Genomic DNA, 71007 nt, shown 5'->3' on the forward strand with positions numbered 1-71007 from the left:
TCTTGCTTTACTTCTATATCGTACTTGTGAATTCTCGATGAGCTTAGAATTAATTAAATCTCAATCAATTCCCCTGACCATTGGATACGGACGCGGGCTGGCGTCGGTTGTGTATATATACTCATCAACCAAGCTACCTACATGAGTCAATCTCATCATGATTTGGTAAAGGAACTCACATGGACACGAACCACACTAACAGCTGCGAGCACGATCTAATTAACATGGAAACTAACTAATCTACCTATGCAAGTTTAGATTATTTCTGACAAAAATAACCTAGCATTAAGATACACCATATATTTAGCATTAAAAAAATTCAAATTCAAATTTACCCTGCAACTCAAGAAAGGAAAAAGAGAAAACTCTATTTTTGGTACCTCAACTAATCAACAAGGGCGGATTTCATTCTTTAAATAAATCATGTTATGAATAGTAGCGACTTTAAAATGGGACATTGATTGAGCCAACTAACAGCATCATAGTTGAATTTGTTTCTTGTGTTTCAAATATTGATTTGAAAGTTTGTAACGTGAGAATATCTGCAAAAAATAGAGTTTTCTCTTTTTCCTTTCTTGAGTTGCATGCCACACACGACCAATGGCATGTCTGCCAACTGATCTTCAGTTCGAACGTGCTCAACCTCCACTTTGCCTTCCTCAACACGCTCTCTATGTAATGATACCGCAGATCAATGTGTTTGCTCCTCTCATGGTGCACTGGGTTCTTGCTTAGATCAATCGCTGACCTGTTGTCCACACCGAGCTTCACTTTCTGCTTCTCTGTTCCAAGCATTTCTGAAACCAAACGGCTGAGCCAAACAACCTGTGTTGTTGCTTCTATATACTCAGTCTCGTAGGAGGACGAGGCCACACTCTTTTGCTTCCGAGAACACCAAGTAATGACACTAGGGCCCAGGAAGAACACCGGCCCACTAGTGCTCTTTCTGTCAGTCGGAGCGCCGGCGTGATCAATGTCACTAAACCCAGTCAGGACAGTTCCTCCTCCGGCCTTGTATGTGCAGCCATAGCATAGTGTTCCTCAGACATACCTCGGAATCTGCTTGATGATCGCCCAATGTTGCTTACTAGGGGGCTGGAGGCTCTTCCATGAATCTGCTAGCAACCCCAAAAGGATAGGCGATGTCTGGCCGTGTGTTCACCAGATACCACAAGCTCCCAATGACACTGCGATACTTGGTGGCATCAATCACCTCTTCACTGTTCTTGCCGATCTTCAGACGATTCTCCGTGGGTCTGAAGCTGGGCTTGCAGTCCATCATACCTGCAAATTCCAGGATCTTGGCTGCATAGCTTGACTGTCACACTGTGATCACGCCGCCCTCTTGCTTTACCTCGATGCCGAGGTAGTAACTGAGCAACCCAAGATCGCTCATTCGAAATAGCTCGTGCATCTGGGTCTTGAACTGATCAATGGCGTTGCCAGTGGTGCCCGTGATGATCAAGTCATCCACGTACACACCCACCAGCAAGAAGTCGACGTCGTCTCCGCGCCTAAACCTTGCTTAAACTAAAGGAACTCAGATGGACACAAACTAAACCTTGTTTAAATTGGTACTTGACTTCCCACACTAACACCTACCTATGCAAGTTTAGATTATTTCTGAAAAAAATAACTTAGTACAAAGATACACCATATATTTACCATTTACAAAATTTCAAATTCAAATTCAACCTACAACTCAAGAAACGAAAAGACAGAACTCTATTTTTGGCACCTCAACAACTAATCAACAAGTGAGAATTTCATCCCTTAAATCATGTTATGAATGGAGTGTCGGTTGAGCCAACTAACACTAACATAGCTGAATTTGTTGGTTTTTGTTTCTTGTGTTTCAAATTTTGATTTGAAAGTTTGTAACATGACAAGATTGATTGCAGCACATACGGTTCACCGGTTGCACCACATTCGTCCGTGTTTGAAGGGATAAGATCAATGGTTGTAACAGCCATTGTATTGTAGTAGTACATTGCTTGAGCGACAACTTATGTACATTTTACTTACTCCTCTCTATATGTATGTATACACTGCAAAAGATAAGAAACTTCCCAAAAAAAGAGATAAGAAACTAAGAGTGGAATTTGTCTGACCATGGAAGGAATGCTGATCCTGGGGAAGTTAGTTGTAACAGCCATCCTTGATATAGCAGGGAGCAGAGCATCTCAGTTTGAAAAGAAGATTCTTTGAGAATGAAGCTCATCTCTAGAGAAAGAAGCTTCTTGGAGAATCAATCAATGGCATGTGTAGCAGCAGAAGCTCCACTGCACCTGCACTCTGTCCATATAAAGAGGGGCATAGTGCAGCCCAACGATCCTCACAGTCACAGGCAAGAGAGAGGAAGAACCACAAGTCCATAAGCAATGGAGGGGAGAAACAAGGAGAGGGTGATGGCCGGCGCCGTCTTTGTGCTCTTCATCCTGCTGTCGGCCCAGCGGCTTCCGGTCGGAGTTGCCGACCCCGCCACGTCGGCGTTCTGCCAGTGCTACCTGGGCTGCTTTCAGTTTGACCCAGAGTGCAGCGGCGAAGGGTGGCAAAGGTGCCATGATTACTGCTGCGCCATAGCGTGCCGCTTCCCTGGGGACGCCGACTTCGACAGGGTGTGCGAGGGGACGGGCGGGCAGCAGGCTTGCGGCACGGAGGCCACCTTGGACACCGACCATATTGGTTAACTAATTGGTCTCCCGACCGTGAATTCATGGTTTCTCTTGTCTGCATTTTAGTAGGTACTACTCCTACTACTGCTGCTGATGATGCTGCGGCCAATTACTGGAGCGGCCGCCATGGCAAGGCCAAGGCCAAGCACGGCTAGACTCACTGTGGAGGCTGCACGGAAGCCGTCCTGTGATGATGCATGATATGAGTCTTGATGTGTTGTGATGTCTGATCATAGATTATAAATGACAGCCAGTTTATGTACATCTTATTTTGCTACAGTATATAATAAAGTCTCATGCGATTTAGTGATAATATGGTTATCACTAAATATATTTGATGTGCATCGTAACATATAATATATTTGACATGAACGTAGCCTGTTTCGAGAAACTACAGAGCAAAGAATGAGAGATGACGATGTTAAATACTAAAAAGACTTTGGATGGTTTCACTCGGATCGGTGAAATTCACTCATGTTGTTTCGCCAAATGAATCAGGGGCGTATCAGTCCCTCAAAACAACTTCGCAGTTCAATTTTCACACACTCGGTTCTTTAACTTGATCCGCCAAAGCATAGGTCTCTCAAAAAATCATGAATAAAGCTTCCCAAACTAAACATTTTTCTAGTGCACTCGGTATGAAAGAATTTGGTTGATTTTCACTCAATTTAGTGAAACTTACTCTTTTTTTTTTCCTTTTCAAAACGAAACAGGCACGTGTTAGCCTCGTAGGCATCGCATCTCTCAAGAGAACTTGGCAGTTTTATTTTTCAAACTCTGTTCTTTAATTTCAAAAAATCTGCCAAAGAATCAATCAATAGTATCTGGTGAACCAGCATGTAGTAACTACTGTAACCGTTGCAAAATAACATGTCCGTATATAGGCTTATGCAACAGAAATGGTACTAGTTGCTATTCCTCTCTATGTGTATGTACACATTGCAAAGGGTAAGAAGCTTCGAATGCAATTTATTAATTTACAACATTTCTGATCCTCATCGTGATCAGAAATGTTGTAACGGCAATTTATTAATTTATTAAGGTTTTTTCCCAGTTAGGAGAAGCTTCTTCCAGAAGCAATGGCGTACTAACAGCACATCCCCAGTGTGCTCCATATACAGAGGGGCATCTTGCACCCCAACAACTGTTACAGTGCACCCAACTTGAAAACACACGGCAAAAGTTACTAAAAAGACTTAAAATAACTTAACACAAAGACACACCATATATTTACAGTTACCAAAATTTCAAATTCGAATTTAGCCTACACCTTAAGAAACGACAGTAATAAATCGTGTTATGTATGAATAGTAGTTACAATAAACTGGACCATCAGTTGAGCCAACTAATGTAAGACTACCGTAGCTGAATTTGATTATTAATTTTCTCGTGGTTCAAATTCGGATTTGAAAGTTTGTAACATGAGATATGCAAGTTCTATGCGTTAAATTGTTTTCAGCTTTTTTTTGACAAATTTTAACGTGTGGTTTTCATGTACCAGTGGTGCACCGGTTGCAGCACAAACTTGGGTGCACCGGGCACGTCCTTGCTCAGAGGGATAAGATCGATGCGCGTATGTAGTAGTACATTGCTTGAGCGGCAACAACTTGTGTACATATTAGTACTTACTCATCTCCATACGTATACATTGCAAGATAAGAAACTAAGAGTGGAATTCGTGCGTTGATTCATAGAACAGGGAAACAATCCTCCTAGGGGAAGTTAGTTGTAACAACCATCCTTGATACGGCAGCAGCGGAGCAGAGCATCCCAGTTTCAAGACAAGATTCTTTGAGAATGAAGCTCTGCTCATCTCTGGAGAAAGATGCTTCTTCAGGATCAATCAATGGCATGTGCAGCAGCACAAGCTCGTCGACAGAAACCCTTCTCCACTGCACCTGCACTCCTACCCTATAAAGAGGGGAATGGTGCAGCCAGCCCAACGATCCTCACAGGCAAGAGAGAGGAAGAAGCACAAGTCCAGAAGCAATGGAGGGGAAGAAGGAGAGAGTGATGGCTGCCGCCGTCTGCGTGCTCGTCATTCTGCTGTCGGCCCGGCGGCTGCCAGTCGGGGTTGCCGACGCTTCCTCGACGTTCTGCAACTACTACCTGGGCTGCTTTCAGTTTGACCCAGAGTGCAGCGGCGAAGGGTGGCAGAGGTGCCATGATTACTGCTGCACCATAGCGTGCCGCTTTCCTGGGGACGCCGACTTCGACATGGTGTGCGAGGGGTCCGGCGGGGAGCAGGCTTGCGGCACGGAGGCCACCGGCAATGGTGAGTAAGATGGACACCGACCATATGGACTTCTCTCAAACTTCCGGGGTGGGATTAAACTTCTCCTCCTCCGCCGCCCGCCTCGCCACGACATGACATGACGTGGGCTGCGGGAATGAGCCGAGCCGAGCTCACACCTATGCGTACACGGTCGATGGGAGAGCAGGCCTCCAAAACCCCGCCTCTCCGGATTCTGTACGGGAGCGGGGCGAATAGATTTTTGGGAAGCTATGCCTAATATAGAGGCTTATGGATCATAAATGGGACCCTGAAAACGAGCAGACAAGCCTATACCTTTATAAGATGCACGCACATATACATTGCTTGAGCAAGAACAATTTGCGTGCTACATACTCCTCTATATATGTATGTATGTATTGCAAAATTAAGAAAGTGATAATAGAGCTTGTCAGTCAATTCATGGAACAGGGAGGGGCAAAATTAAGAAAGTGATAATAGAGCTTGTCAGTCAATTCATGGAACAGGGAGGGGTAGTTGTAACAGCAAAGTGTTTTAGCTCGCTCCATCCTTGATCCGGCAAGAGCATCTGAGCTTCCATACCTGCAAAAGGAAAAGCTTCTTGGATAATCAAGCTCGTCTATGGAAAAACTTCTCCGAGAATCAATGGCGTGTGCGCCAGCACAAGCTTGCTTCACTTATTATCACTCCTTCTCCATTCGTTCACTGCACTCCGTATAAAGAGGGGCACCGTCGTACGTGCAACCCAACAGAAGTTGTCGCAGGCAAGGAAGAGTCCATCATCAATGGAGGGGAAGAAGAAGGCGACCGTGAAGGCTGCAGCCGTCTGCGTGCTCCTCGCCGTCCTGCTGTCGGCGCAGCAGCTGCCGGCGGCGGACGCGGCGTCGGCGTTCTGCAAATGCTACGTCAGCTGCTACTCCGACTGCAGGCTCAGGCACCCCCGGCTGTTCTGCAAGCCGCTCTGCGGCGTGGTGTGCGCCCTGGGCGGCCAGATGGGCGGCGGGTGCCCGGGGGTCTGCGGGGAGGCCTCGGGCTGCGTCGTCGACGGCGAGTCGGACGCTGCTGATGCTGATGCGGCGGCGACCTGCGTGGAGGATTGCCGCAAGCTCCGCAAGGCCATGAACGGTTAGAGCCACCGGCTTTGGCCTTTGGGGTTGCTGATGATGTCTTTTGTGGTGGAATAATAAATAAATTGATATGTGAGTGTTGGAAGTAAAAGGCAATGGGTATGGCAAATCATATACGTATGAGAATTTGGTTGGTTGTCACTCGGTTCAGTGAAATTTACTGTGTTCTTTGTGAAATATTGTAGTACTACACTGAAGAAAGCTAGTGATAGTTTGAGATATGTGAGAACCAGCAAAAAAAAATAGATGACCAGGTTCAGAGTTGCTCTATTTCACCTGATGATTCAGATGTAGTTGTGACGACCCAAAGTTGTCACAGAGCGTTTCATCATCACCAGGTCCATTTTTAGGCGGGGTGAGAGAGGCTCGAACTCTCGACCTCAGGATCACTCACGTTATTAGCTATGAGACCTACGCGCTAGCCAACTGCGCCACCACCCCTTTGTTGTATGATAAGCCAAACATCGGATTCTATCTTGGTTCAGATAAGCAAAGCACGGCTAAACAGGCGACCAGGTTTGTTCATACGCTGCCCAAATCGTTAAATCTAGAGTTGAAGAAATGGAGAAGGAACTGCAGAAATGCCAGCTTAAAAGGCCAGAGCCCTGCAACTTCTGAAAATAAAAGAAGTTCATGTTTACTACTCGCTCCCTATCAAAATATCGGACCTTTTTTGACACCGTCAGTGTCAAAAAAACCTCTTGTATTTTGATACAGAGGGAGTACTTGTGTAAAAATAGCACATTATAGTCCACGAATCAGATGTAAAATCTGGCATGGAGAGAACTTCCACTGGGCATCAGAATGTCCACAGCTCATACAATGTGCTAACTGAAGATAACCTGAGCGTTGGGTCACTCATGCCACCGCATCAATCACGACAGATCCTAGCACCAAGCGGAAATAATCTAAGTCGCAACTTAATATCTTAATAACCAATTTGGTACAGCACTGAGCGACTGCGGCTCGTCTTTGCGCTGATACAGATAGAACTAACTGTGCGCTTACTGGCGCAGCAGCTATGTCCGGGCCAAATCTTCCGTAAACAAGAACAGAAATTGGCACTAGTAAACTAGTAGTAGGTAGATCAGGTAGGCACCATAACTACGGGTTTCCATACAGAACCAATGGTGTGATTACAAAATATCATCAACGTGCGGCTGCAGTAGAACCCTTCACGTCGAACGGAGATCCCAACGGCGCGATCAGGCCCAGGCTCTGCATGATCTTGATCTGGCGCGCGCTACGCTGCTCCGATCCCCCCTTGGCCGCCGCGCCCCTGCTCTGGTGGAGTTTGGTCAAATCAGTGTGCGAAATTCATTCGACAATCGTATTCAGAAGAATGGAGTGTCGACTTACAGGAGAAGAGTTGGGATCCTTGGTCTCGGGCTTTGTCGCCTTCCCCTTTCTAGGTTTCTTCTTCGCAGCACGGCTTGAGTCAGCCTCCAGCCCACTAGCGGCCCGCTTGGTGCTCAGTCCACCCTCTGTCTCAGTAGTAGCAGCCGCCTTTGCCTCGGTAGCTTCACAGATTCCAAAGATCACTTCATCCACATACGCCATTTCAGCAGCAAGCTGCCTGTCTATGACGTCCCCCAGCAGTATATCCCTGACCATAGCTTTTATCTTCCGGTGGGTTCCTTCGACCGTCGAACCAGTTTTGTGCTGGCTTCGATTCACTGATGCCATGTCTCCTGCTTCAGCTGCATTTTCACTTGCGCTTGTATCATGGAGTTGTGGTGTGCTGTCCTCCGCCGCATCTGAATCCTTCAGATTGGTACAGCCCGATCGCTTTGAGGATCCTTCCTTTTTGGCCACCGATGTTCCTGATGATGCCTTCTTACCACTCTTTTTATCTCGCACAACAGAAGCTTGCTTTGGTGTCTTATCTCTCAAACCTTCAGCAGAATCTATACTCAAAGCTTTGTCGAGAGCACTTGCTTGCCTCACACCCTTCTGCTTTTTCCCTTTCTGAACAGCACCTCCACCTTTTGCACTGCTCCGAACTTCTTGGTCCTGCTCTATGCCTTCTTGCTTTCTGACTTTCTTAGTAGACGTCTTGGCTGTGGCCAATATGGTCAGACCATATGAAAAATAGAGAATTAGATACGTAGCAATTAAAGAAAAATATATTTGTATCATTGATAGCAAGGCGATTTAAAACTTGATCAGCAAAATAAAACCACACAGGTGATAATTTACCAACAATGACACTGATACTGCTCCTAGAACATGTTACCTAATCACACCATTGTGAAAAGAATCACAAACGGTAACATATCACTGTTAACATAAACCACTAATGAAGAGGGATAACATGAATGATCAAACCACAAGGACCCCCATATCAATACACAGAACGTGTTTTTCTGCATATATTCTCCAGGCAAAAAACGGAAATTCACCTTTTGTGTTGACAACTTCCTCCTCATCATCACTGGCCGACTTAAAATGAGATAGCTCCTGCATTTGTAAGATTAAACATGGATCTCAACAACCTCTACCAAACTGTGATTCATAACATGTTCAAAGCAAAGGTGATTGCCCTACCTTCTGAAGCACCTCATGGAATGCTTCCATGGCTGTCTTATTTTCTTTCTTCAGAAACTGCATACAATGAGCTCATAGGAGAAATATTTAAAATTCAAAATGGTCAGGGTTGGATATCATTCATGCGTTAGAAGACAAAACAACTAACTTTCTTGGAAGTTAAATAACAAAAGCAGTTTATAGTTTATACAGCAGAATCATTTACCATAAAATTACTACAACTCTACAAGCAGCACATAAGTAGTGACGCTGGGTGAGGATTCGATTGATATGGCCGGTTTAGGTAGAAAAAACAAATAGGACAATTATTAACTAGAAAAAATTTCATTCAATCAGCTAAGTTAGTTTATTAGTTATGCAACAATGATAAAATAAAATACATGCTTTACCTGTACAATCCTAAAACATATATGTGTGAGTCGTGCTATTGGTACATTCTGTTAGTTAGAACAAAGCATATTACAATTAAGAACAATTGTTAGAATTTCATTATCAACATATGCAATATTATATAATTTATCAAGTGTGTGTGAATATATGTCCGTCAATTCAGCCTTTTGGTTATATCAGTTTCCTGGAGTTAAAAACCTAAGGAAACCAAATTGCAATAATGATTGAAGTTGTTGGTTATTTTCGTGTTTCAGCTGATTTAAGCTTCTTTAATACAGTTCAGTCAGTAACCACAACTCCATATTAGCATCCTCATGAGCTGTAGGATAGAAGATGTGCATACCATTTCGAATTCCATGTTAGACTTCCAAGGGTCAACATACAAGCTGAAAATAAAATAGTGAAGACAATTACCTTTATTGTAAAGATTATCAGTTGATCGCCACTAGAAAGAAAAGAAAGGCTTCACATGTTATTAGGACCCTTACTCTAGGCATGTGCCATACAGTCGAACCAGAGCATCATGGCTGGTCTTCTTCTTGGCCTTGCTACTGGCACATGCTTCATCAATGACCTTGAATTCAGAAATAGAAGTGGTCTAAATATGTGCATGGGAAGCTAGGATGAAGAACATAACAGTTGGGAAAAGTCTGAAATGTTTTGTCTTTGCATCATACAAGTACAAAGGTTGTGGCATTGGCACTTGAGACTTGACCACACTATCTTACTCATACATGATCTATATAATTGATCTACTACAGATGCAACCATCTGCCAGCGTTCAATTTAAGCTGATGTACAATGCAACAAGCATATTCACTGCCATCTAGAATTATTTTAGAACCATACTGGCATCGAATGCAGCAACAAAATGGTTCAACATGTTGGGGTAATCTAAATTGCTTATCTGCAGCAAAGCAAAGGTATTTAGCTAGTTGAAGTATGAAGTGCTCAGAAGGTGTATGCATCATACCTGGGCTGGCCACCATGAGGAGCCATCATGCTTAACCCATGTTATATCTCCTAAACGGAAATTCTGCCTTGGGTTAAGTTCTGGAGGTTCAGAACTTGATGTGCATGCAGCCATGCCACCATGACTTTTCTCTGCACTTCTCTTCACCATAATGATCAATTCAAACCTGCAACAGCATTAAACAAGAAATGTTAGTATTGATATTGCCCACTCTGACTGCTTGTTAGCTTGACAGAAAGCTATTCGACCAAAAGATCAACTTAAATTCACTGTTATAAAAAGCAGTCACATAAGCCTGACTAAGTGTTAGGCAGCAACAACCGCCTGCCTGGCAGCTAACACCTGAAATCATCTGCAAGGAGTAGTGTGGCAGATGCAATAACCCACCAATTACTCAAACAAGGCTACAGCTCATTCCATGGTATGGCTGAACATTCCAACATCAGATACACACCATCACTTCCATGTGACATGTCCAATTAGGCAATTAGTGAATCAGAGCATCAGACTGGCTCTGGAGATCTCAAATGGGATATCGCCTTACTCTCAGTCTCTCACCGAAGCTTAAGCAGTTACTCAGTATCATTATATCCCTAAAAAGCACTTGCTCGGTGAATTAAAGGGGGGGTGCAGGAACAAAACTCGTCCAATAAATCAGGTGCAGACTTCTGCACTCTGAAGTTCGCTGGCATTTGAGTATATGCCCTCGTCCAGCAGTCTCTTGATAAAATGCATTGGAAGTTGAATGTGCTTCTCATGATTTACCTTGAGGGATGTGTTTTAACGAAAAATCAACAAGATGCCGCACATTTATTTGCAATTTGACACAAATGACGCATGTACAGGTGGCCCCAGGCCCCGCATGTCAGACAAAGGCGTGACACTTTGCCAAATTCCTCGTTCTTCACATAACAAAATCGATTAACCCCTTCACTCGAGAAAAAAATCAATTAACCCTTTTTACCCGGCCAAGGAAAAGGCAGCTTTGGCCCTTCTTTCCGTTGCTCCAGCACACAGCATAGATAGACAGGAGGCGGAGAGCTTTCGCTCTTTGCACTTGCACGTGCACGGCGCGCCCTGGGATAATGGCTTGACCGATGCCAGCAAAAATTCGATTAGTCCACACATAATGTGGTCCGTCGCGCCTCTCCCCTCGCAAATCCCCCCCTCGAAAGCAGCCATATCTCGTCTCGCGAACAAAACCTAGGGTTCGTTCGTACGACGCAAAATCGAGGGCCAAAACCTACGATCTGGCAAGCGGATGGGACGAGCGGCGAGATGGTGCGGGGATAACCTCGCTGGCAGCCGCCGCCCTGGGTCTCTGCCGGTCGCCGGGCTGGATGGGGGCGTGCTGTTCCAGCAGCGGAAAGAGGGGGAGCAGGTGGGCGCGGCGAGCAGGGAGGGAGCGGGAGAAGAATGCACACGGGGTGGGGCGAAGGGAAGCACCTCGCCGCAGGACGCCGCGCGGTCGCCGGCCGGAGTGGCCGCAGTGGTGGAGCAGGCTGCCCCGCTCCTTGGCGACGGCGAGGCTGCGCTGGGTGGAGAGGTCGAGGGTTCGAGTGTGAATGGAGAGGCGAGCTGAGGGAGCTCGGGTTTGATTATTGCCTTGGGGGCAAATGGGTCTTTTTGGTTTCATTCACACTCTCGAGCGTGGGGGCGGACAGGCTGGCATGGCAAGGAGCTGAATTATTTCTTCTTGGCGAATAATCGGGCTTCACCTGCTGTGCAATCTAATCTCAGAGCATCTACAGCCGGTTCCGTCAAATCCAGCCCCTTATACGTCTATAGACTGTGTCGGACTCGAACAGCCCCTCATAAATCATGTTTGACAGTCACACATCTCAAATCCAAACTCTCAAATTCATGCAAACCTATGCATGTCCATTATACACGTGAATGACGCACCATTGCAGCTCCACAAACAGTTCTTCAGCGAGCTTGGAGCACTCTGAATGCCCTCTTCACATCCTTCATGGATGCCTCTTGCATTGTTGCAAAGTGGCTTTGTTTGTTGCCTTGGGGTTCGGATATGGTCTTAAACGCCGCTCAGTGAGGATATATAACATTGGCAAGATAGTACCCCATGTTGTAGTCACTGCGTTGACAGTTAGGTTGCATGGCGGTGGTTGCCCGTTACAAAGTCTCCTAAACACGAAAGATCACTGAAGCACATTAATGTCGTTGTGAGAATCAGACATTCCAAAGAAAGCATGTCAAATCCACAAGTCATGTGATGTTATTGCTTCCAACATGATGGCGGTCTCTTTGGTGTGACCTTGTACATCCCGCTCAAACCTTTAGGGCACTTTTTTCATTGCCAATGCATGCAATTTGAATCGAGCATACCTGGAAACCTTGCCTCTCGAATAGCTGGCAACATTTCTGTATCCGGCACATTTGGTTCGCTCATATACTCTGCTCCAAACACATGCACCACGGTACGGGCAAACTTGACCGTGGTCTCTAGGCATGTGCTCTTCCTCGTCCGGACCATCTTACCAATGGCATCAGCGGCGGTACCGAATGGAAGTATCCTCAGAGTAGTCGTGCATTTCTGCTTAGTAGAGAATGATAGTTATCTTCAACAATCCCTGGTGAGCTTGAAGTAGGGATCGAGTGCCTCCACTCCCTCCCTTTGATTGTGCCCTTGAAGTTGAGAATGTGCTCCACCTCCCAGTCCATTTCCTGTTGGATGCTCATGATCATGATCATCTCAGCTTTCTCGTCATTTTGAATCATTTCATCAAGTTGTGCCCCGTCCATACTCCTCGTCTGATGAACCGCCCGAATCCATCGTTTTGCATCGGAGTAGGTGAGATCCGATTCAAAATACAACTTTCAACTCTAGTGATTACCATAATTGAACACTTAAATTCTCCCCTTCGAGGTGGTCGCCGACGCAGAGCCTGGATAGGAGGAAGATGGTACATCCATAAGGAACGGTGATGAGGGAAGAAGTGCATAACGACGACACATAAGGGATGAAGAAAAAATTAGTGCTTACGTTGATGATTCTGTTAACAATGAAATTTTGAATATTCTAATTATCAAGGCTAATCTTGAAGATGCCATTTGTTGGACACACGCTCCTAATTCAGATTGTAAAAGAAAAAGTGCATACAAAACTTTTGTGTAGGAGATCCAAGGCAGCTCTTTGTGAAGACAAGCTCTTACTTCGGATTGAGAGAGTGTTATGCTCAGTCAAGTTGGGAAAAACAAAACCATGGCCCCTAGGGTCAAAACTTTTGCTTGGGGGCTTATTAGGAGAGTTGTTGCAACACAATTAAGAGCTTCTAGGTATTCCAGTCATACCAACAAAGAATGTTGTGGATCTTGTTAAATAGAATTTGATCTGAACCTTTTCTTTCAATGCAATTTCTCTAGCTCAATCTGGTTTAAATTTGACCTCAAAACTGACATGTTGAACTCCAATTCATATTTTGTTGATATCATTCAAATGATCATGTTTTCTTAACAATCCGAGTTAAAACTAGATATTGTTTTCACTGTTCTTTGGAACATATTGAGAGCCAAAAATTATCACCACTTCAATAAAAGAAAATGAAGTCATATGCAAGTTCTTCATGATGCAAAGACAATACTTACTGCGGGTTTAATAGAGGAGAAGAGGGAAAGGAATATATCTCATGAAGATAACAATTATTATTCTCTCCTAAATACAGATGTGCATATACAATCTAATCTACGGGTACTCTAGCATATGTGGACGCAACCTTTCGATGGCTGAGAATGAAGCCTCCTTCAAAGTATATCTCAACAATACACTCACCAAGCACACAGCATTCGTTCATGCGTCGGCAACAAATGTGCAATTTGTTTTGCAGGCTGAAGCGATGGCCTTAATTGCTACCTTGGCAACCAAGGCATTGGGCTGCAGATTTGCTTCCTCTATTCTGATTGCAGGACTTTGGTTGATGCTGTGGAATCAAGGAATCTTCTTGCTAAGTTATGACATTATTTCTTGTCTCAGGTCCGTCAAAGTGCTCCACGGTCCTAGGTCCGAGAATCACTTTGCTCATGCTCTAGCTAATAGAGCCTTCTCAAACAAATTACTTTGCTCATGACTTCAAAAACGACATTTGAAGCCATCTCCTTTCCCTTGGAGAAACTACTTACGGTACATAGGTTGTTAATGAATAAAAGCTAGCCCTCAAGAGCGCTACCGTTTGCCAAAACAACTTTTATACAAATGCTAAATAGTTCAATGTAAAAGTTAGTAAGGATTTTTGTGAGTAAATTTGTTCAATTGTGATGCTTCAACAATTATTTCAAAATGATATATAGGAAAGAACAACCAATCTATTTTGAAGATTTTCATGTTAGAACGCAAATCTAGTGTAAATGCATATTGTGATTTTCCTGATAAAAATGAAGATACTGCATACACACACCTACCAGCTATAAATGCATATTGATCTCAAAAAACAAAAGGCTATAAATGCATAATGTTGGAAATCAACCATGTTATGCCGGGGTAACCACTAAGAGCAAGTATAATAAGGTGATATAAGCGGACTATAAAAATTTAAATATTATGTTTTTGCTAAGTTGAAAAAAAGAAAAGAGAAGCAGACGGCCAACTTTAGCACGGGCTCCCATAAGGTTTGTAAGAATGAAAGATGGGTCATATGTTAATAAATTAGTATTTCTTGTAGCCAACTACTATACATGCTAGCTATTACATTAGCTAGCAAACTGAGTATAGCTCAGATGGTTACGTTCTTTGTGGTGCAATCTCAAAATGATATGTCGACTCAGTCTTTTGAAGATACTCATAAAGATAAGGTGTGCGTACATGCGTTTATAAGGATAAGTGTACATTCGTCTGCGTCTCTATTCTATTAAAAAAGGCTATTACATTAGCTATAAATTACATGCCAAGCTATATTATTAACTATGCTCAAAATATTATCAACTATGATCAAACCGCAGGTTGCAACGCTACATGTTAGCTTGACTAGTATGTGTCTTATTGGAATATAATATAAATAAATTAACTTGCCCAAAGTTTGGATTTTCATTTCATGTTTCTCTTTATGAATAACATTGACAACCATAATTAATCGTGGCTTCTTTTGGATCGATGGTTGATGCTTCGAAGCACTAGCTATGAGGAAGTGCTACCAAAAAGGTACTTGAAGTCCAGGTATAACATGTCAATGAAAATCGAAACTGCAGTTAAAGCCATGGCCAAAGCCTCATAACCTGGTGAACAAGACACTGGAACATCCCATATAATTATAATGTGTGGCTACTACATACAACAGCAGCCGCAGGCACATATTCAGCAACGCTTGATGTTCACGTTGCCAGCCTAAGAAACAAAACTCTCAACGCCGGAAGGTAACCAAGCAACCCAACTCAACGGTTGACTGTCATATTTTCGGTGCAGTTTTATTACAAAAAGCAACAATAACATCCATTCGGTGTGGCTTACAGCACCGGCCGTCACTTGAAAAGAAAAATCACAGATCGGTCACCCCGAGGGTTATCATCAATCAGGGACCTAGAGGAAGTTTCTAATGTCCAACTTCCTGACGTCAGGCATCGCCTCATCTTTAAACTCCTCCCTGGAGGCAAATTATGTCAGTGAATCGCTAACTTGTTAGCGAAGAAGAGATACAGACAGCATATATAAAATTCACGAAACTCTATGACGACTTGAGTGCTTTACATTGAAACTTTGCCTCAAGAGATTTCTAGCTTTCCAATTACAAGCCTTGAAAGATTTGAGGTACCACTCAAGCAAATAGTGGTGTAAGTTGAAGAGGCATACCTCTTTAGTTGGCCCTCCATTGCTTCAACAACTTCCTTCTTAAGTTCCGTCAGCTCAGCTTTGGCAAGTTCCATTTCAAGATTTTCCTCAATCTTGGGAAGATCCTCCTTCCGAATGCCAAGCCTATTTCAAGTTCCAAAGACAAGAGAAGAACGTATAAAACACATGCTAGTCAAGCTAAAACATGTCTAGCATGCACCTAACAGGACTAAACAGCAGATGTTGCAACAGATCCAGATACCCAACACTCAGGAACAAACAACAGGGGCCATGGCATCATTTTAACTGTTTTGCAGTATGAATAAAAGAACTCCTGTAGCAAATCAACAATGGGATGCATTCCTTTTCTCAGGAGAAATGTCAATCTCATTCAGCGTCTAGGTTAAAAGCTGTTAAAGAAGTGCTGCTAAAAGGTAATAGCACAGATGACCCAGATTCTCAGGTCATCAGCATATGCATATACATGATATATCAATGGCATCTCCTGATGAAAATCAACAATGGGATGCATTTCTCTTCTTAAGGGAAATATCAACCTCATTCAATGTGTAAGTGCTACTAAGGTAATAGCAACTGCAGATGATACAGATTTTCCGGTCATCAGCACATGTCTCTCCATGAAATTATCGATGACTATCTTGCAATTGAAACTGAATGGATACTACCATGATAAGTAGAAGATGCACATATTTACATACTTTTTGTTAATCTTGTCAAACTCTGCCAAGAGGAGACCCATGTTCTTCTTGTCACTCCTCAGAAGAGGTTTCTTAATGTCCTTCTCAACTTTCTCGAGAGCTTCCATCATCATATCCTCAATACCCATATCATCTATGAGACCACTCCTGTGTAAAATAAAGGAAAACATTCATTGAGCAAATATTCATGTCAAGCTCAAGCATAAGGATTTCTGAGAGCATAGGAATAAACAGCCGATGCTAATTAGGTAATAGGCATACTTTTTCCTGAGCTGCTGAAGGGTATCCAAGTACGTCCTTGCATCAGGGATGCCCTTCGTGAAAGTCTCAATAGTATATTTAATTCTCTGAGAATCAGAAAGAAGATCTGCCCTGCATTTAGACAATGAGTAGTGGCGATCAGGTCATTGACAATAATCTCAAATGATTTAAAATAAGATAAAGTAAGAAAGTGGGTGCTTGTTTGAGATGGCAGATTCACATGGAATCCATTGAGCAAATGTTTTATGTCCAATCAGGTTAATTGCAGAAAACAAAGCCTTATAGTCAAAGAGGGCATTAAAATGTGCATGTAAAACTTCCTTAATTTCAGAGGAATACATCTTACACCCAGAAAAATTGAACCTTTCACATGCTTATCAATTCTATTCAGTCAGCAAGTAATATAAATGTGAAATGCTTGTTTCCATATTGATACTCAAATATTGGACAATAGGGTTCAGTAAATACAAGTTCTAGTTGCAGACCATGGGCCAGATTATAGAGGGGGCAATCAAGCAAATAATGTACCAAAACACTGGACCTAGAGAACTGTGTGCAACAGAGCACAAAAGTGAAGAAAAAACAATAGGAAGTAACAAGCTCAATGATCATGAAAACATGCAATGCAAAAGCCTATATATTTTCGTACTTTTCTCTTACAGTCCTCATGACTTGGGCATAGTTAGCAACTGCTGTTTGGTCATCTGGGTCAATCGTGATCTTCTCCTTCTTAAGGACCCCAAGTGCGGTCTCAAACTTTTTCTTCACCTCAAAAAAGATGCCCTTCAATAGGTCTGTACAACATGGGAACAATGAAATTAGGACTATTACACAATAAGTTATTAAATAAATAAATACAGCAACAACAGAAGCAGTACTAGGAACATTGTTGCCATAAAACTTACAAAGAAAATGCAAAACTAACAAACTCGATGAAAATTCAAAATGAATGAATACGCTGCATGTTCAGGGAAAGAGATAATATTGATTGATCCATCCTTAAGGGCACAGCTAATCATGAGATAAATATTCAAGATATAGAAGTTAGCTCCCAACATTTAATTAGGTTAAAGTTCCATGTCCTGCATGCTTCATTTCAGTCTTCTCACAAAGTAATATTTAATGATGTAGCATCACTCAGTAGTCACCAATTAAAATATCAAAGCAAGCCAGGAAACAGTGCCGATCACAACAAATTCAAATCTTGATGTGAATTCTTGCACCAAAACTAAATCAGTTATAATTTGAAAGTATTTTTTTCAGAACTAACACTATTACAGAACATGCACAGAATACCTATGCATACAATACCAAGATGTTAATTTCACACAAATGCAGCAAAGGATTAAAATGCGTACCATCTCCGCTGACAGGAGCTGCCTCCTTGGCAAATGAGCGGACTTGAGTGAGACCTCCATTGGCCAAAGCAGCTTGGACAGAATATAACTGCACAAACATTAATCAACAAACTGATCAGCATACACAGAGTGTGAATTTGACAGACACATCAGAAACGAAATGTTCCGACATCAAATAGCTCCACTCTACAACTAAAGAGACTAACAGTCTTAAACACAACAACGTCCAGATTAAACAAAACCAGTGCCAGTCTACACTGTTATGGTCTCAAGCTCAATGATAAATCACTATGCACAGATGAGCCAAAAGACCTGCACATCTCGGACAAGACGAAACTAAAGTTCAACGAGAAAACCACCATCCACACACCAGCAGAGGACATGCACAGCTCGGGAAACAGGAGACCAAGAGGACGCAGCCATGATTATTAGCATTTCTATTAATGAGGATGCAACATGGCAGTCTAGATGGCTTCCTTCGGTCGGTATGAATACACATGACTACGGATCAAGGAGGGAGCCGAAATGGGGAATTGCATTGGCGCAGAAAGATCTAGAGCTGTTCCCTGGCCGGCCCGACTCCAATCCCCTGTGCCCCGCAACCTGCGACGGCTCCCCTCCTAACCGAGAGGATCTCACCGCAACGAATCAATCGATCCGATCAAATCGAAGAGCATCGTACTCGGAGACCCCAATCACTCCCAGCACCCCGATCGACGACCGACTAGAAATCTCACCGGCGCGACCGAGATCCCGGGCAAACCGAATCAGACGGGCGGCGATGCACGCGCGCCGGATCAGATCTACCGAAAAGCTACTAGGGTTCGAGGCCCGGGGGGTGTGTGAGGGAGGGAGGGAGCCTGGCGCGCGGACGAACCTGGCGGGAGCGGGATACGAGGCGAGCGGCGAGCGCCATGGCTGGTGGGGGGCGGCGGAGCTAGGGCAGCAGAGGCCTCTCCGCTCCTTCTTCTTCTCCGATTCGATCTCTCGGCCGCGAGAGCGAGATGGGGATGGGGGGTGGAGGAGAAATGGGGGCGGCGCCTTGGGTGCGCTTTGTGTGGCCTCCAGGACCTCGCCCCGCCGTCCGATCGCGCACGGAACCCGCGCGCTCGGATCTCAAAGCGCGGCCCGGGTGCGTGGGGTCCACCCACCTCCCCCCGTGCGCAGTGGGCCGAGTCTGTCGTCCGTTCCTGGGCTTGGCACACCCACTGACTGCTCCTTGATTCGAAAAAAAAAACATTCTCCTTCCCGGGCCTTGCTCGAGGCGAGACATCTGGCATTTGACCGGATAGTTCTTTTCCTCAGAAATATTAACCGGATAGTTCTTTTCCCCTAGTTTCATTTCGGTTTTACTTGCGGATTTGCTTGAAGTTAATAAAGCTAGCCGTAAGGCCTTCCCCTCAAAAAAAAACCCGGATAGTTCCCACTACTTACTTCTTACTAGACTAAAAAAAAACTTGCTTCTCATGAGAGCATCTATGATGTAAAAGTTAGTGTCAAAAAATGTTTTAGACAGGAGAGAGAAGGTTTTAGAGCAGAAGAAATTTTTCGTCGTAACAGATGATGTAAAACTGGTGCCCCAAAACATTGGCCTTCTTATTAAAACAAGTTCAACAAAAATAATATCAAATTCATCTCAAATAAATTCAAAAACAAACATAACACAAATAGCACTTATTACATAGTTCATCAATCCACAACATCTAATTCAACACAATTTATTCGTCAAACATAACACAAAGTTCATCACACATGCATGAAACATAGAGATAAAGTCGTAAAACTAGAGATTTTGTTGCCCATTCCATGCCCATCACTCATTGATGAGATCTCCATGGGTATTCGAATTTTGAATGTCACGGTAAACTTCAAGAAAGCGTCGGAAGCAGTCTTCCCTTCTACACGGCTTTCCAGGCTTTTGCATCGATTCATAGAAGGATAATCTAGATCTTTCCCGCACTCATGCTCAATGATCATATTATGCATGATCATGGCGACTGTCATTGTGTACCATAGAAAACCAAATTAGCTACGCAAATAATCCTCCTTTTTCCATAAGTTTTGATTAAGTTTAGATGTTTGATATAAACAATATTTTTTGTATTTTTTCTTTTTTTATCCTATCCTATATATCTAAATAGTTGATCCTCACTACTTTTATTATTTTAAAATGCACACATGCCACATCATCAAAGGCCCACCACAGCATGCATGTGAAAAAAAATCATTAGTTGATCACATGCAAACATCTCACCCATCACACATACCATCTCATCAAAGGTCCACTCAACATGCATTGCAAAAAGTTTTCCGTTATATTATGCCACTTATATTCAATAATTACTTTGAACTATACAGTAATTAAATAATATATATAATATGTATTATTTGTTAAGTTCATATAATATAAATTCAAATGTTCATGTTCATACAATCAAATCTCTCAAAATATATTGTAATCGGTTCCTGTAGCAATGCGCGGGGTATCATCTACCTAAATAGTTCATCCCCACTACCTCTATTATCTTACAATGCATGCACATATGCCATCCCATCAAAGACCCACCACAACATGCATGAGAAAATGTTTTCCCTTATTAGTTCATACCATGCACACATCCCACCCAACCACACATGCCACCTCATCAAAAGTCGACTCAACATGCATGTAAGTTTTTTCCCATTATGTTATGCCACTTATATTAAAAAAACACAATAATAAAATACAATATATAATATTTATTTTAAATTTATGTTTAGATATTATTAATTCAACTATGCATGTTTCATACAATCAAATCAGTAAAATTTCTAATTGATTCCCGCGGGAACGTGTGTGGTATTCTCTAGTTACATTATGAGGTTGGAGTTTTAACTATTCATTTTTGCATTGTTTTTGTTCGTTTGTTTTCTTGCCTTTGCACAAACTTGTAAACACACACACACACACACATATTGATGGCAGAGCTGCTGCATTTTCCTCAAAAAGAAATTCTAGAGGGCTCACGTGATTAAACAACAATAACGATTAACGCGCATGATATAAGTATCTAGTACATTGGACACACCAACACTTGCTCTTGCTCATCCAGTCATATTGTAGTACATCACGATTAACAGCTTAGATTTAGGAAAATTTTCCTTGTTTGGAGTAGTAGAAATTGGCACCATCTCTGCCAACAGCGACCTGCCGAGTTCCATTCTTGGTTACTACCGCTGTAACATCAGCGACACCACGTAATCCAAACGAACTCATCTCTACAATTCAGTTGCCCCCTAACGCAGTACGCAGCCATTTTGGGCCTGTATCGAGCACACCGAGACTGAGAGAGCGTCGGTATAGACGTACGTGCGCCTATATAAACCCCTCAGACCAGCCACAACCCAGCATCAGTACCCACAGCAAGTCAAGCAATGGCGAACACCAAGCTCGCGTTCGTGGCCATGCTCGTGATCCTACTGCAAGCGTCCGCGCGGCACCACGCCGGCGGCGACACCCCCGGCGTGATGACGATAAACGATTTCGACAGAGGCGAGGGATTCGGGCCGTCGGAGTGCGACGGCAGGTACCACAGCAACAGGGACATGGTGGCGGCGCTGTCCACGCGCTGGTACGAGGGCGGGCGCCGGTGCGAGAGGATGATCCGCATCACCAGCACGCACACCGGGCGCACCGTGGAGGCCAAGGTGGTGGACGAGTGCGACTCCAAGCAAGGGTGCGCGGACGACATCGTGGACACCTCCCTCGCCGTGTGGAAGGCGCTCGGGCTCGACGCCAACGCCGATGACGCGGCCGTCATCACCTGGTCCGACGCCTGAAACGGAAACCATGCATGCATGATGCATACGCCCGTGAGCAGTCTCGGCGGCCGCCGGCGACCCCGTCGACGGCAGTGCTAGCTCACAGCGCCATACCACATTTCAGGGCAAGTGTCGGTGTCGTTGCTACGTGTGTCAGAATAAAGTACGTTGTATGGATGGACGGCGGTGCTACGTACCATGTAATAAAATATTATTCTGTCTAGTATTTTGCATTGTAGTTGTCCTCTCGTTGTTACAGAAGAATAAATGTCAGCTCTTGAGTTTTACTTAGAGCAACTCTAATAGATGGTCCAAATGTAAAAATACCTAACTTTTGAACCGTCTGGGGTAAAAAAAGCTGCTTCTACAGACGGTCCATATGCAAAAAAATGGACCGTGGCCTCCTTGTGATGTAAAATACAACACCTCGCGGTGCAAATTTACATCACGAGGTGCATCTGGTCCAAAACCAGCGTCGCCCGCGAACGCCCAACCGCCACTTCCTTTCCTTTCCCGCCCGCGCCCGTCCGCCCGCCCGAAGACCAGCCGGCTGGAATCCGCCGCCGCAACCGCCCAAAACCTCGTCGTCGACGCCGCCGCCACCCCACATCCCCGCCGCCGTCGCCCCCGTCGCCTCCCTCGCCGGTAGCCGGCTCGCAGCCGCCCGGACACCGCCGAATCGGGAGGCAGCCGGCGCGGGATTCGGCGCCTCCGGCGGTCCGGCTGCCGCGGTAGGCCTCCGCCAACCTCCTCCCCGTCGGCCGTGAGCCTGTCCACGGCCGTTGCGCCGGCCGCACGATCGCCGCACCAAGCCCTCCGCCCGGCGGCCGTACTATTCTTCGCCGCCCGTCGAGCTCCTCTTGGCCGGCCTCCAAGCTCATTTCTTATAACCGCAGCCGTCCGCAGCAGCCAATCCAACTAGCGGCCATCTTCTTCCACCGCGCGCACAAGGTCACTGCCAGCTTTGCGCATGATGGCATATGGTGTTCCGGCAAATTACATTGATGACAACTTGGCGATGGCAGGGAGCACTTGTATCTTCTATGTCAAGCAATTTGCAATAACATGTTTTATGCAATATGTGCCGCTGTACAGTGGCTGGACAGCGGCTGAACAGCAGCCGCGCGGCTGCTGGCCGGTTTTGGACCATGAATTTGGACCATCTATTGAAGTTGCTCTTTTGGACCATGAATTTGGACCATCTGTTGGAGTTGGCCTTTTTTCGGAGCTCCAAAACACATTTTTTGGCGGTCCAAATTTTACATCTCCGGTTTTGGACCGTCAAAATTTGGACAACCTATTGGAGATGCTCTTAGGGGATGCGTCCTAAAGACCTAATTGTTAGGATGATCTCCACCGTGTGGGCCCAACGGCCCACCGGGCCCTTAGATCTGCGCCCTGATCGGGGGTGCTCAACTCACTATGGTTGACGGGCCCCTGTCACCTGCACTATATAAAGAGGTGGGGGCCGGCGGCTCGCATCACGAGGTTCGTCGCGACGCCGTACACCCCACCTACATACCCTACCGATCTAGGGTTAGTGCAGTGCTGACGGGAAGCACCGCCACCGCTACTCTGCCATCACCGGCCACCGTCACCATGGCCGGCACCGGGAACTCCTCGAGCCACAAGAAGAAGGTAATACCTACCACCACGATTGCCGGAATCCTAGCCTAACCGATCCACAGAATCTATCAATGGTATCAGAGCCAGAGATTGGTTTAGGATTTTCGGTACAGAAAAGGAAAGGAAATCCCCTTCCCCCAAGAACCCTAACCGCAAAATGAAAAAGAGGGGAAAAGAAGGGCAAAGAACCGGAAGGCCGCGCCGTTCCTCTCGATCCGGACGCGCATCGGCAAGCCGAGGCGTCGGACGAAGAACAAACGGAGCTAGCTCAACGGCTTGCCGGAAAAGAAAAGTAGAAGACAAAAAAGGCCAGCACCGCGGCCAAGTCCCTCGACGGCGGCGCGCTCACCGCCGAGGGAGGACGCGCGACCGGCGAGGAGGATGGCCACGGCGCGATCTGGCCGCGCTCCCCTTACTCTCGCTAAAAAGGAAAGGGGTAGCCCCGCCGAGCCTCTCTGTTTTCCTCTCTCGCAGAAACAAAGTGGGGAGGGGGAAGTGGATGGCTCACAGGGGACCGGTCACAGCTCCCCGCGCCGCCCCAGCTCGCCGCTCCGCTCCGCCCTGGCTCGCCGCGCCGGTGTGACTTGAGGAGCCGGATCCGGGCGTTGCGGGGGAGAGAGGTGCGGTGGGTGGAAAGCAAATGGGGGGAAGAAAACAGAGGCGCGCACGGCGCGGTGGCGCTCATCGCCGGCGGCCGGCCTGGTGCCGCGGCGCGGTGGCCCGACTCGGTCGGGACAGAGAGCGAGGGGGATCCGAGCGGCGCGGTGGGGAAATGACTAGGGTTTTGACCCGAGCGGCGCGGTGGGCGTTTTTGCTCGAGAGAAAACATCGGCCGGCCGTCGGATCGCATTGGACGGCCGAGATTGAAACCCTAGCTCATGCCGGGCTTTTTGGGCCGAAAGAGCTGAGAGGCTGGCAGTGGCGAGCTGGGCCGCTGGACCGTGGCCAGCCACAGCGGGCGCGGGCGCCGCGCGCTGGGCCGAGGCTGGGCTGCGCTGCAGTTTTGCTTTTTTCCGTTTATTCTGTTTTCTGTCCAAGTTTTGGGCAAATTTCAGATAGTTTTTCTATGCAAATTTTTCCAATGAAATTTTTTGTTTAGAAAATAGAAAAGTAAACAGAAAAGTTTATGAAAATGAAAATAGAAAATTTTCAGAAAAGGAAATGTCTATGAATTTTATAAAGAAAATAATAAAGTTCATGAATTTTTATTTAGTGAAAGAAAAGTTTCTGTAAAAACAAAAAGTTCATGAATTTTCTATTCATGTTTCCGCTGCAAATAAAAATAAAAGTGCTCTTTTAAAAGTGAACAGAACTAAATTAAAAGATTAAATTGTTGCTTCTCTAATGCATTTTCGTACCAATCGGTTAAAACTGCTTAGAGAGTAAAAGAGTACAAAATTGTTTCTGAATAGAATATTATAAAGTTTCCGCTGCAAAGTAAAAGTTTTATCCTCCAGTTAAATTGGAACCAACGGAAAAATTTAATTGGAAAAATTGTTCTTAGCAATGTTTTTCCCCTTGTGGGTGAAATAAGATGCAGATAGTTTCCCTATGATAAAAGAAAGATATTTGTTTTGAAGTTAAAATATGGTATTGTTATTTTCTGACCAACGTTGATCATAACAGTACTATAATTCTATGAGTCTTATGTTCAAAGCTTAAATCTCTGATAATTTTTGTATCAAAGTAATCAATTTTCAGAGAACAGATAAAGATCAAGAAATGCTCTTGAGCTAGAGAACTGTATATTTCTTGTTCCCGCTGCAATAAAGTTGATGATGATGATTATTTCTTAGCAAAGTTGTTTAATAGAAATACTATCATCACATTGTTTATGAGTTATATGCATTATTTTCATTTCCGCCCAACGGTGATATGGAATTAATGTAGAAGGATGGTGTTTTATTCTAATTCTGCCACAACGGTGATTTAGAATATAAAAAGAAAGTTTTAAAAAGTTTAATGTGCATATTTTTTTAACCAGACCAATGTAGGGTTATTTTTTATGCTCATTATTGTTGATTATTGGCTAAGTTTTCTCAGACTAAAAGTTTTCCATGCTTTCATTCGTGAAAGCGAATGTCTGGGTACTTGTGACCCGAAAGATGACCAAGAAAGGTCATAACGTGAGAGAGTATGTTCTCTCTAAAGAATGGCTTCAAAAGAAAAGAGATAAATCATTGAGAGTCTTGGTTGACGAATGTCTTTCATGTACTCTCTATGAAGAAGGTTTTTCAGTCAACATGATTTGAAATGAAACAAGCAACATGCATGTTTAATTTGACCAACGTCGGATCAAGCATGTGTGTTAAAGAGCATTCGGATTTATTTCTGAATTTGATGATTGAATATGCAGTCAAAAGAGCCAATTCTGGCATTTATGTGCCTTACAGGGAATTACTCGCATAGCGGGAAAAGATGATTATGATAAAAAAGTCTGGGAAAATACCTGCGTAACTGGGTAAAGTCGACATAGTATTATGTCAAAAAAAAATCCTGTATGACAGGAGAAAGATATGATGACTCATGTGCATTTAATGTGTCCCACTCTGGGAGAAAAGTATGGAGTAGCTATTATGCTTTCCTAGTATCGACCGTACACCTTATGTGTAACGGTCATTAAGCACTCAATAAATCCAAAGAGAATAAAAGTTACAGACGAACCTAAAGATAAGAATGATATGCAAGTGTGACTTGCAAAAGTATTAATAATAAAGAACTATTTTGAGTTTCCGAAATGGAATGAGGAATAAGGAGAAAGTACTCCCATACCAGTTAACAGATAACTTCATTACATATGAAGTAATCAGATAAATGAAGTAGATACTCAAAGTTTCCTCAATTCACAAGAGTTGTGAATGGTTGTTCGAAACTGTGGCAGAAAAGTTCTTGCCACATTTCGAGGGGGAGAAAGAAATATGAGATATCCATTAAAGAAGAATGTGATCGTCCGGGGGAGTACGACGATCATAATAATACCCCTAAAGAAAATAAATAGCTGTATTCCTGGATCTTTTACAGTTCCAAAAGCAGACTAAGGAATGCTAAGACGGTGCTTAAAGTGCCATAAAGAAGAAAGTTTTAACAGAATAAACCCAAATAATAAAGTTTAAAGATACGCCATTTTTAGTGAAGATGGAGTAATCTGGGGGAGCATGTTGTATGACCTATACAACACTTGATGTTAGCTCTATAAAGGATGAATGAGTACACATGGATCTTGTGACACAGGTCCGTGTAAAACCTATTGCCTCTTGGAAATAAAAGACTATAGAATTAATTTGCCTCTTGGCAATGACAGAGCAACAACAGCCCCATATGAAAGAAGTGCCAGTACCTGAGACACAGATGGTCTCAAGGAATGAGAAAATCAGATACTTCTGATTACTATAAAGTTTATGTTAGTGAAATTCAAATCGAGGTTGATCCCACCTCATTTAAAGCGCTCAATCGAGCTTAGAGAAGTGTCTGTTTGTCTAAATGATAAGAGACTATGTGAGATGAAATAAAATTGGTGAATCCCGACAATGTTTGGGACTCATAAGTAATTTCCAATGGAGCATAAACAGTAGGCTGTAAAAGGTCTACAAGGTCAATGTGACTCCAAAGGAAATATGTAAAGGTGTAAAGCGCGACTTGAATCGAAAGATTTTGTGCAAAAAGAATGAACAAATTACAATGAGTGTTAGTGGCACATCATGATCGACATCATGATCTGAGTTACATCAGATGAATGTAAAGAACACAAGGGCTACTGCTTCAAGAAGTTTTTTATGGACTAGAGCAAGTCTCTAGACAGTTGCATTTAAAGTTTAAAGAATCGGATGATATTTTGGGTTAAAGAAAATGGAAGGACAATTGTATTCATGCAAAGTTATAGAATGGGAAATTCATTTCCCAATCTTGTGCATGTGGATGACGTCCTACTTGCTAGTGGTGATGTCAATCTACTTCAGGAGGAGAAAAGAAGTTCTTGTCCTCAAAGTTCGAAATTGCATTTCTCGGAGTGTCTCTCGTTATAAATATCGAGATTCACCAAGAAAAGAATAAAATGGAGTATTAGGAATGTCGCATGGACATGCTAACAAAGGTCTCTAAAGTATGCATGCGAGAAAACCTATGCCTGTTCTTATAGTCAAGGATAATGGAACTGGAAACTATGGTGTTCCAAAAGTTGATGAGAAAAGATTGAAAACGGATATGGTACCATATGCTTCAGCTGTTGGAAGCTCAATATATTACCCTGACACAATTCACATATCCGGGTTGTTTTGGCAATATCCAGTCCATATATAGATCACTGGAATGGAGTCAAAGATATCGGCCTCGTGCTGAAAGAAATAAGTGCTCTCAAAAGATTGTGAGTACAAAGTCAGGACTTGTGAAATGTGTAGCGAAATCCACAATTGTCGCTAACTTTCATACTTGGAGGTTTTTGTGTGGAAAAGCTCCAAAGAATGAAACAATTATCATCAATGTGATGCAAAGATATTTTATAGCTTGATATGAGGCTGAGGGACAGGCAAAATGGTTAAGGAGACCTGTACCCGGAGTTAATAATGGTTGACAACATCGATAACCATTTTAAGTTGTTCGCTCCTATGACAATGAGTCAAGTGTTGATGCCAAACACACTGACACAGAGTTATGCGTTGTAAAGGAGAAAGTCCGGAATTATGTAGAAATGCTTGAAGCATAAAAGCAACAGACAAGTGTTTGCAGATCTGCTTATTAAAGGCTTACCGCCCAGTGTGTTCGGAGAACACACAGTCGACATGGGTTTTATGGTATAGTCTAAGATTTCCGGACAATAAAGGGCCCAAGGTTAAAGAATTTGTTTCAAAACAGAGAGGTACGTTGTGGCTGTCTGATTCTATCGGCAATTGAGCTGTGACGATGAAACATGTTCTATGTATTGATCTGTTATGAAACGAGTAAACTAAAAGTATAAGGTCAAAAGTAAAAGTTGAGATCAAGGGGGAGAATGTTAGGATGATCTCCACCGTGTGGGCCCAACAGCCCACCGGGCCCTTAGATCTGCGCCCTGACGGGGTGCTCAACTCACTATGGTTGACGGCCCCCTGTCACCTGCACTATATAAATAGGTGGGGGCCGGCGGCTCGCATCACGAGGTTCGTCGCGACGCCGTACACCCCACCTACATCCCCTATCGATCTAGGGTTAGTGCAGTGCTGACGGGAAGCACCGCCATTGCTACTCTGCCATCACCGGCCACCGTCACCATGGCCGGCACCAGGAGCTCCTCGAGCCACAAGAAGAAGGTAATACCTACCACCACTGTTGCCGGAATCCTAGCCTAACCGATCCACAGAATCTATCACTAATAACATCACGGTTGATTGCAGCCGCATGGACGATTGATTGTTCAATCTTGGCTCTACTCGATTCATGGGGTTAATTTGGTTGTTAAAGATAAAATGATAGCACATTAGGGTTTGATGACTGCATCATAGTCTCCTCCAGGGACTTGATTCCAGCGACCGTACTTTTTTAGGGAAAAGACAAGTATCCAACTTTATAAATAAAGCCATCACGGCAAGGTTCAGAGCATAATCCACAACAGTCACACCAGGTTCATGCAAGCAAAGCTCACCAGCGAAATACAGATCCATAGGATCAAACCAAAGGACACACATGTCTGGCAATAGAAACATAAGAACTAGATGTCTTTGACCACATGGGGCCTTTGGGGGACAGGGCGATAGCAGAAGCTCGAATTTTTGGGACAATCATGGCAATAACATCCACATCACCAGCATTAGTGAGAGGGCTCCATTGCTGAAGAAATGCAACCATTTTAAATAAGACATCAACAGGTTTATTAGGGAAAATATGCTCAATCGTAAATTTGTTATGAATAGTCCACAAAGCCCACGCAAGAGCATCGAATGCTATCCAAAGAACCCTAGCAAATTGGTCGGGGAGGTTTATGATAATAGAAATGAATTCATCCATGTTAGTTGGGTTCCAAGACACGTTCTACCATGATCGAACGCAACTCCAGCCAAGTTTAGCCAGTACACATTTGAATAGGATGTGTTCAGTGCGCTCTGTCAGGTCACAAAGGGAGCAGAACAAGGAGGCATTCCCGTTACATTCAAGGATATGGTAATATAGCAGGAAGTTTGCGCCCAATGGTCTGCCAAAGGAAGATTATGATTTTGAGCGGGATCCGAGCTCGCCAGAGGCCCTTGAAATGGGGGAGAAAGCCGCCCCTGGGAGAGCTTTGTGTAAAGCGATTTGACCGAGAATTTGCCTGAGGAGGAGTGGGGCCCAAATATCTGATCTGAGGTCTCCGAGAGCAAAGGTAGTCGGCAATAAGAGCATGCTAATCAACCAACTCCGCGGGAGAGAGAGTCTGGCGCAGGCCCATGTCCCAATTAGAGGAGGCGAGCTCACAAATAGAGATCGCCTAGTTGGAGTAGTCAGAGAAAATAATAGTGTAAGAAAGGCAAAGAGGTCTCGGCCCATCCACCAATCAAGCCAAAACCCAACTGAAGATCCAGAATCAAGTGAGAACTTCTGCAGACTACGAAACTCGTCTCGGATTTTGATAAGAGCTCTCCAAAACTGAGAGCCACCTCCAACGTTGGACATGAAAGGAGGACAATCGGGGAAGTATTTGCTCTGAAGAATTGCTCTCCACACACTTGAAGGGGAAAATTGTTATCATGATAGAAGTATCAAATAGTTGAAGGGGAAAATTGTTATTACCTTTCAGCTTACTGCACAGTACACCGACACGGAGTGTGGAACTCTCGCCTTCTTGGGCGGCACCTCCCGCTGGTTGGGTGAAATTTAACTCGGATGGATCCTATTATGGGGAAAATGCAGGAGCTGGCATGGTATTGCGTGATTCCCAGGGAGCCATTAGCTTTTCTGCGTGCAGGTCATTCTTCTCATGCCGTGAAGCTTTGGAGGCAGAGCTGAGCGTCTGCATGGAAGGTCTATCTTTAGCGATCTAGAGAAGTGACCTCCCGATTATCATTGAGATGGACTCACTAGTGGCACTAAAGATGATCCAAGGACAAGGCCAAGATAGATCGATTTATGCTTCCTTAGTTAAAGAGATTAGATATCTCATGTCCCTCCATGAAAGTTGTATTACTCATGTTAGCCGCTTACAAAATAAGGTTAGCGGTAACCAAGCAAATTTTGCTCGTACAAAGGGTAGAACCATGACTTGGATTGGTTCTGGACCCTCTAATGCAGTTGAGCTAGCCTCTTCTGATTGTAATCTATTGGTGGTTCAGTAATACGAGTTTTTCACTCATTAACAAAAGAAGTATTAATGATTCCAAGTCCCCCAATACTTTTAGGGCGACACATAATTTCCCATTTAACCATTTTGTATTTCTTTTTGTTATCCACAGTATTCCATAAGAAGGCATCAAAGCAAGCATGATTACTGTCGGGCAAACGGTAGAATCCCATAATAAACGTCGGGAGACTAGACAGACTCGAGTAAGAGTGACCTTGCCAACATAGGATTGGTAGCCATCGCACCAAAGGGCCAATCTGGCGCCAATTTTCACCGTATTTCGACATAGCCTCCCTCTTCCCCTGTCCTTTAGCCCTCCTTGTTCCGAACTTCCGATCTTCGGTGTCTTGGGTATCTTCGTACACTAGGATCGAGGTTGAGACAAAATAAAAAATAGTTGCACAATAATAGAGATAAATTTCAATTAAACTAATCATCAATCCCTTCTTAAGCATACATGGGCTGCGAGGCTATGCATCGACCCTTAGCCTGAGGGCGTTGATCACATATCACGATCAAATCACAAGCAGAAGACATTATATAAAAAGTTACTCGAAGATGAATGATTGAAAATCTTACAATGTCAGTTGATCGCGATGGAATATTGATTACATGTAATTAATATGATGAAGATGGAGACTATGGTGGTGGAGATGGCTATGGAGATGTGGTATTGATGATGGCGGTAAGGCAGCTGTGTAGATGGGAATGTTTGAAGAAAGAAGAGAATGGGGAAGCCCTCTAGTCATTAGGTCTTCCTCCCTTTTTATATAGAGCGGATGGGCGGAGTAGGTTTTCAGAGCATCTCTTATGTGATTTTGATTTGTTTTGCTTCTAAGGTCACTAGAATGATGAAAAAGCAAGGGAAGAAACCCTCCAGAGAGAGAGAGAGAGAGAGAGAGAGAGAGAGAGAGAGAGGCAACAACCCCAACAATATATCAAATATACCGTTGCATCTTGCATGCACTTTGTCCTATATGAAATATGAGAAATTTTGCTTTTTTTTTATAAAGGGTGTTTTTATTGATTCATAATGAAGCATCAAGTGGATACAAACACAATGAGCGACACCTGGCCTCTGCATAATGAAGCATCAAGCGGATTCATGATGCCTGCCAAAGAAGGCTTGCCGCAGGTGCCTACGATGACCCAGCAGAACACGGAAGTACATGCATGCACATAGCCTTTTCACACCCATGGCCATCCTGCCGGTAGCAAAGGCAATAACCGCTGCATCTGCCGGATGACGACCACCACATGGGCTTCATCAACACTTGGCTTTGAGCAGGCTCACCTTGTCAGGGTCATGGCGGCAGTTGCTCCATTCCCTCGTCCGCTTGGTACGGCCGCAGCATGGCGATGCCGACTTGATCGGAGGAGGGGGAGCCACACTCCGTGTGCTTAGAGGCTGCCGCGCCGCTGCTTCAATGCGTCCATCGCCTCAGGAACGCCCAACGCCACCCAATCACTAACAGAAATAGAGCCCAGCCGCGGCTGTGCAGGCAAGCCCATGGAGCCAGCCGACGTCTGTGAGGGGAGGCCGCACGGTGCGAGGGTTGCCGGGAATATCGGATCGGGACGCCACCCGAGTCGCCCATGCAGAAAACGCGGGGGCTGTTATCTCGCGAGTTTAATGGTATCGAGTGAAATTTTACTTGAAGATCCAGACTAACTCAAACAATTGTATTCTTGGAGTTGGAGAAGTTGGGAGAAACTTTCAATGCGGTAAAATGTAAGCCGGCCACAGTCACTATAAAACATACCGAATATGTAGCTCTAGTTACCATTTCTATGCTTTAGATGTCCAAGAAAAAATCTATGAGAGTTGATTTTTCTAATAGAGGCTAACATGCGGCTTCGTATATCATGTGGGGTTGCTGTCGGAGACCGTATTTGTTTCTAGAGGAGAATGGAGTTGTTTGGTGTTTAGTTTTGAGAATCAGATGTTTGGTGCGTGGTTGTGGTGTATTTACACATTTCAGCTCTGGTGTTTGTCGGTGGTGGTTGTTTGAGCCTCTTGAGAGCTTTTATTTCACGCTAAAACCATGGAATTGTTGCTATAACGTTCACATGTGCCAGCCCACGAATCCCTCGCTTGCTCAGCTCGGCTCCTTGCACCTTTCCCTCACTTGGCTTTTTTTCGCTCACCCCAGTGCTAGCTTAGAGAAAAATCTTAGCTATCATTTTTTATTTGAAAGAGTTAGTTTAATTAAAAGATGTTCAAGGATTTTAAACATATTGTGAATTTTAGAAAACATTCGTGAATTGAAAACATATTCATGGATTTCAAAAAATGTTTGCAAATTAAAACAAGTTTTCAAATTAGAAAAGTGTCCACAAACTTTAATGATCACGACCTTTAAAAATATCCACGAATATAATTAATATTAATGAATCTAAAAATATGAATTTTAAAAATGTTTTATTACTTTTTCATCTGTTATTCACGATGGCTACCTTTTACTACTCTGTTTTTCTCACAGCCAGACCACTCACACCTCCGGAGTTCAGCTTAAAAAGCCCCCCACCCCCTGGCCGCAGGCCGTAATACCCCAGTCACACCGAGCCACCTCAGCCACCGGTCACTTCACTCCACATCCAGAGCGGTTGGACCAACGGAGAGGCGGCGGCGGCGGCCGGACCAAGGTACGCACGCGTCCTCTCCTCCACCCTCTCTCTCTCTCTCTCTGCCTTGACTACGCTGACGACGGCCTGAGTGTGCGCGGGACCTCGCTTGTGGCTGGGCGGAGGCTTACGGTGCAGGCCTGATTGCGCCGGCGGTGGCCTGTGGGCGCACGGGAGCTCGCTTGTAGCTGCATGGTGTCGATTTGGGTCGAATCTTGATTTGTGTCTTTGTGGCTCGATCTGTTTCAGGCACGGCCATGGATCTGGAAGGGAAGATCTGCAAGCTGGCTGCACGTGCAGCGGCCACCTCGCCGGCGCTGGTGAGGAAGGCTGTGGGGGGGCACTGGAGCGCAGCAGCGCCGCCCGCGCGGCCGCCGACGTCCTGATCTATCAGTTCCTGTCCGCTGTCTTCATCTTCTTCGCGACCGGCTTCTTGAACCTCGTCGCGGTCGAGGCCTGCGGCGGGAAGAACTGCACCGTCGTCTCCATCCTGTTCGCGCTCTCGTAAACTTCCGGCATGATCGCCCTGCTTCTCTTAGCGCCGGCGTGCGTGCTCTTCTTCCTGCGCGCCGCGTGCAGCAGCAGCGACAGCGAGGTACGTACTCCTCAGTCGCCGCCCCTCCCGCCCCGCGAAATCAACGTCTCTTCCATATATATGATGTCGATGATTGTCCATGTGATAGGTCAAGGAAGAGAATGAGGTCGAGGATCGCTCTGAGATCTTCCCGTGGCCCCTGATCTGGCCGGTGCAAGGGTTCATCACCGTGGCGACGTTGGCGGCACCCATCGCCTTCGTTCTTCAGATGTGTGGATTTCGAGAGGCTTCTTACTTAATCTGCGTCGCGGCTGTGTTGTGCTCGGTCCTACTCCTCGCCCTCTTCTACATCGCTGCTGCCGTGGCGATCTGGAGGATGAGTCCTCAACAGCGCAGCATCGCTGGCATGCTCAGGATGAGTCTCAGGCTAGCGACTAACAAGGTGGCGGAGTAGCCCAGCTTCACCTACGTACTCAGGTAATTATGCCAGATCGGTAGAAGATTGTGCAATTATCTAGAGCAGAATAGTGTTAATGTAAACCTAATTGTCATCTTGGAACAGCTAGCCGTACGTTTGAATCGTGTTGTGCGGTTTATTGCTACCGTTTAGTTGTCACCAACAACCTGCTGACCATAGGCCTTAATTTCATCATTTACTGGCCAGGTGCACAGGAAGAATTTCGAGGTGGCCGCAGAAGATGATGGAGATCGAGTACTACTATACTACTACCAGTGCAGGAGTGCTTCTGTTTCCTAGCTACTACTACGGTACTACCTATATATGTTGCTCTTGTGAACAATTAAGAGATGGACAGGTCGATCGTGTGATGCGTAGTTATGTAGTATCTAGTAGTATATAACTTAGTCTCAGTAAGCTTGATTCGATGCGAGGTCAGAGCTGTCACTATGGCTGTTTGGTTAATAATATGAAGTCTGAACCGGACCTCTAGCATGGGTTATATTTACCTTACGCTCTGATGAAGGGTTTCCATTCTATGTGATCATATATCATTTCATTGCTGATTTGTATCCGTTTGGTTAATTACTTTGCTGGGCGTGGAATCTGACTAGGGTAGCAGCTAGCTAGCTAGCTGGGAGTGGTGTGGCTTCCCTTGTTGCTTTCGCGCTTCCGGAAATGGGCCCTGCAGCGGCCAGAGAGAGATGCATGTGCACCCAGCCCATCAGCGTCGATCGAATTGTCACGCGTCCCCTACAATTTGCACATATGCGAGTGTTGCTTCTCAGATGAAGCACAATTTTCATACCCCACACAAACGTGAGAAATTTTTTGAGCATCCATCCCTTACATCCACACAAAAGTAGTTATTTGCTTCAAGTAGTTCCTCAGATGAAGCACAATTTTCATGCGGCACACAAAAATGAGGAAAATTTCAAGCATCCATTGATTCCATGTACGCTATTGCTAGCCATGGATGGCAGGGGGTTCATCACATGGTCCTCGATGCTGGTGGAGTACGTAGGATTGTTAGTGCTAGCCATGCTCAACAGCCAAATCAGAATTGACTGTGCTACATCTACTTACTCAACTTCCTAAATCAGCGCCTCTCACCTAGCTAATTCTGGCACACGCGCTCACACTCCGGAGTAAAAATGGACGCCAGCCAACCACCTCCACCAGTCCAATTCACTCCACTCCCCTGTGCGTGCTCAGAAAAATTCCTTTCTCAGCCAGTTATTGAAGGTTGCAGGTGCGTGTCTACTCTCTTCCAGGACGTTTCACGTTTCACGCTTCAGGAAACGGCCACACATGCATGATTCCATGTGCCGCTGTGCTCGCTCTTTCAGCTTGGTTCCTTTTTTGCCCTTCTTTTACTTTCTTGCTTTTTTTTTGAAATAAAAGGTAGATCACATTCTACCTTATGCATTTCAAAACAGGCCAAAGCCTGATGACCGAAAAGGTCAATTACATGACACTTATGTTACACACCGTGGTGCCGAGGCCATAAGTTGCCTTGGAAAAGAAAAACAGAGGGGGGCGGGGTGTTAGAAGAGATTACATGGCATCTGTTAAGTATCTATGCTAGGAACTAAGTTGATGCACCCAGAAAACTAGAGACTCTTTATCCCTTGTGCGCATAGCCCTATTCATCCAAAGGGATAAGAGTTGGACAGCATATTGTCTGGTGTAAGAAGGTGACCAGCGGTTGAGATGAAAAACCCTGCCATTTCTGGCGTGCCATAGCATGATAGCACACGCAGCAAAAAGAACATGCACTTTCCTGGCAGAAGGCCAACAGAAATGTAGTTGTTGCACAAACTCCAGAATGTCCGGGGAACAGGAGGCATGACTGGCCATATTCAACTTGCTCCAAACTGCTTCAGCCGGCACACAACGCATAACTATGTGACTTATGGATTCAGTGGCCGGGCAGATATCGCAATCAGGATGAGAGGCAACAGAAAACCATCCCTTCTTTGTCATATTGTCCCGTGTGTTGAGTCGCCCTCAAAAAGCGAGCCATAGAAAACTCCGATCTTTTAGAGGGATGATAGGATCCCAGATCCAATGCGCGAATGTGCAAGACATACCCCTGAAATTCAGCAACCCATAGATATACGTTGTACTGAACTCTTGGTTACAGATGGCGGTTCGACGGAGGTCCGGGTGTGCCGTAGTGGGCAGCACATCCAGCAGAAAAGAATTGAGACGATGCAGCTCCTGAACCGCAGATGTTGAGAGGTTAGGGTGCAACTGAATATCCCGACGACCATGATCAAACTGAGAGGCGACTGTACAACTGCTGTCTCTTGCATAGGAGTATAGAACCGGCAAGATGAAACGGAGACGGCCAACCCCTAGCCACTTGTCATGCCAAAACGAGATCATCTAGCCTTCACTGAGGGAGCAAAACGTCGAGGCTGTAACCAGGGAGATGCATTCCTTGAAGCCCTTCCAAATAGCGGTGTCTCTGTTGGCTGAGCCATGTGGAATGCGAGTAGAGCAGTATTGGCGAACCACTGATAGCAGGGGACATCGGAGCTTTGTAAAACCCTGGCGGTGAACTTGCATAACAACGCATGATTGTGTGCTGCGAGGTTCCGAACTCCCAGCCCGCCGGCGTCTCTAGGCATAGAAACATATTCCCATGCAACCAAACATTGACCACCTTTGACAGAGTTCTTGCCTTGCTAGAAGAAAGCACGGAGCAAACTTTCAAGTTTTGCAATAGACTCCTTGGGCCATGAAAAGCAGGTCCTGTAATAACTTGGGATGTTGGCGAGTACTGAGTTGATCAAAGTGAGACGACCCCCCCCCCCCCCCCCCCCCCCCCCCCCCAAGACAGAAAAGCAGCAAGCCAACCGGATAGTCGTCTATCAACTCTGTGAATGACTGGCAGAAGCATACCGTGCTTGATTTTGTGAAGAGAAAGTGGAAGCCCCAGATATGAGCATGGAAAGGACGAAACTGGGCATCCAAACAAAGCAGCAATCTCATTTGTAGTGTCCATGTCAATGCAAATAGGGATGAGCGTACTCTTGTGGTAGTTAATCTGCAATCCGGAGAAGGCAGATAAGGCCATTAGAATCTGCTTGATAATTGTAGCTTGCTGGGTATTTCCTTGGAAGAGAATTAATGTATCATCCGCATACTGCAGAACTGGAAACATGCGATCCGCGCCCAGAGGATGAATTAAATTGCCAGATTCAAACTGGGAGCAGCAAAGTCTTTGTAGAACATCACCAACCAAGATGAAGAGGTACGGAGATATGGAATCCCCCTGCCGCAGCCCTCTTTTGGCAAGAATGGGGTCACCAAGCTCCCCGTTAACCATAACCCGAGAAGTTGCCGTGGTCAGAAAATCATGGACCCAGGTGATCCATCTTTGCGGGAAACCTTGAGCCTCCATAATACTAAACAGAGCAGACCAGCTAACGCTGTCAAAAGCTTTCTGAAAATCTAGCTTAAGGACCACCATAGGTAATTTCCTCCTGTGAGCAGTTTGTACCATGTCTGCAGCCATGGCAAAATTTTCAACAATTGATCGGCCTTTGGCGAAGCCAGACTGAAGTGAGTGGATCAACTCAGGTATCTGGTGCTGAAGCGTCCTTGCAAGAACTTTAGTGCCAAGCTTAGGCACGCTGTGCACAATAGAAATGGGCCGAAAGTCGCGCAACTCAAGCGGAGTTTCTTTCTTAGGCAGGAGGGAGATGTAAGCCGTGTTGATCCCGGCAAAATCAACCTGATGATGGTACAACTGTGAGAAGAAGAATTGCAGATCCTCTTTAATATTGGAGTGAAAGGTCTTGAAGAATTCGTTTGTGAAGCCGTCTGGGCCAGGACTTCTGTTGTTTGGAGAGTGGTCGATAGCGCTGATAATTTCAGTCCAAGTGAATTCCTGTTGAAGACAAGCTAAGTCCAGGACCCCATAGAGATCACCAAGCTGAACTGTTGGCAGAGATGGAGATGATTGTCCCAACAAATCAGACAAGTAGCGCATAGCCAGCTGCAACTTATTTTGGGTATCAAAGAACTCCACACCATCATGAACAATGACCTTAATCTTGTTACGTCTAGACTGACAATTGGTTGCTGCATGAAAGAACTTATTATTTTCATCCCCCGAGACACACCAACGCAACTTGGCACGGCGACGCCAGAGTGCAGTTTGCCACAAGATTAGTTGTTCTGCTTTCGTGGAAGCAAACCTCCGCAGAACCACCTCGAGAGAGAGGACAGCGAGCGCCTCTCTTCAACTGCATTCAGGTATTCCACTACCGTTTTATTGTTGCTGATCAGCATATCAAGGCTAGGCCGGTTCCTTTTCCATTGTCTAAGGGCCGCGCGGATGCGCCTCATCTTGAAATTAATGAGAGAGGTAGATGAGTGGAACGGCCTTGTTGCTCGGGACCAACCATCAGCAATGATATCTCTTGTTTCCCTCATCTCCAGCCAGTGATTCTCCATTTTGAACAACTTACATTTGGCGGGCTTCGTATCATATTCAACCAGGACAGGCACATGGTCAGAAGTAACAGTGGCTACGGCTGAAGCTGCGGTGTGAGCAAAAGCAAGAACCCAGTCTGCGTTGATGAGGACCCGGTCCAGGCGGACAAGAGTTGGATTGTCCCTTTTATTGGACCAGGTAAACTTTCTGTTCCATATCTCTACCTTATCCAAGCAATTCTCCCTTATCCACTGGTTGAAAGTTTCCATCATTGACCAGTTCAGCCGACCACGAGATTTCTCATTCTCTGAATGATACATGTTGAAATCGCCAATGATCATCCATGGTTCATTCACTTGGCCAACAGCAGCAGCAAGTGTCTCGAAGAACAGAGGTCTATCTTGAGCAACACAAGGAGCATATACCGTGGTGATAAGAACTGAAGAACTGGACCCGGTTGAAGCTAGCCTGACTGTGAGATGGTACTTGTGCATTGCAACAACCTGCCCGGAGACCAAAGAAGTGTCCCAAGCAACCAAAATTCCACCCGAAGATCCTGATGAAGGCATGACGGCATGACCGTCAAGATGAGCAGGAAGAAAAGTCCGCAACTTCCACTTGGAGATGGATTCCAGCTTGGTTTCCTGCAGGCAGAGAACACTAGGGCGACAGGAGATTATAGTATCATGAACCAACGAACACTTATCATCGTCACCTAGACCTCGAACATTCCAATCAAGAATTTTCATGATTAACAGAGTAAGATAGCAACCGTTGCCAAAAGTCACAAACAGAGAGAACATGAACATGATAATGAAGATAGCAATGCAAAGTAGTGGCTTTCATTGATAGATTAATAGCAGAAGAACAGACTGGATATAAGCTGAAGACCGGACTAACATCATGCGACAGACTAATGCAACAAGGGTGCAGGCGACTCATCTGGTACAAACTACAGAACATGGATTGATAAAAAACACTGACTAGAGCAGCCAGGATCAGCATAGGCAGGAACGAAAGCTGATGCAACACTAAAGACCTACACATCAGGACGATGTTCAGCACCCACAGAGGAAGCAGTTGAGCCATCAGTCGAAGTGGAAGGGCACGAGGAAGCTTCTGCTTGAGAGAGGATGGCCTCGGCGTTGAGCTCGCAGCACCGAGCCAACTGCTTGAGCTTGCCCCGGGTCAGAGGACGAGGGGTTCCAGAGAGGGGCAGCTCCAGGAGCCCAGCGACCGCCTCAATCTTCGCCTTCTTGCGACGGCTGCCGGACGAGCCGGAGCGGCGAGCGGCTGCACCTTCAGAGCTGATGCCGGACACCAACGCCTTGCGCTTGGATGCACGCTCCACAGAGCCGACACGCTCCCCGTCATACCTCTGCATGATGCGGGAGCTGCGGCGCGGGGAGGGGGGCACCACGGCCGGCTCTGGCTCGCTTGGGGCGAGGCTATTGAGATCAGCTAGGGGCATCTCCTCCGCCTGACGCCCCGCAACCTGCAGCCACTTACTTTCTTGCTTTGCACTTAGCCACTTACATTCTGCGATGCCATTTCATTATTTGCCTTTTCGTTCCGCTTGGTGAAGGCTAGCTAGATATACAGTAACATTTATGATTCAAACTACCCCCTCTCTTAGGGTTTGCGAGACACGTGGGTATCCCTATACTGACAATCTGATAAACGCAATACAAGTTGTTTACCGTAAAATATAAAATTAGCATAGAAAAACTAGCAAGATAACCCAAGCATTTGCACGACACAATTTTTTTCTTACACTTACTTAAATTTGTTTTAGAAAAGCCACATGAATTTATTCAGAAAACACCACCATGAGTATTTGAAACCCATTAGACATGCTATGTAGACATTGGTCATCGGCTACTACATATTATGTTTCCTTGAATTGTTTTTTGTTCCACTTTTCAGTTTTAGGCATTATTTCTTATATAGATTGATATCTAATTCCCACTGGTAAATTCTATTTGTAAAGCATCAAATATGTAACATTAAAATAAATAAATGAAAAGTCAATGAAATAGCGCCAATGGATACTCACCTTTGTTGATAAAAGCCAAACCGTGAAGTGTTGTTGGTACAAACTTACAAGTGAGATTCAATAGGAAACCAAAAGCACTAGTAATTCATTATATTTTTGCAGGCAGGATGTATGTGGGAATTGTGAGAGTTCATATTTTTCTGTATCAATCCTTTAAAATCAGTATACACATATTTTCCCCTTACATTACATGAGTTATGGTTGTGCTTTATTGACACTTCAATATTCTATGGTTGCATAATCAACATTTTGTTTCCTTCCCTTTGAAACATATTGGAACAAACCCAACTCTGCACTAACCCGGTCCTCACCCCTCTAGAATCTAGATTATTCTTCATTATTTTTTTATTGGGAAATCATGGATAATCATTAACATGGGAAAACATGCTTTGGGAGCACTATGAGATGAGAGAGTGTGAGTTAAATCAGAAGTCCACGAGGCATAATCCTGTGAGATGAAAGTTTATCCAACGACCGACAATGCTCGAATTTGCCATCTCTGAACGGTTGGTTGGAGCATATCTGACGGCTAAGAGCATCTACAACCGGAGGTTGCAAATTTGGATCCTCAAACGCCCGCGGACGCGCTTCAAATTATACAATTTCCAACCACATATCCTATTAACATCTATTACATGCAGGGCCATGCACGCCGATCATCTTGTCCGTCTTGGACCGGCTGGGCACCGAAAATTGCTCATACTTCACATTTTCACACCCGTATTAGTCCCACCTCGCCGACTGATGAGCTAGTCGACCAACTTAAATATCCGGGTCATCCAGAAGGGATAAGCTTCTGACATCATTGCGTCCTTTCTTAAGGATATGGACTCTTACTATGAATCTTGTATCTTTATCACATAGAAGATTCATAGTAGGGTCTATCTCCTTCACATAGGGAACATTGGTGTCGCCATTTTTTGAATCAGTATGTGTCTATCCATCAAAATAAAATAAAAATCTACTGTCATTGTACGTATATGACCGAGACAAACTTGACACTCGATGAATAATCATCAGTCAAATGAAATGCAATCTAGTGTCAAATTTATCTCGATCACACATGCGAGAATTGATAGACCTACACAACAACAAGCAAGCTTGCCGCCATCCGCTGGCGCGGCTATTTAAGCCGGGCGGCGTCTGCCTGGCCTGGCGATGTGGGACTAAAATTTGGTTGCACTGATGAGAGATGGATGAGCTTCGGTCGCTGCGGGTGGGAGAGGGAGGAGCTTCGGTCGCTGCAGGTGAAACCGCTACGACCTGCAGCAGGGTCGGCGGGTGTGCCTGCGTGCCCCCATATCCACCTCGTATTTGGGCTGGATATGAGGGGAGCCGATCAGCCCGAGCGTTTGAGGCCCGTTTGAGGCGCCCATCCAGGTCAAATTTTCACGACCGGGCAGTGACCGGGCGGCCCGCCCGAGCGTATGAGGCAGCTTTGAGAGGTCCAGCTGTAGATGCTCTAATATTTGAAGTTACTGTCGACGACTTATATAATGGTGAAAATATAAAACTTATCCCAAAATTTAGCCTAGATTTGAAATTCATAGAGTTGGTAAATTTTTTTATTTTATTTTATTTTTATTCAAAAATTATGAACTGAATTTATGGAATGGAAATCAAAGTACTAGCTTACCGATGCAACCTATCATAGTATGTGTATTTTATATTTTACTTTCTAAGAGCATCTTTAGCCTTTCCCTTTCCTTTAATACCTTAAACTTCGCCCTGTCCTTTAATCCCCTAAATCTTGAGGGATTAAACTTTCTTGCACCTAGCTATTTCCCCAAAATTCAACTCCTCAAACGAGTTCGACCCCATATGGAAGTCTCCCTCCACCCTCTTCTTCTTTCTTCATTCTTCTTCCTTCTCCATTATGCCTTTTTCCTTCCACGGGACATGACGACTTTTGGACGGTAGACAACATCCAGGTCAGCAAAAGTAATTTGATAGAGGCTCACCGGTTGAGGAGTTGAGAAAGTTGCAAAATTCATCGTCCACATGCCACGGTCTGGGCACTTCCTCGTCTAAATGGGTCCTTCTCATCTTTTCCTAGTGGGATGATGATGTGGTACAGGACGGAACAATTCATAAGAATCGGCAATGCGCCATGTTTCTTCTCCTTTGTACATGATTTAAGGTGATATACCTACTTTACATGTTGTTGTGTGCGCGCTCATGATCGGGGACGACGGGAAGAAGCACCACTGTGGCGGGGCTGATGTGGAGGTGCATCACGTGGCCAAAGACGATGAGAAAGATGAGAAAAAGAAAAGCTCGACAGAATTTCGCCGGAGATGGTGGGAGGAGGGATGCATGGTTGCGAGGGAGGTGGCCATAGGGTGGCCTGCGGTTAGGTGGGCGGAGTTGGATATGCCCAGAGAGGGAGACGTGTGTTGGGGAACGTAGTAATTTCAAAAAAATTCCTACACACACACATGATCATGGTGATGCATAGCAACGAGAGGGGAGAATGTTGTCCACGTACCCTCGTAGACCGAAAGCGGAAGCGTTAGTATAACACGGTTGATGTAGTCGTACGTCTTCACGATCCGACCGATCCAAGTACCGAACGCACGGCACCTCCGAGTTCAGCACACGTTCAACTCGATGACGTCCCGCTAGCTCCGATCCAGCAGAGCTTCGTCGGAGAGTTTCATCAGCACGACGGCGTGATGATGATGATGATGTTGCTACCGACGCAGGGGTTCGCCTAAGCACCGTTACGATATGATCGAGGTGGATTATGGTGGAGGGGGGCACTGCACACGGTTGGGAGAGATCAACTGATCAACTTGTGTGTGTTGAGGTGCCCCCCTGCCCCCGTATATAAAGGAGCAAGGGGGGAGGCCGGCCGGCCCTTGCAGGGCGCGCCAGGAGGAGGAGTCCTCCTCCTAGTAGGAGTAGGACTCCCCTTTCCTACTCCTACTAGGAGGAGGAAAGGAAGGAGGAGAAGGAGAAGGAAGGAGAGGGAGGAAAAGGAGGAAAGGGGGGCCGGCCCCTAGTCCAATTCGGTTTGGGCTAGGGGGGCCACGCGCCCTGCCTCCTCTCTTCCACCACTTGGCCCATGAAGCCCATTACTTCTTCCTCATATTCCCGTAACTCCCCGGTACCCCCGAAAATACCCGAATCACTCGGAACCTTTCCGATGTCCGAATATAGTCGTCCAATATATCGATCTTTACGTCTCGACCATTTCGAGACTCCTCATCATGTCCCGATCTCATCCGGGACTCGAACTACCTTCGGTACATCAAATCACATAAACTCATAATACCGATCGTCACAGAACTTTAAGCGTGCGGACCCTACGGGTTTGAGAACAATGTAGACATGACTGAGACACGTCTCCGGTCAATAACCAATAGCGGAACCTGGATGCTCATATTGGCTCCTACATATTCTACGAATATCTTTATCGGTCAAACCGCATAACAACATACGTTGTTCCCTTTGTCATCGGTATGTTACTTACCCGAGGTTCAATCGTCGGTATCTCAATACCTAGTTCAATCTCGTTACCGGCAAGTCTCTTTACTCGTTCCGTAATACATCATCCCGTAACTAACTCATTAGTTACAATGCTTGCAAGGCTTATAGTGATGTGTATTACCGAGTGGGCCCAGAGATACCTCTCCGACAATCGGAGTGACAAATCCTAATCTCGAAATACGCCAACTCAACAAGTACCTTCGGAGACACCTGTAGTGCATCTTTATAATCACCCAATTACGTTGTGACGTTTGGTAGCACACAAAGTGTTCCTCCGGTAAACGGGAGTTGCATAATCTCATAGTCATAGGAACATGTATAAGTCATGAAGAAAGCAATAGCAACATATTAAACGATCAAGTGCTAAGCTAACGGAATGGGTCAAGTCAATCACATCATTCTCCTAATGATGTGACCCCGTTAATCAAATGACAACTCATGTCTATGGCTAGGAAACATAACCATCTTTGATCAACGAGCTAGTCAAGTAGAGGCATACTAGTGACACTTTGTTTGTCTATGTATTCACACAAGTATTATGTTTCCGGTTAATACAATTCTAGCATGAATAATAAACATTTATCATGATATAAGGAAATAAATAATAACTTTATTATTGCCTCTAGGGCATATTTCCTTCAGTCTCCCATTGGCACTAGTGTCAATAATCTAGTTCACATCGCCATGTGATTTAACACCAATAGTTCACATCACCATGTGATTAATACCCATAGTTCACATCGTCATGTGACCAACACCCAAAGGGTTTACTAGAGTCAATTATCTAGTTCACATCTCTATGTGATTAACACCCAAAGAGTACTAAGGTGTGATCATGTTTTGCTTGTGAGAGAAGTTTAGTCAACGGGCCTGCCACATTGAGATCCGTATGTATTTTGCAAATTTCTATGTCAACAATGCTCTGCATGGAGCTATTCTAGCTAATTGCTCCCACTTTCAATATGTATCCAGATTGAGACTTAGAGTCATCTGGATCAGTGTCAAAATTTGCATCGACGTAACCCTTTACGACGAACCTTTTGTCACCTCCATAATCGAGAAACATATCCTTATTCCACTAAGGATAATTTTGACCGCTGTCCAGTGATATACTCCTAGATCACTATTGTACTCCCTTGCCAAATTCAGTGGTAGGGTATACAATAGATCATGTACACAACATGGCATACTTTATAGAACCTATGGCTGAGGCACAGGGAATGACTTTCATTCTCTTTCTATCTTCTGCCGTGGTCGGGCTTTGAGTCTTACTCAATTTCACACCTTGTAACACATGCAAGAACTCTTTCTTTGACTGTTCCATTTTGAACTATTTCAAAATCTTGTCAAGGTATGTACTCACTGAAAAAACTTATCAAGCGTCTTGATCTATCTCTATAGATCTTGATGCTCAATATGTAAGCAGCTTCACCGAGGTCTTTCTTTGAAAAACTCCTTTCAAAAACTCCTTTATGCTTTCTAGAAAATCCTACATTATTTCCGATCAATAATATGTCATTCACATATATTTATCAGAAATGCTGTAGTGCTCCCACTCACTTTCTTGTAAATACAGGCTTCACCGCAAGTCTGTATAAAACTATATGCTTTGATCAACTCATCAAAGCGTATATTCCAACTCCGAGATGCTTGCACCAGTCCATAGATGGATCGCTGGAGCTTGCACATTTTGTTAGCACCTTTAGGATCGACAAAAACCTTCTGGTTGCATCATATACAACTCTTCTTTAAGAAATCCATTAAGGAATGTAGTTTTGACATCCATTTGCCAGATTTCATAAAATGTGGCAATTTGCTAACATGATTCAGACAGACTTAAGCATCGCTACGAGTGAGAAAATATCATCATAATCAACACCTTGAACTTTGTCAAAAACCTTTTTTTCGACAAGTCTAGCTTTGTAGATAGTAACACTACTATCAGCGTCCGTCTTCCTCTTGAAGATCCATTTATTTTCTATGGCTTGCCGATCATCGGGCAAGTCAACCAAAGTCCACACTTTGTTCTCATACATGTATCCCATCTCAGATTTCATGGCCTCAAGCCATTTTTGCGGAATCTGAGCTCATCATCGCTTCCTCATAGTTCGTAGGTTCATCATGGTCAAGTAACATGACCTCCAGAACAGGATTACCGTACCACTCTGGTGCGGATCTCACTCAGGTTGACCTACGAGGTCCGGTACTAACTTGATCTGAAGTTACATGATCATCATCATTGGCTTCCTCACTAATTGGTGTAGGAGTCACATGAACATATTTCTGTGATGAACTACTTTCCAATAAGGGAGCAGGTATAGTTACCTCATCAAGTTCTACTTTTCTCCCACTCACTTCTTTGGAGAGAAACTCCTTCTATAGAAAGGATCCATTCTTAGAAACGAATGTCTTGCCTTCGGATCTGCGATAGAAGGTGTACCCAACAGTCTCCTTTGGGTATCCTATGAAGACACATTTTTCCGATTTGGGTTTGAGCTTATCAGGATGAAACTTTTTCACATAAGCATCGCAACCCCAAACTTTAAGAAATGACAACTTTGGTTTCTTGCCAAACCACAGTTCATATGGTGTCGTCTCAACGGATTTAGATGGTGCCCTATTTAACGTGAATGCAGCTGTGTCTAATGCATAACCCCAAAATGATAGTGGTAGATCGGTAAGACACATCATAGATCGCACCATATCTAATAAAGTACGGTTACGATGTTCAGACACACCATTACACAGTGGTGTTCCAGGTGGCATGAGTTGCGAAACTATTCCGCATTGTTTCAAATGAAGACCAAACTCGTAACTCAAATATTCTCCTCCACGATCAGATCGTAAAAACTTTATTTTCTTGTTACGATGATTTTCCACTTTACTCTGAAATTCTTTGAACCTTTCAAATGTTTCAGACTTATGTTTCATTGCAGATATACCCATATCTGCTCAAATCATCTGTGAAAGTGAGAAAATAACGATACCTGCCGCGAGCCTCAACACTCATCGGATTGCATACATCAATATGTATTATTTCCAATAAGTTAGTTGCTCGCTGCATTGTTCCGGAAAACGGAGTCTTAGTCATCTTTCCCATAAGGCATGGTTCGCAAGCAACAAGTGCTTCATAATCAAGTGATTCCAAAATCCCATCAGCATGGAGTTTCTTCATGCGCTTTTACACCAATATGACCTAAACGGCAGTGCCACAAATAAGTTGCACTATCATTATTAACTTTGCATCTTTTTGGCTTCAATATTATGAATATGAGTATCACTACGATCGAGATCCAACAAACCATTTTCATTGGGTGTATGACCATAGAAGGTTTTATTCATGTAAACAGAACAACAATTATTCTCTAACTTAAATGAATAACCGTATTGCAATAAACATGATCAAATCATATTCATGCTCAACGCAAACACCAAATAACACTTATTTAGGTTCAACACTAATCCTGAAAGTATAGGGAGTGTGCGATGATGATCATATCAATCTTGGAACTACTTCCAACACACATCGTCACTTCACCCTTAACTAGTCTCTGTTCATTCTGCAACTCCCGTTTCGAGTTACTACTCTTAGCAACTGAACCAGTATCAAATACCGAGGAGTTGCTATGAACACTAGTAAAATACACATCAATAATCTGTATATCAAATATACCTTTGTTCATTTTGCCATCCTTCTTATCCGCCAAATACTTGGGGCAGTTCCGCTTCCAGTGACCAATCCCTTTGTAGTAGAAGCACTTAGTCTCAGGCTTAGATACAGACTTGGGCTTCTTCACTTGAGTAGCAACTTGCTTGCCGTTCTTCTTGAAGTTCCCCTTCTTCCCTTTGCCCTTTTCTTGAAACTAGTGGTCTTGTCAACCATCAACACTTGATGCTTTTCTTGATTTCTACCTTCGTCGATTTCAACATCACGAAGAGCTTGGGAATCGTTTCCGTTTATCCCTTGCATATTATAGTTCATCACGAAGTTCTAGTAACTTGGTGATAGTGACTAGAGAACTCTGTCAATCACTATCTTATCTGGAAGATTAACTCCCACTTGATTCAAGTGATTGTAGTACTCAGACATTCTGAGCACATGCTCACTATCTGAGCAATTCTCCTCCATCTTGTAGGCAAAGTACTGTCAGAGGTCTCATACCTCTCGACACGGGCATGAGTATGAAATACCAATTTCAACTCTTGGAACATCTTATATGCTCCGTGGCGTTCAAAACATTTTTGAAGTCCCGTTTCTAAGCCGTAAAGCATGGTGCACTAAACTATCAAGTAGTTATCATACCGAGCTTTGTCAAACGTTCTTAACGTCTGCATCTGCTCCTGCAATAGGTCTGTCACCTAGCGGTGCATCAAGGACATAATTCTTCTGTGCAGCAATAAGGATAATCCTCAGATCACGGATCCAATCCGCATCATTGCTACTAACATCTTTCAACTTAGTTTTCTCTAGGAACATATCAAAAAATAAAACAGGGAGCTAAACGCGAGCTATTGATCTACAACATAGATATGCTAATACTACCAGGACTAAGTTCATGATAAATTAAAGTTCAATTAATCATATTACTTAAGAACTTCCACTTAGATAGACATCCCTCTAATCCTCTAAGTGATCACGTGATCCATATCAACTAAACCATGTCCGATCATCACCTGAGATGGAGTAGCTTCAATGGTGAACATCACTATGTTGATCATATCTACTATATGATTCACGCTCGACCTTTCGGTCTCAGTGTTCCGAGGCCATATCTGCATATGCTAGGCTCGTCAAGTTTAACCTGAGTATTCCGCGTGTGCAACTGTTTTGCACCCATTGTATTTGAACTTAGAGCTTATCACACCCGATCATCACGTGGTGTCTCAGCACGAAGAACTTTCGCAATGGTGCATACTCAGGGAGAACACTTATACCTTGAAATTTAGTGAGAGGTCATTTTATAATGCTACCGTCGATCTAAGCAAAATAAGATGCATAAAAGATAAACATCACATGCAATCAATATAAGTGATATGATATGACCATCATCATCTTGTGCTTGTGATCTCCATCTTCGAAGCACCGTCATGATCACCATCGTCACCGGCGCGACACCTTGATCTCCATCGTAGCATCGTTGTCGTCTCGCCAACTTATGCTTCTACGACTATCGCTACCGCTTAGCGATAAAGTAAAGCATTACAGGGCGATTTCATTGCATACAATAAAGCGACAACCATATGGCTCCTGCCAGTTGCCGATAACTCGGTTACAAAACATGATCATCTCATACAATAAAATTTAGCATCATGCCTTGACCATATCACATCACAACATGCCCTGCAAAAACAAGTTAGACGTCCTTTACTTTGTTGTTGCAAGTTTTACGTGGCTGCTACGGGCTGAGCAAAACCATTCTTACCTACGCATCAAAACCACAACGATAGTTCGTCAAGTTAGTGTTGTTTTAACCTTCTCAAGGACCAGGCGTATCCACACCCGGTTCAACTAAAGTTGGAGAAACTGACACCCGCCAGCCACCTGTGTGCAAAGCACGTCGGTAGAACCAGTCTCGCGTAAGCGTACGCGTAATGTCGGTCCGGGCCGCTTCATCCAACAATACCGCCGAACCAAAGTATGACATGCTTGTAAGCAGTATGACTTGTATCGCCCACAACTCACTTGTGTTCTACTCGTGCATATAACATCTACGCATAAAACCTGGCCCGGATGCCACTATTGGGGAACGTAGTAATTTCAAAAAAATTCCTACGCACACACAGGATCATGGTGATGCATAGCAACGAGAGGGGAGAGTGTTGTCCACGTACCCTCGTAGACCGAAAGCGGAAGCGTTAGTACAACGCGGTTGATGTAGTCGTACGTCTTCACGATCCGACCGATCCAAGTACCGAACGCACGACACCTCCGACTTCAGCACACGTTCAGCTCGATGACGTCCCGCTAGCTTCGATCCAGCAGAGCTTCGCCGGAGAGTTTCGTCAGCACGACGGCGTGATGACGATGATGATGTTGCTACCGACGCAGGGCTTCGCCTAAGCACCTCTACGATATGATCGAGGTGGATTGTGGTGGAGGGCGGCAGCGCACACGGTTGGGAGAGATCAACTGATCAACTTATGTGTGTTGGGGTGCCCCCTGCCCCCGTATATAAAGGAGCAAGGGGGGAGGCCGGCCGGCCCTTGCAGGGCGCGCCAGGAGGAGGAGTCCTCCTCCTAGTAGGAGTAGGAAACCCCTTTCCTACTCCTACTAGGAGGAGGAAAGGAAGGAGGAGAAGGAGAAGGAAGAAGAGGGAGGAAAAGGAGGAAAGGGGGCCCGGCCCTCTAGTCCAATTCGGTTTGGGCTAGGGGGGCCGCGCGCCCTGCCTCCTCTCTTCCACCACTTGGCCCATGAAGCCCATTACTTCTTCCTCGTATTCCCGTAACTCCCCGGTACCCCCGAAAATACCCGAATCATTCGGAACCTTTCCGATGTCCGAATATAGTCGTGCAACATATCGATCTTTACGTCTTGACCATTTCAAGACTCCTTGTCATGTCTCCGATCTCATCCGGGACTCCGAACTACCTTCGGTACATCAAATCACATAAACTCATAATACCGATCGTCACAGAACTTTAAGCGTGCGGACCCTACGGGTTCGAGAACTATGTAGACATGACCGAGACACGTCTCCGTTCAATAACCAATAGCGGGACCTGGATACCTATATTGGCTCCCACATATTCTACGAAGATCTTTATCGGTCAGACCGCATAACAACATACGTTGTTCCCTTTGTCACCGGTATGTTACTTGCCCGAGATTTGATCGTCGGTATCTCGATACCTAGTTCAATCTCGTTATCGGCAAGTCTCTTTACTCGTTCCGTAACACATCATCCCGCAACTAACTCATTAGTCACAATGCTTGCAAGGCTTATAGTGATGTGCATTACCGAGTGGGCCCAGAGATACCTCTCCGACAATCGGAGTGACAAATCCTAATCTCGAAATACGCCAACCCAACAAGTACCTTCGGAGACACATGTAGAGCACCTTTATAATCACCCATTTACGTTGTGACGTTTGGTAGCACACAAAGTGTTCCTCCAGTAAACGGAAGGTTCATAATCTCATAGTCATAGGAACATGTATAAGTCATGAAGAAAGCAATAACAACATACTAAACGATCAAGTGTTAAGCTAACGGAATGGGTCAAGTCAATCACATCATTCTCCTAATGATGTGATCCCGTTAATCAAATGACAACTCATGTCTATGGCCAGAAAACATAACCATCTTTGATCAACGAGCTAGTCAAGTAGAGGCATACTAGTGACACTCTGTTTGTCTATGTATTCACACATGTATCATGTTTCCGGTTAATACAATTCTAGCATGAATAATAAACATTTATCATGATATAAGGAAACAAATAATAACTTTATTATTGCCTCTAGGGCATATTTCCTTCAACGTGAGTGGAGAGAGAAAATGTTTAGAGTGCGTTTTCAAAACAAACATAGGCCAAAGGGCCTGTTTGTAGGGATGAAGAGCTAAATTTTTGTCGGTAAAAGTTATAGGAGAATGGGTAGGTAGGGCTCAATTCCCTAAATGTCTTTTATAGTGAACAAAAGGGTTTTAGAGAAAGGGCTAGAGATGCTCTAACATACCATAGTTTGGTTTATTTTTGTTTATTAGTGTAGCTTGTGAGCTTTTCATCGTTGGTTTCACATATTCGAGGTGTTGAGATGTTCTGTATACATGAGAATTTCCCTACTAGTGTGAGCGGTGCTGGTAGGCCTACTCTCTTAGAGCGAATATAGAAGAGTACCCACATCCGTAGTGTCTTTAATGCGTATGAAGCATGCTTCATAATGTTCTGGAGGTGACGCGCAAACTCAGAGTCACCATAATGCGGCTATTTTTTTTTACTTTTCTTTCTTTTATGCTTGCATCACTCAATACTCATGCACTCAATTAGAGGGATTCTATGCTTAAATTGACATAATATTGCAATACAAAGTTCTTATATAGGAGAAGAAATGTCAATAGTGTCTTTTTGTACATAATTAGTAGTAAAGGTGTTCAAAATTTGTCCTTTCCATATATGTAGCAACTATATATCCTGCTTCCTGCATCATCAACCCGAGTCAATGGTGAAAGTTATGCATGGCACATGCATATTTGACGAGTCAGCTTGACGACTAGCGTGTAATTGTGACAGTCTGACATGGTTAATGTCAGAGTGGGACTTGTAGGGGACATGAGTAGCCGATAGACGCCGCCATGGTCTAGCACAGTGAAATCGGGCAATCTTGCCTTCGTCCCATACCTCCTTAATAGTGATTGTCCAAGATGGCATGCTCTGTTTCTGCCGCTATCACATGTACAGCCTCGAACTCACACCAGAAGGCACACTCCCTCTCTGCAATTGCGCCACCTCGAACTCGCGCTAGGAGTCCCGTTCCCACTACACCGCCAACGCCTACCTATGACAGTCTCCTCAAAGATATCACCTGGGAAAAAGGACGAGATGTAGGAGGCATAGCGATCATCACATGCCTCCTAATAGTGAGGTGGCGAGGAACCGCTTGTGGCACGACATCGACGCTGCATTGGCTGACTTCAGCATGGCTCGGGCGATCTTTAGCATGGCACCACACCGTACAGAGGATCCCAGTACATCATGTACCGAAGATCCAACCGTTCCCACATAGCGACGAGGGAGGGATCCTCCCATAGAGCCTCTAGCATGTCACATATATATATGAGGGCATCCTCCTCCTATGCAGCTTCCTTATCCAGCATCTGTTCCTCCTCTTCCTCCATGAGTGGCACTCAATCCGGCTGTAGGGGAAGCGGCATGGTGCTGATGTGGGAAGTAGAGGCAAAGAGGGAGGTGGTGGTTTGGACGACGGCGATATGAGCCGGGACCGGGAAGCACCGGCTTTGTAATAGCTACGGGCGTTGGGCGGCTGCAAACGGCGTGCGCAGTGCAAAACATCAGTTATAGAAAAAACAGGCACCCCCAAAAGCGGTTGTGACACAGAGGGACAAAACCTCAAGTAATGCCGAACATCAGAGGCGGTTCCACATTAGTAACCGGCTGTAGTTCAGAAAATCGCATGTAATACCTATTTATTGTAGGTGGTTATAAGACGAAACCGCCTTCGAAAATACACGACGACACAATTTGCTAACCGCCTCCAAGAGTTTGGTAGCCAATCTCGCTGACCCTAAGTTCGCTAGGAAAGTGTCCATTCGCTAGAGGGGGTAGTGTTGCCGCCTGTTGACCATGTTGCGTGGGCACTTTGTTCTTTTGAAATATGAGAGATTTTGGATTCCAGTGGATAGGATTGATTTGAAAATTTACAATATCCTCAATCATAAAGGTTTATTCTCTATTCTAAAAAAAGTTTATTCTTCGAAGAGTTAGGGGAAACTTATGTGCTGTAAAATGTAAACCAATCATAGTCACTATAAAACACTGCTACTGAATATGTACTTCTAAGGACCATTTATTTCTTTTAAATGTACATATAATTCGAAGTTACACCTTTACTATTCTACTTTTCTCTTTACATGTACTGGTGCACTGCTGCATCATGCTATTGCCAAAAAAATGAAACCTACAAAATTCTCTACTGGGCTATCCCAAAATGACACAGATAAGAAAAGAGGATATATATGCAAGGATGGTTTTTGTCTTTTTCACTCATCACAATCAATCACTCCACGATGCGAGAGCAGTTGTTCGTGGGTACAGTTCATCATTGGCGCACAGCAACCACAAGAAACCATGAGCACCGTCCACGATACCAGGACAATCAACGCTAGTCTAAGAAAATAAATGTGTCTGTGTGTTTAAGAGAGAGAGAGACTGAGCACCGTTCATTGGTGAGTAGACAATTATTAGGTTCTTCCCGCCTAGACCCACTGCCGGTGGGCGTGTGAAGATGTGTCTCCGGCGGATTTATCTTTGATGGATTTGCTTGGATCTATTCAGGTTGGATCCATCTGATCTACGCTACTCTTCATCGACGACGGTTGCTGTTTTGGTGTGCTAGCCTTATGAGGCTTTAGCACGACGACTTCCCGACTGTCTATTACAATAAGTTTTGCCCGGCTACGATAAGGGAGGAGCAATGACGGCGACGCGCTTTCCGCTCATGCAATGGTCAAATAATTGTATATTCATTTGTACACCGTTGTTGCCTATAACAAAAACTCAAGGTCTTATTAGTTATCACATCACATAGTAGATTACCAGTGGTGCAACAAGAGAACCCCACGTCATTAATTCGTTGTCTCTTTTGCTTGTAAGGTCACTAGAAAGAGTAGAAAATAAGGGATACAATGCAGAAATATATCAAATCAACCATTGCAGTCACTTTGAAATATGAGACATTTACTTAAATGTTCACAATTTACTCACTCAAACAGTGCTAATTATTCCCGGAGGAACTATTAGGAGAAACTTTTGTGCTGTAAATTGTAAACCAGTCATGGTCGCTCTAAAACATTACTTAATATATAGCTCTAGTGAACATTTCTTTAATATTGGTTATATAGCTCTAATGGTCGCTGTAAACCGGTCATGTTCACACGCACAGTTGCCAGAGCGAGAGTTCCGTAGCTTGGAGTTCAGCATAAAAGGACCCCGAAGACCGCAGGCCGTGACACAACCCAGCTACAAGTCACACTGAGTCACCTACCCCTCCACTCCACTCCACATCCAAAATGGCCGCCGTGACGTTCGAAGAGGAGGTCTCCAGGCTGGCTGCGCGCATGGCGGCCAGCTCGCCGGCGAGGGTGAGGGTTGCCGTGGTGGCAGTGGCACGCAGCAGCGCCGCCCGCGCCGCCGCGGATGCCCTGATCTATCTCTTCGTGGGCGCGACCTGCGTGCTCTTCCCGGCGACTTTCTTCCGCATCATCGCATTCCGGGCCTCGGTCCTTGTATCTGAGATCAAGTTTTATTCTGGCATGCTCTCCCTGCTACTCATGGCGCCGGCTATAGTACTTTTCTTCCTGCGCGCCGCCGGCAGCGGCGGCGAGGTACTCGTCACTCACTCACTCGTCGCCCCTCCCGCCCCGCCTAATCAACGTCGCTCATGATGTTGACGATTGTGAAATGTGATAGGTCAAGGCTGATGTAGTGGAGGATCGCTTCCGTCGGTGGACGCTACGCCGGACGTCCGCAGCGATTTGGAAGGTCTTATAGGTAGCCTCTGTACATTGTATTATACCCCTTGGGTACCTTCTATATAATGAGATAGTCACACCCCGGTTTAGGGTGTCGAGCAGTTCCCAACATATTACGTTTTACATGGTATCAGTTTAGGTTAAGATGGCTTCCGCTGCCTCTACCGCCGCCGCCGCCGTCGTTGCGCCGACCTCTGTCGCCGCCCCCGCCGTCGCTGCGCCGGCCCTTGGGTCGCCGTTCCTGGCCTCGCGCCCCCTTGTGATGGCCCATGGCGCTCCTCCATCGCCTAGTCCCCAGATCGGATCGGGCCTTCCTGGCGATCATGTCGCCCCGCCCAACGTCGCGGCGGGCGATCTATACTCGTGCGGCGCTCCTACAACGGCTCATGGTGGGCCGCCGCCGCCGTCCGGTGCACCTCCTGTCCCGCACCACTACGGCGTCCAGTCGTCCCATCCCTACGGCGCGCCGCCACACCAACCCTACCCGGTGTCGTCGCCGTCGTCTCCTGGGGCTGCCGCTGCTATGCAGCCCTACTCGGTGCCCCCGACGCATCTCTACCCTGCGCCGCCCCAAGCCTACCCGGCTCCGTCGCCGCCGCCCCATGTGGCTGCGGCTGCCTTGCAGTATGGGGCGCCAGCTGCGGCGTCCTACGGCGCCCCGACAGCTGGTTCTGTCGGGCCCTATCCGTCCTACTCGGGACCGGCTGCACATTCGTCGATGGGCTTCTACGCACCGCCGCATGCTCACGGTGATCAGGCCGCAGTGCCGTCGCCGTTTTACTTCTCACACCTGCTACCGGTGAAACTCACGCCAGACAACTACTTGTCCTGGCGTGCCTAGGTGTTGCCTCTTCTGCGGAGTCGCTACCTGGAGGGCTACGTCGACGGGTCCATCCCGTGTCCGCCCCCTCAGCACCCGGCATATCATGCATGGGTGGCCCAGGATCAAGCCATCCTCTCCGCCATCCAGTCCTCGCTCGCTCCGAGCGTCTCGTCGCTGGTCATCTTCGCCGCTACGTCACGAGAGGCGTGGGCGGCTCTTCGCACCAGCTTCGCCTCTCAGTCTCAAGCGCGTGCCCACTCTATCCGCACCGAGCTAGGTGAGACCAAGCTTGGTGACCTCAGCATTACGGACTACTTCAACAAGATGAGGGGCCTCGCTGACACACTGGCTTCGATTGGCCAGTCTCTGCAGGACGAGGAGTTCACCACCTTCGTGCTTAACGGGCTTGATGATGATTATGACAATCTCGTTGAGAACGTTTATGGCCGTGATGTCCACTTCCACCTCGCGAGCTTTACGCCCGACTCCTTGACCGCGAACAGCGCATCAAGGCGCGTCGTGTCTCACCAGGTTTTGCCTCCGCCAATGCCGCGACTCGCGGCAAACCTCCGCGGGCATCATCTTCCGGTGGCAAGCCGGCACCGTCTTCACAGCCGGCCCCGCGTGGCAATGCGCCGTCCATCACGGGGGGCAACCGGCCGGTTGCTTGCTGCTCCTCCTGCGGTGCCCCGCAGGCCTGCCAGCTGTGTGGCCTTGAGCGCCACATTGCCTCTCGCTGCCATCGTCGCTACAAGCAAGATTTCCTGGGCCTCGGCAACAATGGTAAAGGGAACGGCAAGCAGGCCGCCGCCGCCGTGACGAGTCATGATCATGGTCCCACTCCGTCCTACTCCATTGATCCGACATGGTATATGGACACCGGAGCTACTAACCACCTCACCGGCGAGATGGGCAAGCTCTCTACTCAGGAGCCATATCGTGGTCATGATCAGGTGCACACCGCCAGTGGAGCAGGTATGCGCATCTCTCATGTTGGTCAGGCTTCTCTCCTTGCACACAATTTTTGCAAACTACATCTTTCCAATGTCCTTCGTGTTCCCACTGCTACGCGTAGTTTGTTGTCTATTCCTCAACTTACACGTGATAATAATGTCCTTGCTGAGTTTCACCCTTTTCGTTTCTTTACCAAGGATCAGGACACGAGGGCCGTTCTGCTTAGCGGTCGTCTTCGCCATGGCTTGTACGCACTTGATGCGTCACGCACACCCTCCATGCAGTCTTCTCCTCAGGCGTTCAGTGGTGTCCGTGTGTCTCCCACTCACTGGCATGCGCGCCTTGGTCATCCTGCAGCTCCCATAGTTCGTCATGTGTTGCATCGTTATGAGCTACCAGTTGTGTCCAATAAAACTGCTGAAACTGTCTGTGATGCTTGTCAGCAGGGCAAGAGTCACCAACTTCCGTTTTCAGAGTCTAGTCGTGTTGTGAAACATCCTCTTGAGCTTGTGTTTTCTGATGTCTGGGGTCATGTCCAGACATCTGTTTGTGGTCACAATTATTATGTCAGTTTTATTGATGCTTATAGTCGGTTTACTTGGTTATATCTTATTAAGCGCAAGTCTAATGTGTTCGATATTTTTATTCAGTTTCAAGCACACGTTGAGCGTCTCCTTAAACAGAAAATCATCCATGTCCAATCCGACTGGGGTGGTGAATACCACAACCTCAACTCATTTTTTAACAAACTTAGGATTTCGCATCGCGTGTCATGTCCTCATACACATCAGCAGAATGGAACTGCCGAACGTAAGCATCGTCACCTCGTTGAAACTGGCCTAACCTTACTAGCTCATGCATCCGTTCCGTTTCGGTTCTGGAGTGATACTTTCTCCACAGCCTATTTTCTTATTAATAGGCTTCCCTCACGACTTCTGAAAATGCAAACCCCGCTTGAACTCTTGCTCAATGAAATCCCAGACTACACGTTCTTCAAAGTGTTTGGGTGTGCATGTTGGCCTCACCTTCGTCCATATAATAAGCGTAAGCTAGAGTTTCGGTCTAAGAAGTATGTTTTTCTCGGGTATAGTTCCCTCCACAAAGGGTATAAGTGTTGGGGAATGTAGTAATTTCAAAAAATTTCCTACGCACACACAAGATCATGGTGATGCATAGCAACGAGAGGGGAGAGTGTTGTCCATGTACCCTCGTAGACCGACAGCGGAAGCGTTATCACAACGCGGTTGATGTAGTCGTACGTCTTCACGATCCGACCGATCAAGTACCGAACGTACGGCACCTCCGAGTTCTACACACATTCAGCTCGATGACGTCCCTCGAACTCCGATCCAGCCAAGTGTTGAGGGAGAGTTTCGTCAGCACGACGGCGTGGTGACGATGATGATGTTCCACCGACGCAGGGCTTCGCCTAAGCTCCGCAACGGTATTATCGAGGTGTAATATGGTGGAGGGGGGCACCGCACACGGCTAAGAGATCTCAAGGATCAATTGTTGTGTATCTGGGGTGCCCCCCTGCCCCCGTATATAAAGGAGCAAGGGGGAGGCAGCCGGCCAAGGGGAGAGGCGCGCCATAGGGGGGAGTCCTACTCCCACCGGGAGTAGGACTCCTCCTTTCCTTGTGGGAGTAGGAGAAGGGAAGGGGGAAGGAGAAAGAAGGAAGGGTGCACCCCCTTCCCTAGTCCAATTCGGACCAGACCATGGGGAGGGGTGCGACCACCTTTTGAGGCCTTTCTCTCCTTTCCCGTATGGCCCATTAAGGCCCAATACGAATTCCCGTAACTCTCCGGTACTCCGAAAAATAACCGAATCACTCGGAACCTTTCCGAAGTCCGAATATAGTCGTCCAATATATTGATTTTTACGTCTCGACCATTTCGAGACTCCTCGTCATATCCCCGATCTCATCCGGGACTCCGAACTCCTTCGGTACATCAAAACTCAATAAAACTGTCATCGTAACGTTAAGCGTGCGGACCCTACGGGTTCGAGAACTATGTAGACATGACCGAGACACGTCTCCGGTCAATAACCAATAGCGGGACCTGGATACCTATATTGGCTCCCACATATTCTACGAAGATCTTTATCGGTCAGACCGCATAACAACATACGTTGTTCCCTTTGTCACCGGTATGTTACTTGCCCGAGATTTGATCGTCGGTATCTCGATACCTAGTTCAATCTCGTTATCGGCAAGTCTCTTTACTCGTTCCGTAACACATCATCCCGCAACTAACTCATTAGTCACAATGCTTGCAAGGCTTATAGTGATGTGCATTACCGAGTGGGCCCAGAGATACCTCTCCGACAATCGGAGTGACAAATCCTAATCTCGAAATACGCCAACCCAACAAGTACCTTTGGAGACACATGTAGAGCACCTTTATAATCACCCATTTACGTTGTGACGTTTGGTAGCACACAAAGTGTTCCTCCGGTAAACGGGAGTTGCATAATCTCATAGTCATAGGAACATGTATAAGTCATGAAGAAAGCAATAGCAATATACTAAACGATCGGGTGCTAAGCTAACGGAATGGGTCAAGTCAATCACGTCATTCTCCTAATGAGGTGATCTCGTTAATCAAATGACAACTCATGTCTATCGCTAGGTAACATAACCATCTTTGATCAACGAGCTAGTCAAGTAGAGGCATACTAGTGACACTCTGTTTGTCTATGTATTCACACATGTATTATGTTTCCGGTTAATACAATTCTAGCATGAATAATAAACATTTATCATGATATAAGGAAATATATAATACTTTATTATTGCCTCTAGGGCATATTTCCTTCAGTCTCCCACTTGCACTAGAGTCAATAATCTAGTTCACATCTCTATGTGATTAAACATAAATAATTCACATCACCATGTGATTAACACCCATAGTTCACATCTCTATGTGACCAACTCTCAAAGGGTTTACTAGAGTCAATAATCTAGTTCACATCGCTATGTGATTAACACCCAAAGAGTACTAAGGTGTGATCATGTTTTGATTGTGAGATAATTTTAGTCAACGGGTCTGTCACATTCAGATCCGTAAGTATTTTGCAAATTTCTATGTCTACAATGCTCTGCACGGAGCTACTCTAGCTAATTGCTCCCACTTTCAATATGTATCTAGACCGAGACTTAGAGTCATCTAGATTTAGTGTCAAAACTTGCATCGACGTAACCTTTTACGACGAACCTTTTGTCACTTCCATAATCGAGAAACATATCCTTATTCCACTAAGGATAATTTTGACCGCTGTCCAATGATCTACTCCTAGATCACTATTGTACTCCCTTGCCAAAATCAGTATAGGGTATACAATAGATCTGGTACACAGCATGGCATACTTTATAGAACCTATGGCCAAGGCATAGGGAATGACCTGTATTCTCTTTCTATCTTCTGCCGTGGTCGGGTTTTGAGTCTTTACTCAATTTCACACCTTGTAACACAGGCAAGAACTCTTTCTTTGACTGTTCCATTTTGAACCATTTCAAAATCTTGTTAAGGTATGTACTCATTGAAAAAACTTATCAAGCGTCTTGATCTATCCTTATAGATCTTGATGCTCAATATGTAAGCAGCTTCACCGAGGTCTTTCTTTGAAAAAACTTCTTTCAAACACTCCTTTATGCTTTGCAGAATAATTCTACATTATTTCCGATCAACAATATGTCATTCACATATACTTATCAGAAATACTATAGTGCTCCCACTCACTTTCTTGTAAATACAGGCTTCACCGCAAGTCTGTATAAAACTATATCCTTTGATCAACTTACCAAAGCATATGTTCCAACTCCGAGATGCTTGCACCAGTCCATAGATGGAACACTGGAGCTTGCATATTTAGCACTTTTAGGACTGACAAAACCTCCTGGTTGCATCATATACAACTCTTCTTTAATAAATCCATTAAGGAATGCAGTTTTGTTTATCCATTTGCCATATTTCATAAAATGCGGCAATTAATAACATGATTCAGACAGACTTAAGCATAGATACGAGTGAGAAACTCTCATCGTAGTCAACACCTTAAACTTGTCGAAAACCTTTTGCGACAATTCTAGCTTTGTAGATAGTAACACTACTATCAGTGTCCGTCTTCCTCTTGAAGATCCATTTAATCTCAATGGCTTGCCGATCATTGGGCAAGTCAACCAAAGTCCATACTTTGTTCTCATACATGGATCCCATCTCAGATTTCATGGCCTCAAGCCGTTTTGCGGAATCTGGGCTCACCATCGCTTCTTCATAGTTCGTAGGTTCGTCATGGTCTAGTAACATAACCTCCAGAACAGGATTACCGTACCACTCTGGTGCGGATCTTACTCTGGTTGATCTACGAGGTTTAGTAATAACTTGATCTAAAGTTTCATGATCATCATCATTAACTTCCTCACTAATTGGTGCAGGTGTCTCAAAAACTGGTTTCTGCGATGAACTACTTTCCAATAAGGGAGCAGGTACAATTACCTCATCAAGTTCTACTTTCCTCCCACTCACTTCTTTCGAGAGAAACTCCTTCTCTAGAAAGGATCCATACTAAGCAACAAATGTCTTGCCTTCGGATCTGTGATAGAAGGTGTACCCAACTGTCTCCTTTGGGTATCCTATGAAGACACATTTCTCCGATTTGGGTTTGAGCTTATCAGGATGAAATTTTCACATAAGCATTGCAATCCCAAATTTTAAGAAACGACAACTTTGGTTTCTTGCCAAACCACAGTTCATAAGACGTCGTCTCAATGGATTTTGATGGTGCCCTATTTAACGTGAATGCAGCTGTGTCTAATGCATAACCCCAAAACGATAGTGGTAGATCGGCAAGAGACATCATATATCGCACCATATCTAATAAAGTACGATTAAGATGTTCGGACACACCATTACACCATGGTGTTCCAGGTGGCGTGAGTAGTGAAACTATTTCACATTGTTTTAACTGAAGACCAAACTCATAACTCAAATATTTGTCTCCGCGATCAGTTCGTAGAAACTTTATTTTCTTGTTACGATGATTTTCTACTTCACTTTGAAATTATATGAACTTTTCAAATGTTTCAGACTTATGTTTCATCAAGTAGATATACCCATATCTGCTCGAATCATCTGTGAAGGTGAGAAAATAACGATATCCGCCACGAGCCTCAATATTCATTGGACCACATACATCTGTATGTATGACTTCCAACAAATCTGTTGCTCTCTCCATAGTTCCGGAGAATGGCGTTTTAGTCATCTTGCCCATGAGGCACGGTTCGCAAGCATCAAGTGATTCATAATCAAGTGATTCCAAAATCCCATCAGTATGGAGTTTCTTCATGCGCTTTACACCAATATGACCTAAACGGCAGTGCCACAAATAAGTTGCACTATCATTATTAACTTTGCATCTTTTGGCTTCAATATTATGATTTATGTGTATCACTACGATCGAGATCCAACAAACCATTTTCGTTGGTGTGTATGACCATAGAAGGTTTTTATTCATGTAAACAGAACAACAATTGTTCTCTAACTTAAATGAATAACCGTATTGCAAAACATGATCAAATCATATTCATGCTCAACGCAAACACCAAATAACACTTATTTAGTTTCAACACTAATCCCGAAAGTATAGGGAGTGTGCGATGATGATCATATCAATCTTGGAACTACTTCCAACACACATCGTCACCTCGCCTTTTACTAGTCTCTGTTTATTCTGCAACTCCCGTTTCGAGTTACTACTCTTAGCAACTAAACCAGTATCAAATACCGAGGGGTTGCTATAAACACTAGTAAGTACACATCAATAACATGTATATCCAATATAACTTTGTTCACTTTGCCATCCTTCTTATCCACCAAATACTTGGGGCAGTTCCGCCTCCAGTGACCAGTTCCTTTGCAGTAGAAGCACTTAGTCTCAGGCTTAGGTACAGACTTGGGCTTCTTCACTTGAGTAGCAACTTGCTTGCCGTTCTTTTTGAAGTTCCCCTTCTTCCCTTTGCCCTTTTCTTGAAACTAGTGGTCTCGTCAACCATCAACACTTAATGTTTTTCTTGATTTCTACCTTCGTCGATTTCAGCATCACGAAGAGCTCGGGAATTACTTTCGTCATCCCTCGCATACTATAGTTTATCACGAAGTTCTACTAACTTGGTGATGGTGACTAGAGAATTCTGTCAATCACTATTTTATCTGGAAGATAAACTCCCACTTGATTCAAGCGATTGTAGTACCCAGACAATCTGAGCACATGCTCACTAGTTGAGCGATTCTCCTCCATATTTTAGCTATAGAACTTGTTGGAGACTTCATATCTCTCAACTCGGGTATTTGCTTGAAATATTAACTTCAACTCCTGGAACATCTCATATGGTCCATGACGTTCAAAACGTCTTTGAAGTCCCGATTCTAAGCCGTTAAGCATGGTGCACTAAACTATCAAGTAGTCATCATATTGAGCTAGCCAAACGTTCATAACGTCTGCATCTGCTCCTGCAATAGGTCTGTCACCTAGCGGTGCATCAAGGACATAATTCTTCTGTGCAGCAATGAGGATAATCCTCAGATCATGGATCCAATCCACATCATTGCTACTAATATCTTTCAACATAATTTTTCTCTAGGAACATATCAAAATAAACATAGGGAAGTAACAACGCGAGCTATTGATCTACAACATAATTTGTAAAATACTATCAGGACTAAGTTCATGATAAATTTAAGTTCAATTAATCAAATTACTTAAGAACTCCCACTTAGATAGACATCCCTCTAATCCTCTAAGTGATCACGTGATCCATATCAACTAAACCATGTCCGATCATCACGTGAGATGGAGTAGTTTCAATGGTGAACATCAATATGTTGATCATATCTACTATATGATTCACGCTCGACCTTTCGGTCTCCGTGTTCCGAGGCCATATCTGTTATATGCTAGGCTCGTCAAGTTTAACTTGAGTATTCCGCGTGTGCAACTGTTTTGCACCCGTTGTATTTGAACGTAGAGCCTATCACACCCGATCATCACGTGGTGTCTCAGCACGAAGAACTTTCGCAACGGTGCATACTCAGGGAGAACACTTATACTTTGATAATTTAGTGAAGGATCATCTTATAATGCTACCGTCAAACAAAGCAAGATAAGATGCATAAAGGATTAACATCACATGCAATCAATATAAGTGATATGATATGGCCATCATCATCTTGTGCTTGTGATCTCCATCTCCAAAGCACCGTGCTTGATCACCATCGCCACCGGCTCGACACCTTGATCTCCATCGTAGTATCGTTGTCGTCTCGCCAAATAATTGCTTTTACGACTATCGCTACCGCTTAGTGATAAAGTAAAACTATTACATGATGATTGCATCTCATACAATAAAGCGACAACCATATGGCTCCTGCCAGTTGCCGATAACTCGGTTACAAAACATGATCATCTCATACAACAAAATATATCACATCATGTCTTGACCATATCACATCACAACATGCCCTGCAAAAACAAGTTAGACGTCCTCTACTTTGTTGTTGCAAGTTTTACGTGGCTGCTACGGGCTTAGCAAGAACCGTTCTTACCTACGCATCAAAACCACAACGATAGTTTGTCAAGTTGGTGCTGTTTTAACCTTCGCAAGGACCGGGCGTAGCCACACTCGGTTCAACTAAAGTGAGAGAGACAGACACCCGCCAGTCACCTTTAAGCAACGAGTGCTCGCAACGGTGAAACCAGTCTCGCGTAAGCGTACGCGTAATGTCGGTCCGGGCCACTTCATCTCACAATACAGCTGAACCAAAGTATGACATGCTGGTAAGCAGTATGACTTATATCGCCCACAACTCACTTGTGTTCTACTCGTGCATAGCATCAACGCATAAAACCAGGCTCTGATACCACTGTTGGGGAACGTAGTAATTTCAAAAAATTTCCTACGCACACACAAAATCATGGTGATGCATAGCAACGAGAGGGGAGAGTGTTGTCCACGTACCCTCGTAGACCGACAGCGGAAGCGTTATCACAACGCGGTTGATGTAGTCGTATGTCTTCACGATCCGACCGATCAAGTACCGAACGTACGACACCTCCGAGTTCTACACACGTTTAGCTCGATGACGTCCCTCGAACTCCGATCCAGCCGAGTGTTGAGGGAGAGTTTCGTCAGCACGACGGCGTGGTGACGATGATGATGTTCCACCGACGCAGGGCTTCGCCTAAGCTCCGCAACGGTATTATCGAGGTGTAATATGGTGGAGGGGGGCACCGCACACGGCTAAGAGATCTCAAGGATCAATTGTTGTGTATCTGGGGTGCCCCTGCCCCCGTATATAAAGGAGCAAGGGGGAGGCAGCCGGCCAAGGGGAGAGGCGCGCCATAGGGGGGAGTCCTACTCCCGGTGGGAGTAGGACTCCTCCTTTCCTTGTGGGAGTAGGAGAAGGGAAGGGGGAAGGAGAAAGAAGGAAGAGTGCGCCCCCCTTCCCTAGTCCAATTCGGACCAGACCATGGGGAGGGGTGCGGCCACCTTTTGAGGCCTTTCTCTCCTTCCCGTATGGCCCATTAAGGCCCAATACGAATTCCCGTAACTCTCCGGTACTCCGAAAAATACCCGAATCACTCGGAACCTTTCCGAAGTGCGAATATAGTCGTCCAATATATCGATTTTTACGTCTCGACCATTTCGAGACTCCTCGTCATATCCCCGATCTCATCCGGGACTCCGAACTCCTTCGGTACATCAAAACTCAATAAAACTGTCATCGTAACGTTAAGCGTGCGGACCCTACGGGTTCGAGAACTATGTAGACATGACCGAGACACGTCTCCGGTCAATAACCAATAGCGGGACCTGGATGCCCATATTGGCTCCCACATATTCTACGAAGATCTTTATCGGTCAGACCGCATAACAACATACGTTGTTCCCTTTGTCACCGGTATGTTACTTGCCCGAGATTTGATCGTCGGTGTCTCGATACCTAGTTCAATCTCGTTATCGGCAAGTCTCTTTACTCGTTCCGTAATACATCATCCCGCAACTAACTCATTAGTCACAATGCTTGCAAGGCTTATAGTGATGTGCATTACCGAGTGGGCCCAGAGATACCTCTCCGATAATCGGAGTGACAAATCCTAATCTCGAAATACGCCAACCCAACAAGTACCTTTGGAGACACCTGTAGAGCACCTTTATAATCACCCATTTACATTGTGACGTTTGGTAGCACACAAAGTGTTCCTCCGGTAAACGGGAGTTGCATAATCTCATAGTCATAGGAACATGTATAAGTCATGAAGAAAGCAATAGCAACATACTAAACGATCGGGTGCTAAGCTAACGGAATGGGTCAAGTCAATCACGTCATTCTCCTAATGAGGTGATCTCGTTAATCAAATGACAACTCATGTCTATGGCTAGGTAACATAACCATCTTTGATTAACGAGCTAGTCAAGTAGAGGCATACTAGTGACACTCTGTTTGTCTATGTATTCACACATGTATTATGTTTCCGGTTAATACAATTCTAGCATGAATAATAAACATTTATCATGATATAAGGAAATATATAATACTTTATTATTGCCTCTAGGGCATATTTCCTTCAATAAGTGCCTACATGTTCCAACAAACCGCGTCTACATTTCTCGTGACGTTCTGTTTGATGAAAATGTGTTCCCCTTTGGTGCACTTCCGACTCACTCTACCACTCCTATGTCATCAGTGCCTGTGTCTATACCTTCGCCTGATCAATTACTGGATGTTGCATATGCCCCTGCGTTGCTTCCTAATCATGCTGCAGGTATTAGACGCGGCGCCCGTCTCGAGCTTCTTGATGAACATGTCGTGGATGTGACTCGCGCTCCGGACGTGCATGCGCCATGCATGACGGGTGGCGCCCGTCAACCCGCTACCGCCTCACCTGTGGAGGCTGCCTCGCGGGTGCCCGGCTCGCCCGACACACATGCGCCTGGCTCGCGTATCGCCGTCTCGACTAGGCCGGCGTTGGCCTCGCCCGACGCACGTGCACCCGCCTCGCCTGGCTCGCCTGGGCCGGCTTTGGCCTCGCCTGGCTTGCGGGCCTCTGTCTCGCCTGGGTCGGTGCTGGGCTCGCCGGCCGCCGCCTCACCTGGACTGGTGCTGGGCTCGCCGGCCGCCGCCTCGACTGGCCTGGCAGTGCTGTCACCTGCCCCGACCAGCCCTGCTTCGGTCTCCAGTTCGCCGACAGGCTCTGTCTCGGACTCCTTCGAGTCGGACTCGCCTGGTCCCACACCGGCCTCGTCGCCGCAGCCTGCGGTTGCTCTTCGTCCTCGAACACGGAGCCAGCACGACATTTTTCATCCGAACGAGCGCACGGATGGTACTGTTGCGTGGCTTGATGCGTGCATGGCCCATACTACTGCCGATCCCACTGCAGAGCCTCGTCACTTTCAGGCTGCACTGAGCATCCCTCACCGGCGTGCCGTCATGGAACAGGAAGTTCAGGCTCTTCACAAGAATGACACCTGGCGTCTTGTTCTCCAGTACCTGGTGTCAACGTCATTGATTCTAAGTGGGTATTTAAAGTCAAGAGACATGCTAATGGTTCCATCGAACGATACAAGGCACGGCTAGTCGCCAAGGGTTTCAAACAGAGGTATGGTCTTGATTATGAAGACACGTCCAGTCCAGTCATCAAGCCTACTACCATTCGATTATTGCTGTCTCTTGCTGTTACTCGCGGGTGGTTCCTTCGTCAGCTTGATGTGCAGAACGCTTTTCTCCATGGCATTCTAGAGGAGGAGGTTTATATGCGTCAGCCGCCTGGTTTCGTTGATCCGGCACGTCCTCACCATCTCTGTCGACTGGTTAAGGCGCTATATGGACTCAAGCAGGCCCCTCGAGCATGGCATGCTCGCCTTGGATCTGTTCTTCGGGCCCTTGGGTTTACTCCCTCCACTGCTGATACGTCATTGTTTCTCCTACAGCGTCCTGAGGTTACGATGTATCTCCTGGTTTATGTTGATGACATCATTCTCATCCGTTCCTCTGACGCTGCTGCTGATCGCCTTGTGACTGCTCTCGGTGATAACTTTGCTGTCAAGGATTTAGGTGCACTGCATTTCTTCCTTGGTCTGGAGGTTTCCCGCTCTTCTGCTGGGCTGACTCTTACTCAGAAAAAGTACTCCCTGGACTTGTTGCGGCGTGCTGGAATGCTTCAGTGCAAACATGCTGTCACTCCGATGTCTGCCACTGATTGGTTGTCTGCCCTTGATGGAGACTCTCTCTCGTCTGATGATGCTACTGAGTATCGCAGTCTTGTTGGTGGTCTGCAATACCTTACTATTACCAGGCCTGATATCTCTTATGCAGTCAACCGTGTGTGTCAATTTCATGCCCCCAGGACATCTCATTGGTCAGCTGTGAAGCGTATTTTGCGCTATGTCTGTCTTACTGCCTCCTATGGTTTGCTTCTTCAGCCTGCACCGTCGTGTGAGCTCTCAGCTTTCTCTGATGCAGACTGGGCTGGTAGTCCTGATGACAGGCGATCCACGGGGGGATATGCGGTATTCCTTGGTTCTAAATTGATCGCCTGGAATGCTCGTAAGCAGGCCACAGTCTCTCGCAGTAGTACTGAAGCTGAGTACAAAGTTGTTGCTGATGCAACTGCTGAGATCATATGGGTACAGTCTCTTGAGAGAGTTGCGTGTCTCTCCGGCTCAGCCTCCAGTTTTGTGGTGTGACAACATCGGTGCTACATATCTCTCTTCTAACCCGGTGTTTCATGCTCGGACAAAACACATTGAGGTTGACTATCATTTTGTTCGGAAACGTGTTGCACAGAAGCTACTCTGTATCAAATTTATCTCATCCAAGGATCAACTTACTGACATCTTCACGAAGCCTCTTCCACAACCACAGTTTGTAGGCTGTAGGCGCAATCTTAACTTGCTCTGTACTTCAGGCCATAGTTAAGATTGAGGGAGGGTGTTAGACTGTATATACGTAACCTCTGTAATATACTGTAACATTGTATTGTACCCCTTGGGATACCCTCTATATAATGAGATAGCCACACCCCGGTTTAGGATGTCGAGCAGTTCCCAACATATTACGTTTTACAAGGTCTTCTTCGCGGCGACGGCTGGGGAACTCATCGGGCTCCACGATGCGGCTCTGCTGTGCAAGCTCCTTAGTCATCGTCCTCGTCTGCATCCGTACTGCAGTGGCGCTGCGGAGGATGAATCCTTGACAGCCGGCTGCAGTTGCTGTTGTGGACATGTAGTAGTATGATGTCTACGGAATACCAATCTTTCTACGGAGTAGTAACTAGTATCCTTGCTTCTGTGCTACGTAGGTCAGTGCTGCTGATGCAGTCCGTGACTATGGTTGTTTGGTTACTAGTATGAATATGAAGTACCGGATCTATCTTTACTCTTAATGTTCGAGTTGTCTGAATTGATGAATAGTCTCCACGGTATATTTTTGTTGGGTTTTTTCGTCCCCTCCTCCACCCCACCCCACCCACACACGCAGCCCAAAGAACACCCCGCAGAAAAAACCGCCAGCGCTCGCCTCCAGGTCCCCTTCCTATCGATCCCCTCATCCCCTCGAGAAGGACGCCGCCGCCGGTCTCGCCTCCACAGCGCCGCCGATCTCCTTCCTATTGGAATCGGCTCCCGATCTCCTTGAGGACAGAGCGCCGCCGATCTCACTGGGAAGAACCCGCGGGATCGAGCCTCCACGTTACGAAATCGGCGCCACGGTTTTGGATCACCGCCGCGGACGTAAGGTCACGTCGGCGCCGCGCAGACGCAGGGCGGTTTCAACCCCAGGTATGTTGTACGGGATCAAACGAACAAAACTCAATAATCTGTTAGTAACGTCGAATAAGAGTCCACGCCCGAGGTACGCCCCAGTAACGGGCGCATGGCTCCATGTGCCGCTATGTGCGCCGGTGCAGCATCTCTACTTCTAATGAAGCAGTTGGTAGTCTCCGCTGGTCAATTTTCGTCTCATTAGAGACGGTTAATTTTCGTCCTCGATCCCACCTCCCGCAACCCAGCGATTCCCCCCTTCCGCCCTCGAGAGCGACAAAAAAAGAACGGGATGGTACCATCAGGCCCGTTGTGAAACACTATGGTTCATCGACAGAAAATCATCCTAAAAAAAATCTACGACGGTTAACCTACGAAAATAAAACCGAATCGTACTATTCCCAACTGAAACCCTCGCACCCGAATCGTCGTGCCCTCGATGCACTTGCCCGCCGCCCTCATTCGTCCCTATCGTCCCTACGTACATGCAGCTTCCGTCACCGCCGCTCAACCCCTTCGCCGCCGCCATCCGAGAGGGAGACGCCGCCCCTACCGCCGAACTCCGGGAAACGCCGCCGCCGAACTCCGGGAAACGCCGCCGGCAAGTCTCCAGGGCAGGGCGGTTTCAATCCCTGCCGCCGAACTCCGGGAGACGCCGTCGCTGCGGCACAGGGTAGATTTCGCGTCTCCACGTGGTCGCACGCACGCCTACACCTCCACTTCCCCCCCTCGACTCGGCCATGGTGAAGCTACACCTCCCCCAATTCCTCCCGTCGTCATCGTCATCCTCCGTGTGA

General features: G+C 45.6%; 5 protein-coding genes and 1 non-coding gene across 9 annotated transcripts; 3 read left to right on the forward strand and 3 right to left on the reverse strand.

The window, feature by feature from the left end:
- Window positions 1-6407: 6407 nt before the first annotated feature.
- TRNAM-CAU (transfer RNA methionine (anticodon CAU)) lies at window positions 6408-6497 on the reverse strand. Its single transcript is given in 2 exon segments — window positions 6408-6443; window positions 6460-6497. It is a non-coding gene; the product is annotated as a tRNA-Met (tRNA).
- Window positions 6498-6960: 463 nt separating this feature from the next.
- On the reverse strand, window positions 6961-11572 carry LOC109757159 (uncharacterized). Of its 3 annotated transcripts, none has more exons than XM_020315996.4 (8): window positions 11413-11572; window positions 9967-10132; window positions 9482-9567; window positions 9337-9379; window positions 8604-8660; window positions 8459-8516; window positions 7416-8116; window positions 6961-7340 (listed from the first exon to the last, which is right to left on the reverse strand). In XM_020315996.4, the coding sequence occupies exons 2-8, from the start codon at window positions 10114-10116 to the stop codon at window positions 7206-7208; spliced, it is 1230 nt and encodes a 409-aa protein (XP_020171585.1). In that variant the 5' UTR covers window positions 10117-10132; window positions 11413-11572; the 3' UTR covers window positions 6961-7205. The 3 variants fall into 3 exon arrangements, with proteins under 3 accessions (XP_020171585.1, XP_020171593.1, XP_073357136.1); XM_020316004.4 differs by having other exon boundaries at window positions 6961-7335; window positions 11413-11560; XM_073501035.1 differs by having other exon boundaries at window positions 11261-11523.
- A 3630-nt stretch (window positions 11573-15202) lies between these two features.
- On the reverse strand, window positions 15203-19162 carry LOC109757177 (probable ATP synthase 24 kDa subunit, mitochondrial). Its single transcript, XM_020316014.4, has 7 exons — window positions 18958-19162; window positions 18081-18168; window positions 17372-17516; window positions 16723-16833; window positions 16462-16608; window positions 15764-15886; window positions 15203-15557 (listed from the first exon to the last, which is right to left on the reverse strand). Exons 1-7 carry the CDS (start codon window positions 18994-18996, stop codon window positions 15494-15496), a joined length of 717 nt encoding a protein of 238 aa, XP_020171603.1. The 5' UTR covers window positions 18997-19162; the 3' UTR covers window positions 15203-15493.
- A 2332-nt stretch (window positions 19163-21494) lies between these two features.
- LOC109757230 (putative ripening-related protein 6) lies at window positions 21495-21899 on the forward strand. Its single transcript, XM_020316062.1, has one exon. The coding sequence runs from the start codon at window positions 21495-21497 to the stop codon at window positions 21897-21899; it is 405 nt and encodes a 134-aa protein (XP_020171651.1).
- An 11449-nt stretch (window positions 21900-33348) lies between these two features.
- On the forward strand, window positions 33349-34919 carry LOC120967372 (uncharacterized). 2 transcript variants are annotated; one of them, XM_073500622.1, is made up of 4 exons: window positions 33349-33435; window positions 33664-34009; window positions 34098-34426; window positions 34614-34919. In XM_073500622.1, exons 2-3 carry the CDS (start codon window positions 33932-33934, stop codon window positions 34401-34403), a joined length of 384 nt encoding a protein of 127 aa, XP_073356723.1. In that variant the 5' UTR covers window positions 33349-33435; window positions 33664-33931; the 3' UTR covers window positions 34404-34426; window positions 34614-34919. The 2 variants fall into 2 exon arrangements, with proteins under 2 accessions (XP_073356723.1, XP_045086455.1); XM_045230520.2 differs by having other exon boundaries at window positions 34622-34919.
- A 20204-nt stretch (window positions 34920-55123) lies between these two features.
- Window positions 55124-55706, forward strand: LOC120966841 (uncharacterized). Its single transcript, XM_040393397.3, has 2 exons — window positions 55124-55466; window positions 55552-55706. Exons 1-2 carry the CDS (start codon window positions 55152-55154, stop codon window positions 55630-55632), a joined length of 396 nt encoding a protein of 131 aa, XP_040249331.1. The 5' UTR covers window positions 55124-55151; the 3' UTR covers window positions 55633-55706.
- The last annotated feature ends 15301 nt before the right edge of the window (window positions 55707-71007 follow it).

Source organism: Aegilops tauschii, chromosome 6 (assembly GCF_002575655.3).
Source record: "Aegilops tauschii subsp. strangulata cultivar AL8/78 chromosome 6, Aet v6.0, whole genome shotgun sequence".
Taxonomy (NCBI): domain Eukaryota; kingdom Viridiplantae; phylum Streptophyta; class Magnoliopsida; order Poales; family Poaceae; genus Aegilops; species Aegilops tauschii.

What these genes read in the sequence shown, in the direction of transcription:
- LOC109757230 (XM_020316062.1), top strand. Translation starts at nt 21,495, where the DNA reads ATGGCGAACACCAAGCTCGCGTTCGTGGCCATGCTCGTGATCCTACTG.
- LOC109757159 (XM_020315996.4), bottom strand. Translation starts at nt 10,116, where the DNA reads ATGGTGAAGAGAAGTGCAGAGAAAAGTCATGGTGGCATGGCTGCATGC. An exon ending in CCTCATGGTGGCCAGCCCAG is followed by an intron (nt 9,568 to 9,966) that starts GTATGATGCATA and finishes TCTGAATTCAAG; the next exon opens with GTCATTGATGAAGCATGTGC. An exon ending in TCCATGAGGTGCTTCAGAAG is followed by an intron (nt 8,517 to 8,603) that starts GTAGGGCAATCA and finishes TTACAAATGCAG; the next exon opens with GAGCTATCTCATTTTAAGTC.
- LOC120966841 (XM_040393397.3), top strand. Translation starts at nt 55,152, where the DNA reads ATGGCCGCCGTGACGTTCGAAGAGGAGGTCTCCAGGCTGGCTGCGCGC. An exon ending in CCGCCGGCAGCGGCGGCGAG is followed by an intron (nt 55,467 to 55,551) that starts GTACTCGTCACT and finishes GAAATGTGATAG; the next exon opens with GTCAAGGCTGATGTAGTGGA.
- LOC120967372 (XM_073500622.1), top strand. Translation starts at nt 33,932, where the DNA reads ATGATCGCCCTGCTTCTCTTAGCGCCGGCGTGCGTGCTCTTCTTCCTG. An exon ending in GCAGCAGCAGCGACAGCGAG is followed by an intron (nt 34,010 to 34,097) that starts GTACGTACTCCT and finishes TCCATGTGATAG; the next exon opens with GTCAAGGAAGAGAATGAGGT.
- LOC109757177 (XM_020316014.4), bottom strand. Translation starts at nt 18,996, where the DNA reads ATGGCGCTCGCCGCTCGCCTCGTATCCCGCTCCCGCCAG. An exon ending in ATGAGGACTGTAAGAGAAAA is followed by an intron (nt 16,834 to 17,371) that starts GTACGAAAATAT and finishes GTCTAAATGCAG; the next exon opens with GGCAGATCTTCTTTCTGATT. An exon ending in CTTCAGCAGCTCAGGAAAAA is followed by an intron (nt 16,609 to 16,722) that starts GTATGCCTATTA and finishes TATTTTACACAG; the next exon opens with GAGTGGTCTCATAGATGATA.